At 53.0% G+C, this 70,432-nt stretch overlaps 2 protein-coding genes across 16 annotated transcripts in view; both read right to left on the bottom strand.

The window, feature by feature from the left end:
• The window catches only part of FBLN2 (fibulin 2), a 111,160-nt gene extending 98,144 nt beyond the window's left edge, over positions 1-13,016 (bottom strand). For all 3 annotated transcript variants that reach the window (XM_074033046.1, XM_074033047.1, XM_074033049.1), the window contains exon 1: positions 12,693-13,016. The gene's annotated coding sequence lies outside the window, so the exon portion shown is untranslated. The remainder of the gene's footprint in view (positions 1-12,692) is intronic.
• A 23,528-nt stretch (positions 13,017-36,544) lies between these two features.
• On the bottom strand, positions 36,545-64,677 carry HDAC11 (histone deacetylase 11). Of its 13 annotated transcripts, XM_045385708.2 has the most exons (11): positions 63,814-63,861; positions 63,059-63,176; positions 62,759-62,907; positions 60,899-60,999; positions 46,195-46,311; positions 44,536-44,578; positions 42,141-42,217; positions 41,013-41,075; positions 39,964-40,060; positions 38,662-38,840; positions 36,545-38,466 (listed from the first exon to the last, which is right to left on the bottom strand). In XM_045385708.2, exons 3-11 carry the CDS (start codon positions 62,823-62,825, stop codon positions 38,251-38,253), a joined length of 960 nt encoding a protein of 319 aa, XP_045241643.1. In that variant the 5' UTR covers positions 62,826-62,907; positions 63,059-63,176; positions 63,814-63,861; the 3' UTR covers positions 36,545-38,250. The 13 variants fall into 13 exon arrangements, with proteins under 13 accessions (XP_045241643.1, XP_015300840.1, XP_045241644.1 ...); XM_015445354.3 differs by lacking the exons at positions 63,059-63,176; positions 63,814-63,861 and adding an exon at positions 64,469-64,677; XM_045385709.2 differs by lacking the exon at positions 63,059-63,176 and having other exon boundaries at positions 63,675-63,861.
• Positions 64,678-70,432: the final 5,755 nt, after the last annotated feature.

The following is a 70,432-nucleotide window of genomic DNA, read 5'->3' as shown; positions in this document are numbered from 1 at the left end:
CTTTTTTAAACATAGAATTTTAAGAATTTGATGTAGACAGACCTACCAGTATTTTTCTTTGTGGTCTATGGTTTTGAGGTTGTGCTTGGAAAGCCTTCCTCTATTCCAAGATAGAAATAGAATAGTAAACTACGTATATTCTATTCCAGTTCTTTTTTTCATCCATCCATCCAGCCTTCATTTATTGCTGCCCTTAAATCTAACCCCGAGCCCCTCTGGCTGCCCTTCCCCTGCAGCTGATGGCTGGTCCTCCAGCAGGCTGCCTTGTTATGGGGCAAGAATTTCCAGTTATACCTGGAAACCTCCCCTTCTAGGTATGTGGAAAAAGGAAACACGTCTCTGTTTAAATAACAGACTTTGGCTTCTGAGGCTGCAAGTAACCTCTGGTTACCTGGCAGGACTTGATCCAACCAGTCTTGGGTATAGATGGGTTTCGGATAATGAGGGTTATGGTAGCCATGAAGATATATCACTCAGATCTCCACATATCTCTGCAGCATAGGTCACTGACTGCTCCTCCACACCCACCATCACATTTACGCTGAGGCCACTGTGAGCTGCTCCCAACCAACGACAAAACACAGAGCTAGGAATGGGAATGCAGCAACATCCCAGAGAGACCCAGTACTCCTTGCAGTCACCTGCTGGAAAAGTTCCCAAGGCCCCCTCATCATCTTGGCTGAAGCTTTTTGGAACTGCATCACATTCCAAGACTTCTCCTCCCCAGTCCTTCTTCCCCACCTCCCAGCACAAGTGTCAGAACTGTGTTGCCCTCTGAATCTCTCTCTGCCTTCTCCTGCTCCCTCCCTGCAAAATGTACCTTGTGCATCTAATCCTGTCTCGCTTGGCAAAATCACTCTGGGCTTCTTCACAGACCCAAACTATCCAGTGATAGAAATGGTAACTGAAATTGTCACTGCATTATACTGTTTGTAAAGCTCAGACACAGCTGCCTCTCTTGCATGTCCTCCACCTGCTGAATGTTAAACACTGAGTGTCCCCACTTCACAGATAACAAAACTGAGACAGCTCAGAGACAGTTGAGCTTGGGTCCCCCCAGGCAGCATAAGTGAGTCACACAGCCCCGTGGAGTCCCAGGCTTTTCTGTCTAGGCCTCTCAGTCCAGAGCCTCTGCCTGGGGCCGTGGCCCAGCAGCCTTTGTGTTTCCTCATCCGGCCCTAAGGCCCTGGGGCCGCACTGGGCCACTGGAATGCCAGGAAAGACAGAGCCTGGAACCCCCTTCCTCGGGTGGAAAGAGCCCAGGTCCCCCTGCCCCAGCTGAACCCAGAGGAAGGAGCCAGGAACTGAGCTATGGGGTGGGAGGGCAACACCTTCTCTTCTTGAGCAACTCTGGATGTTGAGAGAAAAGTCGTCCTCGCACAGAGAGGTGACTCCCTTGTGGGTTCTGGCCCCACCCTCCGGTCCTCTTGGCCTATCTGCTCCTCCTCAGCCAAAACCTCAAGGCTGCTCTTCTCCAGGCTGAGTCACCCTAGTTGCTCTAGTACCCTGGGGCCAATTCAGCCGTCCCTCTTACAGGACTATTCCAGGGACTGAGCACAGGTCCTTAGGGTGGTCTGTATGGCCCATAGAGAACTTTCACTTTCCACATTCCAGCCCTTAGACTTCAGGCCGTGTGACCTAAGCTGGCAGTAGTTATCTGGGGTGACGTATTAAGCTGCCAACACACTGACTGCAGGGTCCCTTGACCTCCTAGCTGAAGGTCCAGAGCTGCTTGGCCATGGACAGGCCTGCCCCTCTATCCTGGGTATCTGCACTGAGTTGCCCTCTGGTCTCTTCCCGTCCTTCCGGCTTTCCCCCAGGTGCTTCAACCCCTCCTTTCTCCAGGCCTCTTCACCAGGGCCCTGATAAGGGAGCAGGTGGGAGACCCACATCCTCTGGACCACACTGGCCAGCTGGCCAAACCCCTGGAAGTAGAGAAGACCCCCGCAAGATGTGCCTTGATCATTCATTTCCATCTGTCAGCCCTGGCCTCCTGACATGTTCAGGACATGGGCCCAGTCTCGGCTCCACACCCCTGATCTCCACTCACCCTGACCCCCAGAAGGAACGTAGCCTCAGTGTCCGTCCAGCCATCTGTGCAGCCATCCGCCCACGCAGGGATGACATAGCACGTGGTTACCAGGTCAGAGTCTGGAGCCAGGCTGCCTGGGTTTGAAGCCCAGCTCTGCTGCTTAGTAGCCATGGGACCTGGGAGAAGTTGCCCCTCTGTGTCTGAGGGTCCCGACTATAAAATAACTGCCTACCTCAGCATGCTGTTGTGAGGACTGAGTTATATGGAAAGTGCTTAGGAAGTGGCTTGCATGTGGTAAGTGCTCAATAAGTATTAGCTAATATTACTCAGCAAACCTTTCCAGGGTACCCACTCTATGCCAGACACTGTGCATCCCACCAGGGCTCTGGCCATGAGTAGGGCTGACTCGCCCCTGACCGCATGGAGCTCACATTCCAATGGGAGACAGATATAAATCCAACAACCTCACACCCACACAGTAAGAAGCGCCTTGAGGCTGCAGGGGAGGTGCTGCGGACAGTGGTCAGCTGGAGCCCGGCTGCCTGGCTGTGTGCTCAGACTCGGGAGGCTCCTAACCACTTGGGCTTCCTGTCATCTTCCATAAAATAAGAAGAGCAGCTCCTACATCGCCAGGCTTCAGGAAAGGCTCCACGAGCTAACCAGTGGGAAGGACCAGACAGCGCCTGGCACACAGGAAGTGCTCAAGGACAGTTAAGTGGGCTCTGGGAAAGGGATCCTGAAGCTGAGGAGTCCATTGAAGGGAGAGTTGAAGGGAAGAGGAGATGGCAGGGTCAGGCCTCACAGGGGAGCCTGTGGTCATGGGAAGAAGCTCTATGTTTGTTCTGAGAGCAGCGGGAAGCCACTGGAGGCAGCTGGTGCAAGAGTCCAGGTGGGAGATGATGGGATTCAGACAGGACTGGTGGCATAGGGGCAATGGTCGGGTTGGAGAGATACTGTGGGGAGAGGACACAGACTGGTGTGATGCTGGGAGCCAGGGAGAGGGTGGGGCAGACTCACACACACACACACACACACACACACACACACACAGAGGTTTCTGGCTCAGGAGGTGTGACTGATGAGTTGGGAAAGGGTGCCAGTCTGGACTTTCTGCTGCAAGTCACAGCACACTTGACTCAAAGAGGCTAAGTCAAGAAGGGAACTATTGACTTCAGTACTGACAGAGTACAGGGGTGAACTTCAAGCACAGCTTGATCCAGGCTTTCAAATATGTTACCAGGAGCAAGTTTCTCCCCGCTTGTCCCTCAACTCATAACCCTTCAAGTCCAGCTAGAATACAACACTAGTGCACTGGTCTTAAGGTTCTCCCCAATTGGAGGGACTCAATACAGGTGCCCAGGCCTGAACCAGTCACTGCAGCGGGGATAGGCTGCACTGACTGGCTCCGCCCACGTCATATGTATGCCCAGCGGCCTGAGCGGGTGGGAGGAATCGCCACGTGGAAACTGAGGGCTGTTCCCAGATGCTGGAGAGTGATCCACCAATGGCCCCAATAGGGCGGGTAAATTTGCAGCCTTGAGTTTCAGGTCGATTTCTTGGACATTAAATTCAAACACTGTCAGACATGTATTTAGCACACATTTTTAAAATATGTTCTCTCTAAAGTTTTCAACAGACACAAGGGGACTTCGTCAAGCTCCTCAGTGATTGGTTCTCAAGTCGTGGAAGCCCCCGTGATCTCGCCAATCAGAATCCAGAGATACGCAGAAATACCCAGATCTCATAGGGTCATTGGCTCCCGCTAGGCTGCGAACCGGAGGCCAGCACACCGCGAGGGTCTGATGGAAAAGCAAGTCGCCTGCGGTTGGTGACTAATAATAAAACAAGCAGGTTACACCCATTGCAAAAATGTTAGCCAGCAGGAGAGAATGTGACAGGAGCCCAGGGGCTGATTTGGGTTATGTGCAAACACCAGAAAGGGGTCCTGTGAAAAGCTCGGGCTTCTTGACCCAGAAATCCTCTCTGGGGCCCCTTCCCAGTCACACTAACTCCCGGAGCTTCCTTAAAAGTGTTCCCACTTCTGTGTGCATCCCCAATCTGTTCAGTTAGGGCTGTTTTTGAACTTGATAAAAAGAGACTCATACTTTAAGTGTTCTCATTGCACTGAGGAGATGAAATGCATCCATCAGTGCCTACAGGTGGTCTTCATTCCTTTTCAGTGCCGTGTTCTACTGACCAGCTCTTGCATACTGAATGATTCTCTGTCTATGGATATTTAGATTGCTTTCTGGTTTTTGTCTTGTTTTGTTTTTCCTATTACAAATAATGCTGATATAACCACCTTAAGTCCGTCTCCCTGTGACATTTGTACGAGTCCTTTAGGGCAGACATACAGCTAGGTCATGGGGCATGCACATATTCAGGCTCATCAGCTCATGCCAAATAATTGCTGCAGAGTGTTTGTGCCCATGTGTATTTCCACCAGTTGCTGCCAAGCGTGCCACCTCCTTACCAACTCTTGTGTGCCCATGTAGTAGGTGTGAAATGGTACCTTGGTGTGGTTTTAGTCCACATGTCCCTTGTTACTAATGAGGATGAACATCTTGCCATGCTCATCATCCATCTGCATTTTCTCTTTTGTGAAATTTCTGCTCACGGCTTTTGCCCCTTAAAACATTGCTTTCTTCTTTGCAATCACTAATTTCTAAAGCACAATCTGGCCCTGTGACTCCCTGCTTTTAAGCCCTCCATGGCTCCCTGTGGGCCTCAGAGTCAAGCCCATATTTGGCAGCCTGGCCGGCAAGGCCCTAAAGTGGTTTGGCTCCAGTCTGCGTCTCCGTTTTCAATGGGAGCTGTTTCCTGTTTCTGTTCACAGTCTCCCCTCCCCCCGACTCCTGCTTCCTCCGCTGGCTTGCCCACTCCCCACTCTCTGCAACCTCCTAGCTCCTGCTTGTGCTGTGCCACCTGCCAGGAGCACCCTGCCCCTCCCCCGGGGTGCCACATTCTTTCCTGGCTCCTTCTTTCTCAGCCTTCAGGTCTTAACTGAAACGTCACCTCCTCCCGGGAGCTCTCCTGGTTCACTCTCATCCCCTGGACAGCATAACCACAGCACCTGGGAGCACCTGTCTTGGGGCACTACTCTTGTGCCATTAATGTCAGCGGGTTCATCAGGCTTTGCCGCTGGATGGCAAGCTCCCTGAGGGCCAAGATCATGACTGTTTTGTTTACACTTCTATTCCTGGTAGCTGGGAGTGTGGCTGCACAGAGCCAGCTCTCTAAAACTCTCAGTGGAAGGGCAGGAAGGAGGAAAGCATGGGCTGGAGGAGTGGGGGTTGTTAAAGAAGAGTGGCTATGCCAACACAAACTCTATGAGGGACCCAGGGACTTCTGGGAACCCACCTTAGGGTGGAGAAGGGAGAGCACTGGATTCGGAAGCAGGGAGCCAGTCCTGCCTCCACTACTGGCAAGCTGAGCTCTCTGGACCAGTCTCTTGCTCTCTCTGCCTCAGTTTCCTCATCTAACAGAGGGTGACCCCTGGCCTCCTCCATCACAAACAGTGCCCCTAGATGGCCAGCCTGAGGTTTCCCCCATAATCCCAGGCCTAGGGAGCAGGCAGACCCCAGACCAGACAAAGGGGCCTTGTTCGCCGGGCTCTCTGGAGGAAACTTCCCCTCACAGCTTGGCTCCTGCTGAACAAAACCATATGCCAACATGTGGGAGGAGGGGCAGGTGGGCGGCCGGCATCCCAGCATCCCAGCACCCTTCTCAATGTCTGGGCTCCTGCCCAGAATGCCAGATGCCACGGACTTTGAGGAGAACTCCCTTCCACCCCTGCCCCAACCCCGGCTGCACCAGGCCCTCATCTGAGCCCCTCGTAGGGCTGCAGGAGCCAGGCAAAGCATACCCGCTTCCTGTCTCACGCACGGCTCATGCCAATCCGCCAGGCAGGCCCTGCTTTCAGGTCCGTTTTACAGATGAGAAATGAAGGATGCTTGCAAGTGGTGGTGTAAGCCCTTGGGCTCAGCCAGGAGGGGCAAAGGCAGCCTGACCCCATGGCACGGCCACCCCCAAGGCTCCTGCCTGAGACCACAGTGTCCTCCAAAGCTCACAGCAAGTGCCAAATCCCATACTGACCTCCCTCTAGAAGACTGGGCACAGCGCAACCTCTCTGCAGCAAGCCCAAGAATGGGCAGGGAGAGATGTCACCATACGGCCTGCCAGACGACTTCAAGGAAGGAGCGGCTCTCAACCCCACGGCCAACTTCACGCAGCCGAAATCAGCTGCATGCTCCTCCAGGCTCCCGCTACCACCTGCATCCCTTTGCAGAGACTTCAGTCTCCATCCTGCCACTCACGGGGTGTGTGACGTGGAGCAAGGAACTCCTTCCCCTCACCTTTGTGTTGTCACCTGTGAAATACGAACAAGGGTGGCGGGAGGATGGACAAGCTGAGGCTCCACCCCACTGGAACTGCAGAAGAGGCAAGAAATACAGAAAATAACAACTGTGGACAAAGAAGGGAAACCACCGGAATGTTTATCCGCCAGTGGGAGTTTCGGATGATGCGACCATTGTAGGAAACCCTTTGGCGGCAGCGACCAAAACAGAGCATATGTGCATGCTGTGACCCAGAAATCTCCCTTCTCAGTTTCCACTCAGGAGAGCGTGTGTCCTCCAGGCAGGAGGTGCAAACAAGAAGATCCCCAGCAGGACTGGCCACAGCTCCCCAAACCGGAAGCCACTGACAGTGGAGATGGGCAGGTGCGTCATGGGGCTGCCACACAATTGAATACCCGCAATTCACAACTACTCACAGCAAGGTAGATGTAGCTCACAGACACAGCTCAGAGCCAAAGAAATTAGACACAAAGGAACATACATGTATGGCATACACACTTTGTTCATTTTGTGTGAAGTTCCAGAACAGGCAACCCTCATCTATGCTGTTAAAAGTCAGAAGCAGGGGCCTGGCATTGTGGCTCACGCCTGTAATCTCAGCACTTTGGGAGGCCAAGGCAGGTGGATCACGAGGTCAGGAGATCAAGACCAGCCTGGCCAAGATGCTGAAACACTGTCTCTACTAAAAATACAAAAAAAATTTAGCTGGACTTGGTGGCGGCTGCCTGTAATCCCAGCTACTCAGGAGGCTGAGGCAGGAGAATCACTGAGCCTGGGAGGCAGAGGTTGTAGTGAACCGAGATGGCACCACTGCACTCCAGCCTGGGTGACAGAGCGAGACTCCATCTCAAAACAGAAAGGAAAAAAAGTTATGAGCAGGTACCCTTGCGGTGGTTGTGCCTGGAAGGGGGGCACAAAGGGGACTGGGGGGCACTGGTCAGGTTCTGTTTCTTGATCTGTGTGTCAGTTCCACAAGTATGTTCAGTTTGTGAAAAGCCAGTGTGCACACACTTATGATACAGGCATCAGTAGCTAATGAAAGATAGGGTTGTGGTGCACTGTTCCCCCGGGTATGTTTGTTTTGTTCTTGGTCTCTAAAGGCATGGCTAGGGTAGTTCAGTGCCGACGACATCCTGCCCATCGTCCTTCAGCTGGTGCTGAAGGTCACCTGCAGCCTCATGGTTGGCTCCTGCACACACAGATGACTTCTCACCTACACCACTGGTTGCAAGAGCTCATCTGGCCCACGTTGACAGGGCAGCCCAGGCATGTCCTGAGTTAGTGCCTCCAGGAGCCCTTCTCAAGCAGTGGGGAGCGGGGCGGGAGGTCTCTTGCTGGGACAATTCTGAGCTGTGCTCTGCACTGTCCCTTTTGATCCTGGCTGGACTGAGCTCCAGCGGCTCCCAGTGATGACATTCATTAACATGCCTTTTCTTATTTAGAGACAGGATCTCACTCTGCCCCTAGGCTGGAGTGCAGTGGCGCAATCATAGCTCACTGCCACCTCAAATTCCTGGCCTCAAGCGATCTTCCTGCTTTGGCCTCCCAAAGTGCTGGGATCACAGGCATGGCCACTGTGCCAGGCCTAACACACCCTTTGTGGGCTTTCCCTGCCTCACACCCTCACTGTGTTCTCTGGAATAAGCTCCCAAATAATCTACTTGCACCCAAATCCTTGCCCCAGGTCTTCTTTCATGTCCCCAGATGTTAAGACAAGAGGGATTGTTCATATCTGGGAATCAGGAGGTGGGAATGCCAGTCTCCGAAGGAATCAGAACATACCACAGGGCCTTGGACAGGTCACCAGCCTTGCCTGAGCCTCTTGCAGGAGAATGAGGTGTTGAGGGAGCCCTTTCCTTTTGCAGGAATTAGTGGCCAGGACCCAAAGTTCAGGACAAAGAAGCAACCAGATGCCCACATTCTAAAGAGAGATAGCAGCCCTTGCCAGCACCCCAAGATCCTCTCCTCAGCCAGCCCTATCAGCTTAAATATGCAGACATCCAGGAAGAGAAGGGGAGCTCAGAAATCACCAGGCTTGAGAACTGTTGCTATGGGGCAGGAGCGGCACTTCCCTTCCTGTTCCAAAAAAAGCCAAAGTAAAGCCCAAAGCCCAATCTCCAGGAGAATGAGGGCACCTGCAAGGCAGGGAGATGGGCACCCCATCTCAGCCTGGGTGTCATCTCATGCAGCAGACCAGCAGTGCTGTCCTGGGCCCATCGGCACAGGGAGAGGGGAATTGGAGAGAGCCGCAGGAAAAGGAGGGGTGGCAGGGTTGGTCCCATGAGTTTCTGCAAGTTAAATGTCACCACAATAGGGAGTCTGGCATGGGCTGTCTCCCTGGTTCTGCACCATAAAAGTATACCCCGCCATGGGGGGACCACAGTAGGAGGGGACCCTGATGGGAGTAGGAACTGAGCTGGTGGGATGGGGTCTAGCCGGAGCCAAATGCAGAGGGGGCCTCTCCCAATAGCACTTCTGGAAGAATCACAAAAGCTCTGGTGGACAAAGGCCATACCAAAGGCATTGTTGGCGTTGATGACTGGTCAGTGCAGCCAGGAGGCTACAGAGACAGAGATTGGCCAATGGAGTCAAACTTGGCCTCCTCCCCACTGTCTCCAGCCTCAGGGAAAGACAGGCCCCACCCTCCCCACCCCATCCCTGGTGCCTCAGTCTGCATCCATCCAAACCCAGTGGGGAGTGGAGAGCATGGAATTTGACAGAGTCTGATCAGGATTTTCAATCTGAGTGTACTGGGATGTCCCAGAGATAGAGATTAGGGCACACCAGAGTCCATAGAGCCCGGGGGACAGCACCGATAGAGGGAAAAGAGAATTATTTCCCTTTGTCCTCCCAGAGAGTTCAGGCTGCCCCCAAAACTGGTGCTGCTTGGATTGGGAAGCTGCCCTGCATGAAGAAGGAATGAGAGGGGAGCCAGGAATGTGGGGTTATGGGGAAGGGGAGTCTGGCTAAGGCACAGCCACAGGAGCCCCCCACTTACCCACCCACCAGGATGGCCGCTCTCCAGACTAAGGGTAGTCTCCATCACCCTCAGTGACTATGTCCAAGTGGCCGCTGGCCTCATGCCCAGGATCATTAACTCCCCTCCCCAGAGGACCCCCAGCTCATCCCCACCAGGGCCCAGGAAGCTTCACCCCACAGTCCTGGCCAAGCTCTTGGTCTTGGTGCCTAGTCAGATGGCTGAGCTGGTGAGCATGGCCAAGGGCTGGGTGGGGAGCAGGGTGGAGGTGGTTGAGCAATAGGAGGTCGTAAGTTTGAGAAAAGGAAAGCACAGGCCAGCCTCGTGCAGAGACACAGACGCAGCACCCTAGGGTACAAACACTAACAAACCCAGGGCAGCCACTTCTGAAGGCAATTCATCACCCGCCAGCAGGAGGTATCCAGGAAGGCAAGTTTGGCTTAACCCTAGAAGAGCAAGGCATTTGGTTTACCAAGGTAAAGGAGGAAAGTGATATGATCACCTCAGTAGAGACAGGGAAATGGGTATAATAAAAGCAACACCAGGCCGGGCGCGGTGTTGTAATCCCAGCACTTTGGGAGGCCAAGGCAAACGGATCACCTGAGGTCAGGAGTTCGAGACCAACCTGGCCAACATGGCAAAACCCGTCTCTACTAAAAATACAAAGATTAGCTGGGTGAGGTGGCAGGCGTCTGTAATCCCAGCTACTTAGGAGGCTGAGCCAGGAGAATCGCTTGAGCCTGGGAGGTGGAGGCTGTAGTGAGCTGCGATTGTGCCACTACACTCCAGCCTGGGTGACAGAGTGAAACCCCATCTCAAAAAAAAAAAAAAAAAAAAAACAGAAGGCAACACCTTACAAGCTAGGAGTGGAAAGAACTGCCTTAATATCATAAAGTATATTTAAATATTTCATTTTCTACAGAAAATTAAAGATAGGGCCAGATGAGTGTGCAGGTCCTATTTCAAGATCAGTTTGCTCTTGCAGGCAAGTGTCCCTCAACACCTCTCATGCCAGGCCCATCACACAGAAATAGCAAGGAGTCCGCCCTGGTGGAACGAAATGTACCTGTCCTGCCTCAACAAGGCCTTGTCTTGTTACAAAGATGGCCGCCCCTGGGGTTGGGGAGCAAGGTAGAGCTGACTCAGTGCCACAAGCCAGCTTCCCGGCCTGCCTTTCCCTTCCTCAGTGAACATCTGCCACTTTTCTTTAAAAGCTGTGGTAAAATACACATAACATAAAATTTAGCATCATAACCATTTTTAAATGTACATTTCAGTGGCATGAAGTACATTCACATGGCCATGCAACCATCACCACCATCAGGCTCCAGAACATTTTCCCCTTCTCAGACTGAAACTCTGTCCCCATTAAACACTGACTCCCGTTGCCCCTTCCCCAGCCCCTGGCACTCACACTCACCATTCTACTTTCTGACTCCATGAGTTTGACTCCTCTAGGGATCTCACCTAAGTGGAATTCTACAGTACTTGTTCTTTTGTGACTTGGATTATTCCACTGAGCATAATGTCCTCAAAGCTCATCCATGTTGCAGCATGGGTCAGAATTTCCTTCCTTTTTAAGGCTGAATAATATTCCATTGGATGAATAGACCATATATTTTCTTTATCCATTCATCTGTCGATGGGCACTTGAGTTGCTTCCGTTTTTTGCTGTTGTAATGCTGCTGTGAACATAGGGGAACCAATATCTATTCAAGTTCCTGCTTGCAATTATTTCAAACCATAGGAACACTGGCTCCTCTCACTAGCTCAGACACTGGGATTGGGGAGATTTGCTGCAGAAGGACTGCTTTCAGTCCTTCTGAGGCTTGTTTTTAAGAAGGGGAGGGATGTGGGTGGGCAGCAGAGTCAGGGGCTGCATTTGTTGGCATCATCCACACGTGCAGCCTCAGCTTATCTTCACAGCAACCCTGATCTGGGCCACAGAAGCATTTTGCTTGCCCAGGATACTTTAAAACTCAGGACAGTTCAAGACTCTGTATTTTTTGCTTTCTGTATTGAAAAGCCAGTGGGTCTGGTTTGGCCTGCATTCCCACAGCTGGAGCCACATGGTGGCCCCTTAGCCAGGGCCTGGCCTGCCACTCCCTGCCCTTCCTTGGACTCCTCCATGCTAAGCAGAGGGCCAGATACTGCTGGCCATCCTGGACTCATTCTCCCTCTCTTGGAGACCCTGTGAGCAATGGAGCTCTTGAGCCTTTAGCTGAGGCTAGGGGAGTGGAGGCCATCGTCTTTCCATTTTTACAGCTGAGGAAACTGAGGCAGAGAGGTTAAGGAAGTGGCTGAGTCAGGACTTGAACCCAGGACTCTCAGGCTACAAGCAGACACCAAATGAAAACCTGGCTGTGGAAGCTGGGACTGGATGCTCAGAGACAAATGTACTGACTCATCCTCAGGCCCTCACCTGCATCCCAAACTGCTCTCTAGTTTGCATCCCAGACTGTAGCCAGGAAGGGTCTTCTGGAGGCATGCACCTGCCTACATTATTCCCCTGCCCAGAAGCCTTCCTGGGCCCCCCGCCCACCCACCTTCTGGATGGAGTCTGAATGCATCAGCCTGGCCTTTAAGGTCCCTGTGAGCAGGCTCAGCTGCTCTGCCTCCCCATTTCCCAACATCTGCCCCTCCAGCCAGACCACACCATCCATACCTCTGCCTTTGCAAATACTCTTCCCTCTGCCTTGGTGCCCTGCACTCACTCTTTCTCCTGGTAAACTCCTACTCACCCTCCAGAGCCCAGTTTAGGCCTTGCCCTCTGCCCTAAGCTTCCTCCATTAGATGTATTCCTACTCCCCTTCTCCTATGAGACTGAGCTCTGCAAGGGCAAGGACCATGTCTGAATCAGGCCTGAGCCCCCATGCCCAACCCAGAGCCTGGCACAAAGTGGGACAAATTGAATCAATAAATGGATAAAGGGAGGGATGGAGGAAGGGAAGGATGAGAAGAGATGGGTGGGTGGAAGAAGGCAGGAATGGATGGATACAGGGAGGAAGGGCTGGATAGAGAGAGGGATAGAAGGAAGAATGGATGCAGGAATGGAAGGAGGGAGAGAAGAATAGCTGGATGAAGGGAGAGAGGGAGAAATGGATAGATGATGGGTTGAAAGAAGGAAGGATGACTTGATGGAAGGAGGGCGGGAGGGATGGAGGGAAAAGGGGATGGATGGATGGATGGATACAGGGAGGGAGGGAGAAAGAGATGAAGAGAGGAAGGAAGGCGGGCACAGAGGGAGATATAGAAGGATGGATGGATGTGGAAACAGAGAGAGGGAGAGATAGATGGAGGGATGGGATAAGAGGGATTTCCTTACCCCAGTGTGTGGTGAGGCCTTTGGGGAGGCAATTAAGTCTTCATCTGACCCAGGGGTCCTCCTTGAAGCCTAGCACAGAGGTGGGTACACAGCAGGAGCTGCGTGGAGTGAGGGGTAGCTGGAGCAGGGGTGCGCTGGAAGTGTCACTGGGAGTGGAGAGCGGACTGAGTGATAGTGGTGACTAGCCTAAGGCAGGGGCTGGGGTCCAGGGAGGAGTGGCCAGCCATCAAGAATGAAAAGATGGGGGTCATGGGGACTGGAGCTGTGCTTGGGGGTTCTAACAGACAGAGGGGAAGGGAGCATGTGGGATTGAGAGAAATGTCCAGATACCAGTGGAAAAAGCCAGAGGATAAGGCAAAACCTTGGGGACAGGAAAGTGAAGCCAGCCAGGAAGGAAGCCAAGAGAAAGGGGTGGGGATGGAGTAAAGGGGTGGGGAGGGGGGAAAGGGGTGGGGAAGCCCAGGAGGAGCCCAGGCCACAAGGGGCTGCAGAGAGGGCATTCAGTCAGAGTTCCTTCGCTTCCCTTAGGCCTCCTCTTCCATCCTGTTCTGCCCTTGGGGTCAAACAAATGATTGCAGAGAAAGGATGAAGGAGGTGAGGCATGGGCAAAATAGTTGTTATTTGCAGCTCCAGGGCAGTAGGGCTGTCTGCCAGCAGAAGCAGCCAAGGGTCCTGTTAACAGAGATGCAACGTGCAGAAAGTGGGAGAGGGGTGGCTACTGGCAGACTCCTCCACCCCAGCCTGTTGTGGCACCCCAGCCTCTGTTTGGCCCTCTTTCCCACCCCTGCTTCAGCTCCACCTTCAGCACCCCCTCCCCAGCCCTGCCTTGCCTCCCTGCCCAGACCTGGGATTCAGAGTCACCTTCTGCGTGGCACACCTCAGGGTCTTGCACCCCATCCGGGTTCTCTCTGTGATTACTCTGACCCAGTGGCAGACATAGCATATTGGACACTCAGAGCAGGTCACTTTTACAAAGTTGCTCTTGGTAATAATCACAAAATGAAAATACCGTATGGATGAACTAAAATGTGCACTAACCAAGCAAAACCATTTCACTCTGCATTTGTTTCAGTGTTTTAAATGTTAAACCCAAATAAAAACTTCATGTGGGCACAGAGAAAGAACTGAAATAACTCAACTTTTGTTTCTTCGTCTTTCTTTTTTTTTTTTTTTTTTTTTTTTTTTTTTTTTTTTGAGACGGAGTTTTGCTCTTTTTGCTCAGGCTGGAATGCAGTGGCTTGATCTTGGCTCACCGCAACCTCTGCCTCCCAGGTTCAAGCAATTCTCCTGCCTCAGACTCCCGACTAGTTGCAGGCATGCGCCACCACACCAGGCTAATTTTGTATTTTTAGTAGAGATGGGGTTTCCCCATGTTGGTCAGGCTGGTCTCAAACTCCCAACCTCAGGTGATCTACCCACCTCGGCCTCCCAAAGCGCTGGGATTACAGGCGTGAGCCACCACACCCACCCATGTTTCTTTGTCTTTCTATTCACTGCACAGTCGCTGATGATTTCAAACCCACTGCCTAAATACAAGAGTAGGTAGCACCACCAGGAACTAGAGACACAAGTTGTACATTAAGCCGCTCAAATGATCCTAAATCACCACAAACAGACTCTCCAAACACATGCTTGTCATTGAATGGGCATGTTTCGGGACTGACTGCATAATCGAGTTCTCCAGGTTTATTAAAACAAAAGTCGGCTGGGCGCAGTGGCCCACGCCTGTAATCCCAGCACTCTGAGAGACCGAGGTGGGAGGATCACCTGAGGTCAGAAGTTCGAGACCAGCCTGACTAACAAGGAGAAACACTGTCTCTCCTAAAAACTACAAAATTAGCTGGGCGTGGTGGAGCATGTCTGTAATTCCAGCTACTTGGGAGGCTGAGGCAGGAGACTAGCTTGAACCCGGGAGGCGGAGGTTTCGGTGAGCCGAGATCATGCCGTTGCACTCCAACCTGGGTAACAAGAGTGAAACTCTATCTCAAAAAAAAAAAAAAGTCACCAGAATATGCTAATGTGAGCATGCACATATGGTAGTAAAACTTAACAGTATCTACAGCAATCGTTTAGCACAAGGAGCAATATTCTATCACTCACCTTGTTTTAGATTTTTTAGAGTATGGTGATAATAAAAAGCAACCTGGCTTTTGGCCGGGTTCATTACTGATTCAAATCATGAGCAGTCAATGCACCCCTTACTGGCCGTCGCAGGACAGACAGTTCCCACTTCTCGCCTTAGTCTGCCACACCCCTGGCACTTCATTAGCTGTGAGGAAGGGTCCTGCCCGACGCCCCCAGGCCTAACCCTCTGACCTAACCCACAGATCCTGTGGCTGAAGACTGTTTCATATACGCTGGCCCCCACCTGGAGACACCAGACCACCTCGGTCCTCACCCTGACTGTGTCCCGCCTGGGCAACCACCACCCCTGGTCTGAGTAGTGGCAGGGCTGGCCCGAGGAGGAAGTCTCTGGGGATGAGGACATTTCTGGCTCTGCCCTGTGACTCCAGGAGGACATTCGTCAGGGTCCCTCTCACTTTCCCAGCCCAGATGGCTGTGAGTCCACCCGTCACAGATGTGCCCCAGCAGCCAAGCCTCATACCAGCAGGGACACCGTGCCCGGCAGGCAGCCTGGGCCAGCCCGTGCCTGCCCACCAGACTGGTGACCCTAATCCTGTGTGCAGACAGGGCCAGCCCGAAACCCTCCCTTGCACAAAAGGCCTTTGTTCTGCTGCCCTTCCTCCCTGCCCCCCATGGCTGCCTTTTCTTCAGCCAGGGAGGAAGGAAGCTCCCTGCCGAGCACACCACCTCCAGGCCCGGTGCCAGCCGTCCCTTCCCATCCTCATCCCTGTCCGCAGCTGAGAAGAAACCAGGAAGGCCAGGCGTGGGCTCTGTGTCAAGCCTGAGAGGGTTTGCTCCCGATGCCACGCGCTAGCTTCGCGAGTCTGGGCTTGCTCCTGCCTCTCTGCAAGCCTACTTCTTGGACATAGAGGTGTCCTCCTTCCTGGAACAGATTTGAGCGCAATAGGAGATCACATCTCCCTCCCTCCTTGCTGTGTCTCCGGCTCCCCAAGCCCCATCCAGACTCCAGGCCCTGACCCTCACCAAGCCCCGAGCCAGAGCCCTCCTCCCCGTGCGGCTGGCCCCGATGACACGGGCCCTGATCACGAGGAACACTGAATTCTTACCCAATTTATTTTTCTTCCCAACCAGCAGTTCTCAAATATGTTGCTGTCAGGATCCCTTTACTAGGATCGCTAGATTTACTACACAAATAAAAGCACAGAATGCCCAGTTCAATTTGAATTTCAGATAAATAACAAATAATTTTTTTAGAACAACTACATCCCAAATATTTATTGCACAGGACACACTTCCATTTTATCTGGCAAGCATATTCTCCATACTCTTAAAAATTACTGAGGACTTCAAAGAGCTGTAGTTCATGTGAGTTATGAAAACTGATATTTACTGTATTCGAAACTAAGATGAATTATTAGAATATTTATCAGTCTGTTTTTAAAAGTAATAAACAATACGTGTTCACATAAAGCGTTTTTATGAAAAAGCTACATTTTTCAAAACAAAGAAATCAGTGGGAAAAGTGGTGTTTTGCACTTTTGCAAATCCTTTTAATGTCTGACTTAATTGAAGACAGCTGGATTTTCATAGCTGTTTCTTCATTCAGTTCGTTGCGATATGTGGTTTTCATTGAACTATGTGAACAAAATCTGGCCTTGCACAGATATGCAGTTAGAAAAGGGAGGAGCATTTTAATAGACTTTTCAGATCGTTATGAATATTTTTCTTTGCTATAACACCAAAACTCAACAAGTGTTAATTTCTTAAACTTTATTCATGATGCAGAATTTGGAACCATATGAAGAGCTTTTCATACTTGGCTACACAAAAATCCATCTGTCTATCTTTTTTGTTTGTTGTTGTTGTTGTTGTTGTTGTTTTGAGACCAGGTCTCACTCTGTCACCCAGGTAGGGATGCAGTGGTGCAATCTCGGCTCACTGCAACCTCTGCCTCCCAGGCTCAAGTGATTCTCCTGCCTCAGACTCCCGAGTAACTGGGATTACAGGCGCATGCCACTCCCGCCAGCTAATTTTTGAATTTTTAGTAGAGATGGGATTTCACCATGTTGGCCAGGCTGGTCTTGAAATCCTGACCTCAAATGATCTATCTGCCTTGTCCTCCCAAAAATTCTGGGATTACAAGTGTGAGCCACTGCGCCTGGAGTTTTGTTTTGTTTTTTAAGATGGAGTCTCACTCTGTCACCCAGGCTGGAGTGCAATGGCACAATCTCAGCTCACTGCAGCCCCCACCTCCTGGGTGCAGGAGATTCTTGTGCCTCAGTCTCCCAAGTAGCTGGGACTACAGGTGCGCACCATCATGCCTGGCTAATTTTTGTATTTTTAGTAAAGATGGGGTTTCACCATATTGTCCAGGCTGGTCTTGAACTCCTGACCTCAAGTGATCCACCTGCCTGGGCCTCCCAAAGTGCTGGGATTACAGGAGTGCGCCACCATGCCCAGCCTGTCTATCTTGTTCTTTGAATGGCTTTTTTTCCCACCTTCTGACAAATGGTAACAACATGTGTTGATCATTTAAAGAATATTGGTTCACTCACCTTCCAAATGTTGACATATCTTATTATTCAATAAGTAAACATCACAGTTTGCTGATATTCCTGCCAATCTCATCAGAAAAGTCTGTAAGTATTGGCTTCTGGTGCTGGTACAAGTTTTTGTTTGTTTTTGTTTTGACACAAGGTCTCGCTCTGTCACCCAGGCTGGAGCGCAGTGGCCCAATCGCTGCAGGCATGCACGCCACCACGCCCAGCTAGTTTTTATATTTTTAGTAGAGACGGGGTCTTGTGATGCTGCCCAGTCTGGTCTCGAACTCCTGGGCTCAGGCAATCCTCCCAAAGTCCTGGGATTACAGGTGTGAGCCACCATACCTGGCCAGTTTTCTAACATTCTAATTTTCACTTGAAAGCTGGAATCTTTTCACTGGCAACAATTCCTGTCAATTGCTTTCCTTGAAGTGACAGCTCACTTTGATCATTTTCAAGAAAATATCTGCCGCATTGCCAAGTTTGAATAACCATAGCTTGCAATTTTTATGGAAGCCTAGGGTTCTATAAAAACGTGGCTAGTTGGGCTGACAACTCAAACATCTCACGTGTGTCTTTTTTCTGAAAACCATCGCACTTGGGCTTGCTTTATGTGCACTTCCCACTTTGTCACAAAGAATATTCAGAAGATATGCACTCAAGGGTCAGGCTCAACACCTCTGCTAGTCTGTGAGCTTAGCAAGGACGTGGCCCAGGTGTGCTGGTGAAGACTCTAGGGGCTGCCAACCGATGCACCATGGCCCAGACTGTGCTTTTCTCCTCATCTTCTGCATTATTTGAGCAAATGTCAGCAAGGGAAAGGGGCTAATGATATCTTAGGATCATTATGAAAACCATTTGACCCTGTGGATCTTCTTTTTTTTTTTTTTTTTTTTTTTTGAGACGGAGTCTCGCTCTGTCGCCCAGGCTGGAGTACAGTGGCGTGATCTCAGCTCACTGCAAGCTCCGCCTCCCGGGTTCCCGCCATTCTCCTGGCTCAGCCTCCCGAGTAGCTGGGACTACAGGCGCCCACAACCTCGCCCGGCTAGTTTTTTGTATTTTTAGTAGAGACGGGGTTTCACCTTGTTAGCCAGGATGGTCTCGATCTCCTGACCTTGTGATCCGCCCGCCTCGGCCTCCCAAAGTGCTGGGATTACAGGCGTGAACCACCGCGCCCGGCCCTGACCCTGTGGATCTTCTAAGAGAGCCTTGGGATTCCTGGGGGTCTGTGGACCACATTTTGAGAAGCTCTGTGTTGCACGGATTTATTTGTGCCTCTGCCACTGGACTGTTGGCCCCACAAAGGTCAGGGTCTTTGTCCCGCATTTCCTGCTGTGGCCCAGCCCCTTAAACAGTTGCCTGCCTCTCCTTGGAACACAGAATGGACAATCAGGTCTTCTCCTCCCTGCCCAGAGAGACCCACGGTCATGAGTTTTGGTGTCTATGCTTCCAGGCATTTTTCTATGGGTTTCTATGCATGGTTACTCCTCCAGGAAATAAATGACATTAATGCAAGACATACTTGCTGAGTGCTGACTATGCACATAGGGGCCCCAGCAGGCAATAAGGCACACAGATCTCTGCTGGCCTGGGGCTGACCTCTGTGTGGGGAGGCCACCAGCAGGCCCGTCAGTAAGCCAACATGCAGAAGGTCAACTGGTGACACGGGAAGCAGGGGGAAGCTGGGCAGGGCTGGCACGAGGGGAGGGTAAATATGAGACAAGTCAGGCAAGGCCTCCCTGAGAAGGTGATAGGTAAGCAAAGAACTGCATAAAATGAGAGAGCGAATCATGGGGATACTTACTGAAAGAACAGCAAGTGCAAAGGCCCTGAGGCAGGAACACGCTGGCTCCCTGTCCTGGCCAACGGCTCCTGGGATTCATTCCACACTCCAGAGACATTCCCGAGCACTGGCCATGTGCCCAGTGCTGCCGGAGACCCTCACGGAGCTCATTCCAGGGAGAGCAGAAAAGCAATAAAAACAAATAGGAACAAACACAGCTGTGTCCAGAAGTGGCAAGTGAAAAAAAAAAAAATACAATGGGGAAAAAGAAGAGGGAGTAGCAGGATGGCTGTTTTTAAAACAGGGGCCAGGGGAGGCTTCTCTGAGGAGGGGACATAAGGAAGAGGTGGGGGAGCTCTGCTGGCTTCATTCCCATTTCACAGATAGGGAAACTGAGCTTCCAGAGCTCTCCAGCCTACCCAAAGGCACACAGCTGTGCAGGACGGAGTCAGGAGAGGACTGAAGTCTCTCAGGCACTACCAGCAGACACCTGCTGTCTCATGGCAGCAGGGCCCGAACTCAGGGTGAAATCTGCCAGAGCTGGACAGGGCCTCCCTGCACAGCCCAACAACGATAACATCGACAGTAACAGTAAGAGCTGGGGCAGCCCAGAGTGCTTCCCCCTCCGAATCCTCACAAGCGCCCTGTGAGAGAAGTGTTAGTATTATCCCCACTTTACAGATAAGGAGACTGAGGCTCAAGAAGGGTGTCTCACACCTAGGGCCACAGGCACACTGACTCCAAGACCATAATCTTTATTTTCACAGTTTCCAATACAAAACACCTTATAGTTGAATACTGGCATACTCACATTAACACATAAAGTACACATATTTTTAAAGATCTCTTTATTCATATATAACTCACATATCAGATAATTCACCCATTTAAAGTGTATGATATGGTTTGGCTGTGTACCCACCCAAATCTCATCTTGAATTGTAGCTCCCATAATTCCCATATGTGGTAGGAGGGATCTGGTGGGAGGTAATTGAATAATGAAGGGTGGGCTTTCCCATGCTGTTCTCTCGATAGTGAACGAGTCTCACAAGATCTGATGGTTTTATTTTTATTTTTTATTTTTTTTTTGAGACGGAGTCTTGCTCTGTCGCCCAGGCTGGAGTGCAGTGGCCGGATCTCAGCTCACTGCAAGCTCCGCCTCCTGGGTTTATGCCATTCTCCTGCCTCAGCCTCCCGAGTAGCTGGAACTACGGGTGCCCGCCACCTCGCCCGGCTAGTTTTTTGTATTTTTTAGTGGAGACGGGGTTTCACCATGTTAGCCCATGTTGGGATGGTCTCCATCTCCTGACCTCGTGATCTGCCCCTCTCGGCCTCCCAAAGTGCTGGGATTACAGGCTTGAGCCACCACGCCCGGCTGATCTGATGGTTTTATAAAGAAGAGTTCCCCTGCACAAGCTCTCTCTTGCCTGCCGCCATGTAAGATGTGACTTTGCTCCTCCTTTGCCTTCCACCATTATTGTGAGGTCTTCCCAGCCATGCAGAACTGTGAGTCCATTAAACCTCTTCCCTGTATAAATTACCCAGTCTTGGGTATGTCTTTATTAGCAGCATGAGAACAGACAAATACAGTGTACAACTCAGTAGTTTTTAGAATATTTGAAGGATTATACAATCATCATCACAATCAATTTTAGGACACTTCCATCACCCCAACAAAAAAATCCCATGTCCAATAGCACTCACTGCCCATTCACCGCTCCCCACCCTGGCAACTGCTGATCTAGCTTCTGTCTCTATGGATTTCCTGTTCTGGACATTGGAGACAAATGGAAGCATACACTCTGTGGGCTTTTGTGTCTGGCTGCTTTGACTCAGCATGATGTTTTCAGGGTTCATCCACGAGGTAGGGCTCATCAGTCCTTCGCTCCTTTTTATGGCTGAATAATATTCCATTGTGTGCAGATACCACATTTTACTCATCCATTCATCAGCTGATGCACATTTAGGTTGTTTCCGCTTCTTGGCTCACATTTATGTGACATAAAATTGTAAACTAGATTGCCACATCTACACCCATACGGGCAGATCACTTCCTTATAATTAATGTATTCATAGAGAAAACAGTCAGGAACCAAGTCCTGAGTAGAAGGGTTCATGCCACAGTGGGCAGGTGTGTGCTGCGCTCCAGGGTCTGCGCTGTACATTTTTATTTCAGAAAGTTTCTGGCAGAAGTAGAGAGCATGGGAAAATGACCTCCCCACTCAGGAACCCCCCAGGTTCCCTGCCCGGCACAGCTGCTCTTCTCGGCAGCTCTCGCAGTGGCCCGTCTGGGAGTGGGGCTTCTGGCCTGAGAGTCCAGTGTCCTGAGGAGCTGTCAGGAAGGGGTGCTGGCACCAAGCAGTCACCCAGAGTTCCTGGCCACACTGCCAGCCTCCCCCTGGGCCTAGCACTGTCATCTCTGGATTGATACCTGGCTTGTGGGGCTGGAGGGGTGGAAAGGCCTTTGCAGGCAGGGACGTGCAGGTGGGGTGGGGACCCCCTGAGGTGGCACAGCACTGTCTCACCCTAGCAGCAGTTGGGCACCCAGGGCAAGCGCCCTTCCTCCCCTCAGCCTTCTCTGTCCCCCGCCTTGGAGTCCCTTCTATCCAGCAAGTTCCAAGAATAGCCTGGAAGGAGCAGGAGCAGGGAGACAGAGGCCCAGGGAGTATCAGGACTTGTCAGGGCCACACAGCATGTGCAGGGCAGGGACTCCGTCCTTCTCCGTGGGCCTCAGTGTCCCGGTGTAGGCGATCTGGGTGGTCTTCTTCATGACAGAAAAGAGGACATCCTGCGGAGGGGCTGGCGGTCCTTTGCAAGCCTCCTCTTGGTTCCTCCCTCCTATTTCACAGATGAGGAAACTGAGGGTCGGGAAGGAGGTGGGTTTCATTTGGCATCACACAGGGAGGCCAAAACAGAAAAGCCCTCAGGTCCAGTATCTCTGTTCTTCCTTGGAGATAGGACTGAGGTTTCCTGAGGACAGAAGTTCCAACGGAAGGCAAGGAGGGGAAAACACTATGGTGACGTTGCTGTTTTGTTCTTTCACTTTTCCCTTGTTAGCCCTACTCTGTGCCAGACCTTGGGAGAGGGTTTAGCCAAGTTCATGCTGGTGTTTTCCTCACAACAGCTGTGGGAGGAGGAAGGATCCACCCCGTTTTATAGATCGGGACACTGAGACTCAGAGAGAAAAGGTAACTGGCTGAAGACTAACAGCAAGCAAGTGGCAGAACCAGGGAGGGACCCAGGTCGGGGTCAGGGAAAGACCAAAACAAGAAGAGGCCTGAAGTGGGGAGAAGGTATCCAAAATACCAGAGCTCCGCCCTGTCCTCAGTCTCCCAGGCTTCTAGCCACGGCCACCTTCCACCTCTGGAAGGGACCATGCTCTCTCGTGCCCCTGGGCTTTTGTACATGCTGTTCCTTCTGCTTAGAATGCCCTTCCCAAAGCTTAGCTCAAAAGTCTCTTCCTTCAGGAAGCCCTCTTGGGCTGGAATAGCTCCTTGGGCCGAAAGCCCCTGAGCTTTCAGAGCACTGAGTTTGCTGGGCTGCTCAAGGGTGGGCTAGAGGCTCTGGGGCCAGACACCCAGAGGGTCTGCAGCCAGTGGACCTCTCTAGGAGGAAGGGAAGCTGATGGCTTGATTCTTGTCAGAGCTAGACGACTTGCAAGTTAGCATGGAGTTCCACCCACACTCTCCATGTTCCTGCAGCTGAGACAGGGGCTGTGGCGCTCTGAGGTCCATTGGGGTCACTGTGGGTGCCCAGCTCCGGCCCTGCCCCAGCCCTCCCCAGCAGCCTCTCCAATGCTCAGGCTGCAAAGGGGTGGGCACTCCTTGGGACCTCAGCCCACTTCCTGACGGGGGACCAAAGGGGAAAGGGCCCCCAATCTCAGCCTGGCTGCCTGGTGGGAGAGGAGATGTGGGAGAACGGGGACAGAACTCCCACAGTGCTGGGAGAGGCCTGCCAGGCAGCCAGGGAGGCAGGAGGGGCAAAGATGCGGTTTCGGGGTAGGGGCAGTGCAGCCTCAGCCTAATCCTGCATCAGTACCACTGCAGGAGGGCCTTCCCAACAGACACACACACACCACTGTCCCACTCCCCAGACTCTCCGTGTTTATTTCCCTCTTGTCCTCATTAGAATATTTTCCAAACAGTCAAGCCCTGTGTGTCATAGGACCTGGGGGCAAGACTTCCAGTAACACTGGGGCCAGGGTATCAGAAGAGGGAAGGTCACCTGGTCTCGCCCACCCCCAGAGGCCTGGAGTCATTGGGGAGAGAAGAGGGGACTCTGGAGACAAAGTCAGCTGAAGCACTGTCACCAAGCTTCCCCGAACCCAGGAAGCTGCCCCTCCAGGGTCAGCCTCGGGGAAGGGAAGGACCAGCCCTGAGGACGACTCTCGCCAGTCCTCCCAAGGCCTTGGCCCCAGGCCATGATGCCTGGTCCCAGCTCCCAGGCCCTAGACTCTGCCAACCCTGGCAAGATGCCCTCCTCTCCCCTCAGCAGACGCCGCCTTCCTCCCCTAGCCCGGGAATTGCCCCATGTGTCCAGCCACACGAGGAGCTCCCAGAGCTGGCTTTGTCCCAAGCATCCTTCGAAGCAGAACATATCCGCTGCCGCCTGCAGGCTTCCCCAGGCCTCCTGCTGCCAACCCTCGGGGGGCAGCCCCAACATGTGTGCTGAGCCCTGGCCAACAGTCCCTGACACTGCCTCTGCAGGCGGTGCCCACTCTTCACCTCGTGCCCAAGAGACCTTGGTAGAACCTGCCCAAGCCTCCACCCTGCGCTTTCTCCTCCCCACCATCTGGCCTACATTCCTGGGATGGACCCAAGTTCCCATAGGCAGAGGGTCCATCCCTGGGCTGGCATCATTTGGGAAAAGCATCAAGGACTCACCTGGAGGTATCCAAGGACTCCGAAGCCAGTGCCAGAGCAAACCCCACCCGTGCCTGCTTCCTCGGGCCCTCTGAATGGATAAGGGGAGGCGGAGGAAGACAGAGGCACAGAGCTCACACTGCAGACCAGGCCTCTGGTGTACATGACAGCCAAGCTTTACCTCCACTGCACTGTGTTGGTGGCATTACTCTCCTGCTTTATAGACGAAATGGAGAAAAAGAGAGAAAGGACCTGCCCGAGGTCACACAGCCAGGAAGTGGTACAGGCAGGATTGAACCCAGGACCCATCTTCAATGGCTGAAACCAGCCTCCCATGCTCAGGGCCTGGGCCTTACTTGAGTGGGTGTGGGAGAGATGGCAGCCTCCTTCCCATCAGTGGGTAGGGCTGGAGGTTGATGGTCTTGGGCCCTGGATTCACAATGACCTTGGAGCCCAAGTCTCCACGCAGTAGCTGCCTCCTCCTGGATCAAGTTTATTAGGCCCTATAACTGGCCTCCTGCCTCGGTTTCCCTTGCTGCCTAGAAGGCTGGATCCTGCTGCTCCTCCTGGTTCAGGAGACAGTTCCTGCGTGGCTCTCCTGGCCAAGGTTACAGATTCCCTGCCTTCCTTCTAAGGTGGCTCCTGGTGCTCACTAAGCACATGTCAGCACCCTAGCCCCAGATCCCACCATGTGCCTCCTGTCCTTTTTCCTAGGCCTTGAGTTGGAAGGGCAGCGGGGACAGAGGGCTCTGCCCCTGGTTTCTCAGTAGAGGTAAAAGATGGAGGCCAACAGAGGGTCAAGTCCTGCCCCAGGCCACCCAGTGCACAAACTGGGTCAGCCAGGGACTGTCCCAGGCCCGGGAGCTGCAGGAGCCGAGGGGAGGGTGGGGCTGCCGGGGGCTGGGGCTGATGACTGCTCTATCTTCCAAACAACAGCAGCAAGGGGTGACAGCCAGGCTGTCGGGACAGCCTGTTCCCACAGCGGGGCCCAGGGGAACCTGGCCTGACCACACCTCGGCTATGCCGGGCCTGTGCAGCTGCAGCGAGTGACCCAGGCTGGCCCTGTCCCTGCTCAGTTCTTCCGAGGGCTGCAGCATGGCAGTAGCCCAGGGCCCACGGGTCCACCATTTCCACAGTTGATGAGGCTGGGGGTCCTCCCCAAGGTCAGGGGACCCATCCCCTGCCTCTGGGGCACCTGCCAGGCTGGTGGAAGAAAGAAGGGAGGGAAAGCCGAGGAAGCAAGGGAGGGTGCTGCCACCCACTCCGCTTCTCCTTCCTGCAGCCTCTGTGAGGGGCGGTCACCTCCGGAGGCTTGCTGTGGGTGCACATGGTACACAGAGGCAGTAGACGTGGCTGGTCTGCACCAGGCAGCTGTGTGCAGCAGAACCCTCGCATCCAGCCCAGAGTGCCTATAGCAAGGGTTGCCATCAGGACCACTCGCTTCTGGGCATGGTTCTAAGTGCTTTACATGAGCTGATGCATTTATTCCTCACAGCAACCCCAAGTGGCAGCTACTAATGTTATCCCCGTTTTATGGATGAACTGAACGAGACCGGGGTGGTTAAGTCACTCACCTAAGGTCAAAGGAAAGTGGGCCCTGACCAGTGCCGTCGAGTTTATCCCAGTACCGACACCCCTGTGGATGGAAAGGGTGAAGCCTGTTCCTCCCACGCCCACTGGTGTCTCCTCCAACACCACCCCCTCCGCCCCGCCGGCCTGGCCTGGCTGCCAGCAACTCCTTGGACGCTCCAGGTGGAAAAACAATTGTGGGGCTGGCTCGGGTGGCTGGAGCAGCCGGGAGCTCCGTGCTTGGTGTCCCACCGATGCCAAGCCACCGGAGCGGGGTGGGGGATGGGAGCACTTGCTCAGGAGCAGGGTGGGGGTTCAGAGGAGACGCCGGAGCCCACCAGGGATGGAAGAAGCAGGCCTCTACCCTGGCCTGGCCAAAGTCGGCTCTGGGCCTGCTGCCCACAGTCAGGAGGGAAGGGGCAGCCCCCCAACAGGGACCAGCCAACTTCCCTCCCGACTGGAGCAAATGACTGAGTCTTTACCAAGCGCCTACTACGTGCTGCAGGCCCTGTTCTGGGGGTCGAGTCAGGGACAGACCCAATCCTGCCCCTTTACTGCCCGGCAGGAAGAACAGACAAGGAAACGCAGTCTCAGGAATGCTTGCTTGTTTCAACTCCCTGGGGATCTCAGTTTGCGCTGAGGAAACGGGAGACAAAGTGAATCGCCCAAGCTCTCAGTAAGGCCGGGCTGAGATTCTGAGCCCTCGTGCCTGGGCTCTGAACTCACCCAGGTCCCACCCGGGTGCCAGCTGCTTCTCATTGAGCACCTACTGTGTGCTGGGTCATTCCCAGGCCCACCCGACCCCCACAACGGCCCCCCAGGTGGACGTGGCCACTGTCATTTTAGAGAAGTGGTAGCAGAGGCTCCGAGTGGGGGAACCACTTGCTGAAAGTCCTTGCTGGAAAGGGACCCCACCCCAGAGTGTCTGACCCCAGAGCCCACAGCCTCCCCCAAACTTTTTCTGGAAACTCCTGGCATTTAGGGGAGTGAGAAAGAGCTGTCCTGAGCAGGTCAGAGTGGTGTCAGGGATGCTGCCAGGGGGGCCACCTCCTACAATGGGGACAGCTGGGGGCTGGACCTTGGCTGACACCATCCTTTTACAATGATACGTTATTCATCTAGCTTAAGCCCCACAGATGAGAACTCTCTAGATAATTTTGGTCTTTCCTTTTAGACAACAACACAGTTATAATTTAACTATTTTAAGAGGAAATGGAGTCTACACAATGTCTTCTCTGTGTTAATTACCATGGTGAACCATTGTCAGGCCACAGACCAGTACAGTAAAGGTCTTGGTGCTCAGTAAGATAGGAAAGGTTACTTGTACCTACACAAATGGCCCCAAACTGATGTTTTGTTGTCATTCTTGTTCTTATGTCTGCATTTAATGGTTGTTCCGTCTCTGTCTTATTGTTGAGCTGTTATTTCTGAAAGCACTAAGGGTTTGCTCTGGAAAGTAGAAAATCAGCTTGATGCATCTTGTGGGTGACTGAATTATCAGTGGTTCTGCTGTGAGCAGAACTTAACAACAAAGGGAATTCACCAAAATAATAAATTATACCAAGTACTTATCGAGCTGGGGAAGCTCTGAGGACTCAAGAATTAAAATCAGGGTCTTGATATGGCATAGTCACCAGCCTTTACAGCAATTGTTTGCAAATTAGAGAAAGACGCCACTTCCTCAAAATACTTTACTAGTGTCTGCTAGAAAATTATTTTAATCAATACACCAATCTACTGTGATTACTATGTAACAGCAGCCTCGAGAGTTGTGCAGTGCACAACCTGTGCAGATGCTCATGGCAGCCCTATCTTGACATCTCCAGAATTCCCTCTTTTCCATCATGTTTTTTTCTTTTTCTCCCTTCATTTTACTACTTCATACCTAAGACAGGCTCTCTCTTTGTGGTGGGAAATATGGCTTTTCTAAAACTTGGTAACTCAGAAGATAAAGTCCTTCCTCTTCCACTCAAAATGTAAAAGTAATGTAAGGACTCTTTAGTCACATGATATCTCTAAACCATCCCTATGATCAGGGAAATGGAAAGTGTATCAGCCAGGCTGATATCAGTAAGGTTATGCTGCAGAAACAAACCACCCTTAAGCATCAGGAGCTTAAACAATGAAGGTTTATTTATTGCTCATACTGGATATCAGCCCTGGTTTGACTGGGATACCTGAGTCATCTGGGATTTCAGGGACCCAGACTCTCGGGGGCTACAGCTTGAAATGTGCTCCCTCCATTGCTGTGGCAAAGGGGTGTGGAGAATCGCACGCTGGCTCTTTTGTTTTTTTTTTGAGACGGAGTCTCGCTCTGTCACCCAGGCTGGAGTGTAGTGGCCGGATCTCAGCTCACTGCAAGCTCTGCCTCCCGGGTTTACGCCATTCTCCTGCCTCAGCCTCCCGAGTAGCTGGGACTACAGGCGCCCGCCACCTCACCCGGCTAGTTTTTTGTATTTTTTAGTAGAGACGGGGTTTCACTGGGTTAGCCAGGATGGTCTCGATCTCCTGACCTCGTGATCCGCCTGTCTCGGCCTCCCAAAGTGCTGGGATTACAGGCTTGAGCCACCACGCCCGGCCACGCTGGCTCTTAAAGCTTCCACTTGGAGGGCACACAAACCACTGAGCTCAGGATTCATAAAACAGGTACATGCCACGCCTAACCGTGCAGGGGATGGAGGTACAGGCCTGCCCGGCCTGGGAGAAGCCTGGTCTAGGGTTATCTGAGCTTGAATCACACGCTCACACAGCCCCTGGAATCACAGCCTAGCGGGGGCTGGGCCAGGTGGGCAGAGCACCTGTTCCAGCCTGGGACTGGGGAGAGGGAGCTCTTCAAGGAAGTAAGAAGGATGTCACCTGGCCCCAAGCAACCATGCAAGGCAGTTGCTAAGACTCAGCCAGCCTGGAGCAGCCACACCCAGCCTCTGGGCACTGCAGCCAGAGGAACCCGAAGAACTCAAAGGGACAAGAACTCCAGGGAAGAAACACACACACTCCAGCCCCACAAAAAGCATGGGAGTGGCTGGGCCTGAAGACAGCTCCTCCCCACAAGACAGGCTTCAGATGTGCAGCCCTGGATGTGTTCTCACCCTCTGGGTCTGGAGGCGGCCACGGGCGGGCAGAAGCGCAGGTGAGTAAGGAACAATCATCCACATCCCCTGGTGTGGCTGAGGCCTTCCTAAACTCCTGTACCACACTTTCCAACTGGATTTTACAGAGCAGGCTACTGGGGCTTGGATGGGTCAAGTGCGCTACTTAAGTTCACAGAACCAGCTCAGAAACCTGCATGTACCAAGCACCTACCACGCACCAGGCTTCGTTCCATTCTCAGGAGTTCCCATCCCCAGGACACAGGTGAGAAAGCACAGAGGCCGGGCACATCGCAGTCAGGCGGGCCCACCCCCGAAGCATCTGCCCTCCCCACATCACTCTCTAGGTAATGGGGTTGGGAGGGACCCTTTGGGGTTGGGGAGCCGAGGGGAAAGAGCAGCAGTCCTTTTTTAAAGGACGATGAGTGCGACACGTGACCAAGGAACTCGTGCACCAAGCGGGCGTCTGCCGGCTCGTGTTTAAGGCACATTCCTGAGCTCCAAAAGGAGAAATAAAACTGTTCCCTTGTCTGCGAGCTGAAGAGGCAGCAATATTGTGGGGTAACTAGGACCAGATGGGCTCCAGGAATTTCCAAAAGCCTTTTAGCATATTAGACAAAATAGCCTCCCAGACACACACCGTAACTTTGTCTGGCCGCCTGGTATCGGTTACCGAGACAACCGGCGGTCTGCGCACACTGGCTGGAGGGTCCCACAAGGGAGCGGGCCTCTGGCAAGGCCCCTGCACACTCCCCACTGCCGCAGCAGGAGCCCCCCTCACACTTGATCTCTTCCCTCTGGTTCCAAGTCCAGGGCACACCCTGAGAAACTCAGCCTCTCAGGGTTGGCAGGAGCTAGAAAAGTCCCCAAAACTGGAAAGTCCCAGGTGGCTCCCACAGCCTCAAGCCTCCACTTGCACCCCTTTGAGGGGTGTGAGAGGTCACACCTCACAGGGCACCCAGACTGGGGATGACTATGGCCAGCTAGGTGTCAGCGCCAGGCTCTATCACCCTGGCTGGGAGAGCCTTGGCGGGTCATCAAACCTCCCACAGTCCCCTTTCCTCATCTGCAAAACACAGTTATGTGAGGACAAAGCCATTTGATACAAGCATGGCGCCTAGAGTGTGCCAAAACTAGCAAGCGCTCCTTCTGCACTGGCCACTATCATGGTGCTCTGTGCACAGTTCTGGCTACAAGAAAGTCCTTCCTTACTCTGACTTAGGTAATATTATTAAGTAATATTAACTGAGCATTTGCCACATGCCAGAGCATCTGATGGGGGAAATGGCTGAGGCTCAAGATGGTGGTTGCCTTACCCAGGGCAGCACAGCTAGACCCAGGCTCTACTCACTGTGGACACCGCCCTGCTGAACTCGCCTCCCTGTGCGTGCGGCCCAAGGCTCCTGCTCTCTCTGGGTCTCAGTTTCCCTGTCTGTGCAAGGAGAAGTTGGACTGCATGTGCCATGAGAGTGGCCTTTCCTTCCCACACTGGCCCTCTAGACCCTCACCCTGTCCTCAAATGACCCAGAGATGCAACAGGTCTGGAGAAACTTGGAGACCAGCAGGAGGGAAGACATGGTCTGTGTCCTGGCACCCAACACAGAGCCGGGCACCCAGAAAATAGCAGAGAGGTCAGAGAGGTCACTGAATACAGCAGGTCCTCAAATAACATCATTTTGTTCAACATCGTCTTGTTGATAAGAAAAAAATATCGGCCGGGCGCGGTGGCTCAAGCCTGTAATCCCAGCACTTTGGGAGGCCGAGACGGGCGGATCACGAGGCCAGGAGATCGAGAGACGATCCCGGCTAACACGGTGAAACCCCGTCTCTACTAAAAAATACAAAAAAACTAGCCGGGCGAGGTGGCGGGCGCCTGTAGTCCCAGCTACTCGGGAGGCTGAGGCAGGAGAACGGCGTAAACCCGGGAGGCGGAGCTTGCAGTGAGCTGAGATCCGGCCACTGCACTCCAGCCTGGGTGACAGAGCAAGACTCCGTCTCAAAAAAAAAAAAAAAAAAGAAAAAAATATCGATTTCTGGCCATGCCTGCTGTCAGTGTGGAGTTTGCAACATTCCCCCAGTGTCTGCATGGGTTCTCTCCACGTACTATGGCTTTTCCCACATCCTGCAGATGTGGATGTTACGTGAATCAGTGTGTCTACATGGCCCCAGTCTGAGTGTGGGTGTGTCTGTGAGTGTGCCCTACAGTGATAATGGCGTGATATCCTGCCCAGGGCTGGTTCCCATCTTGTGCTCTTGGGACAGGCTCCAGCCAGCCCAGACCCGAAAATGGAATAAGTGGGTAATTGTCCTGTTTTTACTAGTCTTTCTTAAAGGTATGTAGAGCTCATATTTATTTCAATGTTTAATATTAGAGGTGCTTGGTATTAGGGAAGTTTAGTGTTGTTTTTGTGACCAAAAATATGCTGTAGGAACTTAACTCTTGTTTGTATCAATTAGCCGATGGTAAAATTGGTTTTGTTACAGCTGGTGTGTTAGTCCATTCTCCAATTGCTATAAAGAAATACCTGAGACTGGTTAACTTATAAAGGAAGGAGGGTTAATTGGCTTATGGTTCCATGGGCTCTACAGGAAGCATAGTGCTTATATCTGCTCAACTTCTGAGGAGGCCTCAGGAAACTTACAATCATGGCAGAAGGCAAAGAGGGAGCAGGCAGGTCACATGGCCAGAGCAGGAGCCAGGGAGAGAGGAGGGAGGTACCACACACTTTATCTCATGAGAACTCACTCATTATCGTGAGGACAGTACCAAGATGATGCTACTAAACCATTCATAAGAAAACCACCCCCATGATCCAATCACCTCCCACCAGGCCTCACCTCCAACACTGGGGATTACATGAAATCACTTTTCAACATGAGATGTGGAAGGGGACACAGATCCAAACTTTTTTTTTTTTTTTTTTTTTTGAGACGGAATCCCAATCAATCTTTTGCCCAGGCTAGAGTGCAATGGCACAATCTCAGCTCCCTAAAACCTCCACCTCCCCGGTTCAGGTGATTCTCCTGCATCCACCTCCCCAGTAGCTAGGATTACAGGCACACACCACCATGCCTGGCTAATTTTTGTATTTTTAGTGGAGACAGGATTTCACCATGTTGGCCAGGCTGGTCTCGAACTCCTGACCTCAGGTGATCCGCCCACTTCAGCCTCCCAAAGTGCTGGGATTACAGGTGTGAGCCACTGACCTGGCCTGATCCAAATGACTTCATGTGGTTTCACTTAAAGTTAGTTTCCAAGAACCTATTAAAGACTTAAATATGGACTTACTCTACTGCTTTGCAGGGTAAAGAAAGGTGGGAGTGGTGATTACAGTAATGTTGGCAACCCCTGTCCCTCAGTGATACAAGAGCTGAGACTGATTAGGTGCAGTTCTGATGCTTAAATGGTTTCATTCCTTCTCACAACCACTCTGTGAGGCCGGTGCTAGTGTGAATCCCATTTGACAGATGGGAAAACTGAGGCATGAGGAGCTGTCACCTGTCCAAGGTCACATGGAGGGTAGGGGCAGCAGTGGGACTTGAATCTGCTGCCCTGGCTCCCAGAGTGTGCATGCACTGGTCACACTACCTGCTTCTTTCAGAAGGTCACTGTCAGCCAGGTATGGTGGCTCACACCTATAATCCCAGCACTTTGGGAGGCCGAGGCAGGCAGATCACCTGAAAGCAGAAGTTCCAGACCAGCTTGGCCAACATGGTGAAATCCCGTCTCTACTAAAAATACAAAAGTAGCCTGGCATGGTGGCAGGTGCCTGTAATTCCAGCTACTCAGGCAGACTGAGGCAGGAGATCACTCGAACCTTGAAGGTGAAGACTGCAGTGAACCGAGATCACGCCACTGTACTGAACTTCATCCTGGATGACAGAGTGAGACTCCGTCTCAAAACATAAAGAACGTCACTGTCTCAGGACCAGCAGGGGTGACCTGCAAATTCTGGATGTGAGGGGGACCCAGACTGGTACTTTACCTGCCTAGGCTCCTTGACCCTCAAGCTACCCTAGGGAAGGAAGGGATTATCATCCCCATTTACAGAGGAGGAAACTGAGGCACAAAGCGTGAAGTGATTTGCCCACAGCCACCAAGAGCCTAGATTCAAACACAGATCCAAGTCCAGGCCTGAATTTTCCCTGTATGGGACCACCCTCCCCGGGGGAAGATGGCTGTCTTCCCACAGGTTAGAGGTAGTGACCTGCCCAGCCCCATCCCCATGGCCGAGGGCGGGGAGGTGCAGCAGGCTTCAGGGAGGCTCCCCAGCATCCCAGGGGCCAGACCTGATGATATGTGTTCCCAGGTCCTTTTAGCTGAACAGACCCTGCGAACTCTCCAGCCAGGAGCCTGGAGCCACGGGAGGGTTTGGGGGCCTCAGGCCCAACCCTAGGCGGGTGCATTCGAGGGCTGAGCAAGCCTTGGCCTGGGGCCCTGCCTAAAAGGGCAGGCCCCACAGCCCACCGGAGGCCCTAAACCAGAAATGGAAACAGGACTTTGGCCTGTTTCTGAGTCAAAGAGGTGATGAGAACAGAAGAGGGTAAAGAAGCCCGTCACATGTCACATGTCACATGTATTATGCACCTGCTGTATGCCAACCTCATTCCCACTATTTACCAGAGTCCTCTATAGAGGAGGCAATGAGGTTCAGGCCGGGGCCACACCGCAGGTATATAGCAGAGGCCGGACTGAAACCCTGGCTGGACAACTACAGAGCTGCGTTCTTTCTCCGGAGACCACTCTCCCCGGAGCTGAGGTCACCCTGAGCCAAGGTCCTGGCTTTTACCTGCCCTGTCCACTGTGCCTCAGCCCTGATAAAATTAGGGAGTTCAGAAGTCAACACCCGGGGTAGTGGTGAAAACTGACCACTCTGCCACTCCACCGTGCGTGGCCATGGGCAAGGGCCTGCAGGCCACTCTGAGCCTCGGTGTACCAGCCCGGACAATGGAGCTCCAGAACCCTGCACAGGGAGGCTGCTGTGAGGATGAACAAGGACCAGGCATGCAGAGAGTGGCACGGGCCTCTGTAATCCTCTCACACACATGGCCTGGAACACGGCACACGCTCACCACAGGCACTCCCCTGCAAGGAGGCTGCCAGGGGAGGAGGGGAGGAGGCCAGGGTTCTGGTTTGCTTGCCAGGGGGTGCCAGGCTCCCTCAAGCCCTCCCTGGGCCTTACCTTCCCCATCCACAAATCGACAACGCCGACAGCCAGCACTGGGCCAGGGTGAGCAGGCCTCCTCAAAGGACACCTCCCTTCTCATCCACCCCCGCACGCCTTGTCCAGCTGCAGCGCCCAGGCTGGGCCTCTGCAGGTGGAACAGGCAGGTGGAACAGGTACTCTCCAGGGCCCCAGCCCCAGCTGCATGCGCCAATCCATGATGCATTTCTCAGCTGCCTGCTTTGTTTTATAACTATTTTTAATTCACTTTGTACTTTGAAAGTTCAAGCTGAAAGCCAATGGCCCTTTAGAAAGCCCAGTGTATGTTTTCCAGCTGAACAGCATTTCCAGGGCAGGACGTGGGAGCGCCCGTCTCTGCGGGCCCCAGCCTGAGTAGACAGCCATGTAACCACAGGTGCCACACTTCCCTCCACCAGGCCCTGCCACCACCGCTGAGAGGCCGTGGGACTGCCTTTCCCCTCCGGGCCCCTGTCTCATCTGGACAAGGGTGCTGAGGTCTGCCTCTCCCAGGGTTGCTGGTAAGGGTATGAGCTGGGGAAGGGCGTGGAAGTCCAGGCAGCGTGCAAGATGCCATGCTCACCAAGACACTATTTGCCAGAGGGCCTGGCCATGGGAAGAGGGCATCAGTGTTGGAGTCAGATGGATGTGGGTGCATTCCCTGGCTTTGCCATTGCCCGACTGTGCAGTCTTGGGCAAGCCATTTCACCTGAGTTTGTTTCCCATCAGTAACATGGTAGTGGTGATGATGGTGATAATGAGTGCCGACAGCCACAATCAAGCATGCTTGAGTGCTTACTCTTGCTTTAAGCCCTTCACAAACATTCACTCATTTAATTCTCTAACACTTAGGAGGTAGGTGCTATCATCCGCATTTTGCAGATGATATAATCCCCATTTTGCAGATGATATCATTCCCATTTTGCAGATGAGTAAACCAAGACACAGCTATCGAGGGGAGGAGGTAGAACTCAGAGCCAGGCTGGAGAGACTGGAGCCCACACGTCCGCTCCCTGGGCCTCTCTAGCAATCACGTGACAGCATCACTCCGAGTGGTGCAGAACCTCACGTGTCGGCCCTGGGCCTGAGCAGGGTGTCCCCAGCCAGTGCTGGCTGAGCTGAATGAAACCAACTCAAGGACAGGCTGCCCTGGAGGAGTTCCTGGCCCTAAACCCCAAACGTTTGGCTGAGCAGCCAGGGAGGCATCATAAAAGTCTTCCTTTAGGTCTGCCTGGGAGTCCCACTAGGCAGGGAGGGGCCCCGTGCCAGCACCCGCCTTTGTTTATGCCTGAGGCAGCAGGGTAGGGATGGTCATGCCTGCCTCTGCCCCCGCTGGGGCCCTATTAGCCTAGCCTGGAGGGGTGGGTCCCGGGCAGGGGCCAGGTTACAGCCGGGCACTGCTGCTTCCTGCTGGAACTTCCCTGCGTCTACTCCGTAGAGAACAGAGCCCAAGATGAAATCTCCCAAGATGAAATCCCTCTCCCCAAGCCTCAGCCGGCTCACTGGCCAGGCATGGTGCAAGGTCATGCCTCCCAAGGTCTCCCCAGACCATGAGTCTGATGGCCAGTCGTCCTCAGCCCGTCCCTGCTCTTACCCAGGGCTGCTGTGCTACTTCTCAGCCACTTCATGAAGCTGACCTGCTCCACTGGGATTGATGTAACTTGTGGTGTAATTTACATACAGCAAAATGCACGGATCCTGCAAACAGGTCCAAACACTTCACCTGGCCTCAATTCTTCCGCCTGACCTACATACAGGATATTCCTCCCCGTCACCCTGACAGTTACTGGGAGCAGCAGAAAGCCACCCAGCATCCTGAGTGCCTTCCAGGTACTGAGGCTCTTATTCCCAGGACAAGCCCTTCCACCAGCATCTTTAAGGAAGAAACAGCTCACAGGTTCTGGAGCTGGGGCCTGGGCTCCAGTCCTCACTCCTCCAATTAGGGGCTGCGGGTGCTCAGCAAGTAACTAACCCCTTTCCTGCCTCCGCTTCTGCATCTGTGAGGTAGGCATGAAAACAGTTCTCACCTCAGAGCACCATAAAGTTCCATATGCAATTCCCAGCCAGAGTCTGGATAGGGCCTGGCCCTTAGTACCACCTGGTCAGCATCAGCCTTTATCAGTCTCCTCACACCCAGCACAGGGCCAGGTGGGACCCCGGCCTGCCACCCCACGTCCTTGTCCCTGGCACCCTGACCCTCAAGGGGCCACCCTGCCCCCCACCCAGGCTGTGCCACTCATACTGGGGATGCTCTGGTCACTCTGCCCAGCCAAGGCTCTGCCTTTCCCCCTGCCTGGATACCCCACCCTCCACCCCAGCCCACCCTCATCTCGGGGCAGCCCATCCCTGTAAGTGCTCCAAAAGCACCCCAGGCCTAGAAGACGCCCCTGCCACCCACTGCCCTGCCAGGGCCCCCTCCTGCTGTGCAGAGCCACCATCACAGCCCAGCTGTGCCTGCCCACCTGTTCCCAGGCTGTCCCAGACCCCGTGACCTTATCCCCCAGGGACCCTAGACCCGTCTCTGTCCAGAGAGTAACTCCCCCCACCCCACCCCACTGCCAAGTGTGAGGCAGCTGAGAACTTTTACTTTGGAATCTGGCAGAGCTGGATTCAAGCCTGGCTCTACCACTGTTGAGATCTGCTGAGAGGTGTGGCCTGGGGCAAATTTCTCACCCCTGCCAAGCCTCAGTTTCCTCATCTGTGAAATCGGAATCATTACCAACTCCACGGGACTCAGAGGATGGAATAACACACTAGCATTTATTGAGCAGCTACCCACGTCAGGCCTTGCACCACAAGAACTTTCCATTTTCATTTCCTTCCACCCCCAGAAGGTCGGGATTCTTCACCTCCAGCACACACAGCAGACTGGGCCAATCAAGCCTCTAGGGTTCTCTAGGAACAGAAGCTCAACAGTGACAAATCATGTCTGTGGCTGAGCCCCAGAATTCGCTGGCCTGAGTTGGGTGTGAACGGATGTTAGGTGCCTCGAGTCAGCGACAGAGACCAACAGCAAGGGTAGGGATCTCAGAGTGCATTGTTAGAGCCTCGGGGTCTGGTCCAGGAGGCCAGCGTTGTTGACAATTTGTGATCTTGGAACCCTTTCCCTGCAGCAGAGGGAGCATGAGGGAGGGCGGGAGACAGTGGGAGCCCCCCTCACTGTGATGAATATAAGTCCTGTAGGGGGCTGATGGAGCAGGGACATCTCAGCGGACCCACTTTCCCTCCCCAGCCCCTGATTTGGTCAGGGCCACAGCTGCTGGCTAGCAGGGGTGGATGTTCCCCCGCCCACTTCCTGGAGGCCCCTGAATGTCCCCATGAGTAGGGCTGAGGAAAAGGCCAGAGACCCAGCCCACCTGGGGGCCCTGGGCACGGACAGGGATCGGGGCCCAGGCACTTTGGTGAGGCCAGTGGAGGCCACAGTCCCACCCAGGGCCCTGCCCCGGCTACCTATGCTCACAACCCCCAGGCCGGATAGAGATCCTCACTGCCCTCTCTCCGGGAAACCCTGCCCCACCTCACCAGTACCTGGGTCCCTCCCTGGGCCTGGGTTCCTACAGGACCTGGCTTGGCCACCAGCCTGCATCTCTGATTTCCACCTGTGAGCCTGGCCTGCTGTCTCCCACCCTTCTTCTGCCCCCTCCCCACCTGGGTCAGCAGCCCCCTGGAGACAACAGGGCTGAGGCCTGTCCCTGACCTAAGAAGTCCTCCCCTAAAACCTGCCCCTTGCACTGAACAGGCAAGACTACTGCTAAGGCAGTGATCCGGGGCTGCAGGCCTTCCCACCTTCAGCCCCAAAGAAGGGCCTGGGAAGGCAGGTCCAGACCTTGCTTTACTGAGGGAGAACTGCAGATGAGGGAACCCACCTGTACCCCTTCCTGACCGCCCCTCACCTCCAGGCCCAGGGTTTCCACCTGCTGCCTGGGAACCAGGTCCACCTGGAGGTCTAGCTGCAGCACCTCCTGGGCCATCCACACCAGCACCCGTAGCTCTTCAGCTCTGGGGCAAAGAGGGCAGCAAATCCCACGACCAAGGGGAGGGAGGGAGGCCAGTCAGGATGGAGGTGGAAGCTTCCTCACTCTGACCTGGGTCTGCCATTCTCAAAACCAGAACACCCCAAGCCCAGGGCCCTTGCTGTGCCTGGGACCTAGCCTGTCCTCTCCGATTCTCAGTGAACTGCCTGCCTCCCTCGACCCATGGACCCGTGACTCCGTGTGGGTCCCCCTGGGACACAGGCTCTGCCTTCTGCCCCCACCCATAGAGGCCTCGAGCCCCTCTGGCTTCCAGCAGGGAAAAGTGGAGGAAGGGCCAGCTCTAGGCCTCAGCCAGGGATGGCCCTGCCCCTCCATGCTCACTGAAGGCTGCCTCCACCACCCCATGAGGTTAGAAAACAAAAAGCACTAAGGGGCGGATAGGCGGGGCCAAGTGACAGGCAGGGCAGCGAGGGTCAGGGCACTGCAGGGGGAAGCAGCGGTGTGTCTGAGTTCTGTGCTGAGATGCTGGGTGACTCAGGCCCAATGAGCCCCAGGCCAAACAGATTAAGGATGGAGTCAGCAATGATGCGGGCTGTGCGCTTCTGGTACCCGCCTGAGGTCACCATAAGGATGGGCACGTGGCGGCCACGGACCATCCGGAACACAAGCTCATCCCGCTTCACAATGCCCTGTTGGGGGAAGAGGAGGGTGACTCAGGCAGGCCAGACCCCCATGGTGTCAGGAAGTCCTTCTGCAGGGCCAGCCCTGCTCCAAACTGCTGTTGCTTCAGCCCATCTCCTCCCTGACATGAGGCCGACCACCTTTCCTGCTGCCGCTGAGTCCACAGAGCAGACCCTCCCACAGTCCCCAGAGTCAGGACGTACCGCTGGGCTGATGGACAGCCCCCCAAGTCGGTCCCCCTCGAGGATGTCGGTGCCTGCATTGTACACCACCACGTCGGGCAGGTGCTCCTGGAGGGACTTCTCGATGTTCCTCTCCACCTTATCCAGGTATTCATCATCCTCTGTGCCCCACTCCAGCTCCACCTTCCGCCTGATGGCCTCTGGGAGGGAGACATGGATGGCCTCAATTTATAGAGAAGGGAAACTGAGGCTCAGGACAAGACTGTGGACACCAGGCAAGACTGGAAACTGGTCTGTTGGATTCAGCACTGCTCGGTCTCATTCCACCCAAAACTAAGCTGAAAAGAGCACCAAGAGCTGCAAAAAGGGGGACTCAAAGGAGAGAAGGGGCATTGAAGCTGAGACACTGCCCTGGGGGTGTGGAGATCTGTGTAGGCAATGTAAGATTTCACTGCCTCCTCCAGGCCTTCGCTACACATGTGGACGCCCTGCCCTGCCCTGCCCTGCCCTTAAGCCCAGGCTCAGCACATGTGAGCTTCTGTTGAGAAACTGGTTCCTTGGGCCATACTAGCTGCTGACTTATCCACACCAGACTCACCGCAGCTGGTGCAAAAATGTCCCCTACCTGTGGAGGTGGCAGCCCTGTCTTCAAATCTCATCTGAGAGTCTCTGCCTTTTCATTGATGAGTTTAATGCATTTTCATTTTAACAGTTATATGTGAATTTCTTTCTTTTCTTTTTGAGATGGAGTTTCGCTCTTGTTGCCCAGGCTGGAGTGCAATGGCGCGACTTGGCTCACCACAACCTCCGCCTCCCAGGTTCAAGCGATTCTCCTGTCTCAGCCTCCTGAGTAGCTGGAATTACAGGCATGTGCCACCACGCCCGGCTAATTTTGTATTTTTAGTAGAGATGGGGTTTCTCCATGTTGGTCAGGTTGGTCTCAAACTCCTGACCTCAGGTAATCTGCCCGTCTCAGCCTCCCAAAGCGCTGGGATTACAGGCATGAGCCACCAAGCCCGGCCTATGTGAATTTATTTCTTATTTCATATTTTCAAATTTATCCTATTCTTTTTTTTCTTTCATCCTTTCTGTTTTTTTTGCCAGGCAGATGCATGTTTATTGGACAGGGTTATGTGATCTTGGGTGGGTCGAGTGACTTCTCCAGGTCTCAGTTTCCTCATCTGTAAAATGGAAAGGATCACCTCATAGGGATGCTGTGAACCACCGCAGTGGCTTCTGCAGGGCCTGGCAGGCAGGAGACACTCAGGAGAGAGCCTCACCCACAAGGACACCCTCAAGACGAGGGTAGGGGCAGCAGCTTACGCTTGGCAAAGCGGTCCCCGGGGTAGATGTGGCGGTTGTAGACATCCATGATGTACACACGCTTGTCGTCCATGAAGTCTCGCTCATGCCCATTGCCCTGTGGGGAGGTCACAGTAGCCGCTCTCAGGCAGGTGCCCTAGGCAAGGCTGGGGCTCCGCCACCCCGCCGCCATGCCTCAGGAAACTCATTTGCCAGGGCAGCACGGCCTGCTCTCGGGGACAGCAGGTCTCACGGCTGTTAAGGAGCAGAGCTGGGATTCAACCTTAAAACCAGGCCCCGGCACCTTCTAGCATGGGCTTGAGCAAGCCCAGGCCTCTTAGGTTCCCTAACAGAGGAAGAAATTCGGCTCTGCTGCCCTCTCAAGTCTGTGGTGGGACTGGTTGGGATCAGGGATGTGAAAAGCAAACTATAAAGGACTGTCTACATGTAACCTGGCTTAGGAGTTCAGGGTCACAAGAACCCAAGGCAGCTCCCCAACTAGCACAAAGCCATAGCAGTAGCAGTGTGGGGGGTGCCTTCCGGAGCCCACCGGGTACCCTTCCTGTCTGACCAGAGGCACTGGCCTCATTAGCGGTCCTGAGGAGGGGGTAACCCTCTGCTTTGTTTGATGCTTTACTCCCTAGGCGCCGCGTTCTTAAATGGCGACCCCAGGTGCCCGAGCCAAGCCATGTGTGTGGGCATCCACCCGAGGGGCAGGTCGCCAGTGCTCAGCAGCTCTGGGCAGGGGGCAGTGCCCCAAATTATTCGTAAGCAATGGGGACCCATAGCAGAGCTCTGCACACGAGAGCAGTCCCATCAGAGTGGGCTTCAGGAAGAGCCTCATGTGGAGGCAGTTGGGAGGAGGGAGGGAGGCCCCTCGGGAGCAATGAGGAGGACCTACTGTCCTGGACAGAGCGAGAAAGACAGACCCTGCATTTGTAGCCCGAGAGACAGAAGACAGAAGCCGTGAGAGCCGTGGGGACATGAGGAGGAGACTCTCCTGGCCCGGGGAGATTCTGGAACTGGGGGTGGCAGGTCCCCCAAGAGTCTAGCCCCTGCAGAGCACTCACCTGATGGGCATCAAGATCAATGATGGTAGCCCTGGAGATGCCCTCCACACGCTCAAACAGAAACTGCCAGGGAGGAGAGGGTAGATGTGAGGACCTTGGGAGGCCAGAGGACCCAGCCCTAGAGCAACTCCCTGACGGCGGGGGTGGGGGCCTAATGCTTGTGGGTATCAGGCCACCCAGCAAAGATGTCACTTGCCAGGGAGAGCTGTGCAGCGCCAGCTGTGGGGCTCCATGTGTGCATGCAGGTGGTGGTCAGGGAAGGCTCCCTGGAGGAGGGAGCATGTCCTGTACCCTGAAGGGTCATAGGTCAGGAGGTAAATGGGTCACTCAGGCCCTGCATTTTCCCAGATTCCCTAGGAAATGTGTAGGGGTTAAGGAGAGAATCCCCACAGCCCTGGGACTTCATTCCCCAACCTCTGCCTCATCCTACAAGGCCAAGTCCTAACTGCCCCCTCTTCCAGGAAGCCTTCATTCTCTCCTCCCCAGGAAGGTCTCCTGTGCTTCCTCCTTCTTCTAATGGCCTGCCTCCCCCATCAGTCTATGTGCCCCGTGAAAGCAGGGACACATAGGAACAGGTCAGCCTGTTCCTGATGCCCAGCACGAGGCCAGGCACAGAGTGGCAGGGGAGTTGTGGGGCCCCACAGATCAGAGGCCAGCACCAGTTCTGCCCCTGCTAGCTGCATGCCCTCACCTCTGTGGGCCCCGTCTGCCTGCGAGGATTCAGGGAGTAAGTCCTGGAGCACAGCGCGGGTTGGAGCATGCAGAAGTGCCAGCTGCTATCAGCACCATCATTCTTTCCACTCCCTACTCCCTTTGCCAGCCATGCCCTTCTTCCTACAACTTAATATGTGGTTATACAGCAGATCCTGGCCCTGTCTCATCCCCTGGCTGTGGGAGGCTGGAATAACTCCCTTCCACCACAGGCAACCCTTCTAAGCAACATGGAAGAAGAGCAAGTGTCAGATCTGGATTCGGTTCCAGCCTGGCTGAGCAATCCAGACAAGCCCCCTCCCTGCTCCAGCATAGGCCCCTTGTCTATAATTCAGGGTGAGCACAGTTCATTTGGAGCTGTGGGGAGGATTCCAGGAGGGCTCTTGGAGGTGAGACCCCACATGCTCATAGACACACCTTGATGGCGAGTGTGATGTCCGCATAGGCACAGAAGCCCCCGCCACGGTCGCTGGAGCAGTGGTGGAAGCCACCCCCTGCAGAAGGGCAGAGAGCGGTGCTGCTCAGAGCCAGGCTCCCAGGCTCAGTCCAGGAGCTCCTCCATCCCTTCACCTCCCCCAGCATCCTCCCTGCTCAGCTCTCAGGGACCGGCACCTCGGACTCTGGGTTGGCAAACCGAGCTGAGTGCCGGGGCAAGTCACCATCCCCAGGCCAGAAGGCAGCCACGTCTTCAGGGTGTCCCCAGCAAGTCCCCAGTGCCACTCACACCCCCAAGCAACAGAGAGCTCATCATTCCTGAGGCAGAAAGCTGCTTCTTGTCCCCACCAAGCTGGGCCTGCCTCCATGTGGCTCCCGAAACCAGGAAGGAGTGGTGGCATGGGGGCCACGCGGATTCTGCTAGTGGCCAAAGCGGATGGTCAGAAAGGGCACCCTCTGCTGGTCATGACTGCCTACAACCACGAGGAGGGCCCTAGAGCCCGGGATCCATCACCCCTCCACCCTGAGACATAGCCTCAGAGTCCCAGGGCCCACAGAGACCCCTTCCCCTGCAGCCCCTGGGATAGCCTGAATTGCAGGGGCCCTCTGCAGTTGAGCCCAACAACTGATCCATCAGAGAGTGGGCAGCTGGCCCCATGGATACCAGGAACTTGCCTCTCCCACCCCCCAGGAGGCTATTGTTGGCTCATAATGATGAGACGACAGCCACAGTGAACACCTGACTGAGCACTGAGCTTGCTGAAGATTCCCTCCAGCCCTACAAGGGGCATTAGTATCACCACCCCCATTTTACAGATGAGGAGACTGAGCCACAGAGGAGCTCAGCAACTTGCCCAGGGTCACACAGCCAGGTAATGGCAGAACCAGGATCAAACCCAGGGTGTATCGGGATCCAGGCTCTTAACCTCTACCAGGCAGTAACACCTGCCATGGGGAGGGCCATCCGGGCCCTCCTGGGAACCCTGCTGTAGACACGCAGGGCACAAATCACTCCCATATCTGACGTGGGATCCTTGTCTAAGGAGGTCCCCGGCTGGCTCCCCAGCCCCGCCTTTGCACACTTCCAGTGGCAGGGAGCTTCCTCCCTTCCAGAGAGCCTGTGCCATCCCTGGGCAGCTCAGCATGGTCTGAAGCCTGCCTTGTGTCTTCCCTGAAGGACTCCACCTGTGTCCTGGGGCCCAGGACAGCCCACAGAGGCTTGGTCATGTTGGGTTGGGTGCAGCAGAGTACCATTACATCACCACTATGCCAGACCTAATGCTAACCAAGCTCCTAGAGAGTGGGGCTCCCCCTAACTGTGCAGTGGCCCAGGGTGGCCTCTCCCTTGCAGAGTTCACAGCCAAAGGCTGGGGGACCCTGCTTTAGGGCTCTACACAAGCCAGTAGGCATCTCTCCATGTCCATTTCCTCATCAGTGAGACAGGCCTGACAATTATGCCCAGCTCAAATAAGAGTCTGGGTGAAGGCCGGGCATGTTGGCTCATGCCTGTAATCTCAGCACTTTGGAAGGCCAAGGCAGGCATATTACCCGAGGTCAGGAGTTCAAGACCCAGCCTGACCAACATGGAGAAATCCCATCTCTACTAAAAATACAAAATTAGCCAGGTGTGGTGGTGTATGCCTGTAATCTCAGCTACTCAGGAGGCTGAGGCAGAAGAATTGCTTGAACCTGGGAGGCAGAGGTTGCAGTGAGCTGAGATCATGCCATTGCTCTCCAATCTGGACAACAAGAGCAAAATTCCATCTCAAAAAAAAAAAAAAAGAGTCTGGTGAAAAAGAGCTTTCCAAACGTCAAGTGCTGTGCCTACAGGAGGGACAATGACAGGGACAAGGGAGACTCGCGTGCAGCCCTCCCATGAGACAATCTTGTGGGAGAGTCAAGGGGGCTAGGGAGCATGGGCCCTCCAGACCCTTGAGAAGGTGGTGGTATTGATCCTGGGTATACCCACCCAACCCAACATGACCAAGCCTCTGTGGGCTGTCCTGGGCCCCAGGACACAGGTGGAGTCCTTCAGGGAAGACACAAGGCAGGCTTCAGACCATGCTGAGCTGCCCAGGGATGGCACAGGCTCTCTGGAAGGGAGGAAGCTCCCTGCCACTGGAAGTGTGCAAACGCAGGGCTGGGGAGCCACCCGGGGACCTCTTTAGACAAGGATCCCACGTCAGATGGAGGCACTGGTCAGTCTCTCCCAGGTACTAGGAGGCTACATATCAACCTCCAGGCCACTTGACTAGGGGACACCAGAGCTTCTGAATTCACAGCTGCCACCTCCAGGATCCTCCTGCCCTCCTCCAGCCCCCTTTCAGGCCAGTTCTACCAATGGCTGGACATTTCTGAGGACATTCCCAGCACTCACCCACGTTGATGGCCCAGCCTCGCTCCACGGCCAGCTTCCCCGCCTTTGGAGACAAGCAGAGGGTGAGTGGGCACAGGCAGCCCATCTTCCACTCATTCATTCACTGATTCATGCACTCATTCCATAAACACTGCTTCTAGCCAGCTCTGGGGGAAGGATGAGCTGAGCTACAAGGTAGGGGTATAGAAGGAACTCCCTACCCCAAGCAACAGTCTAGGAAGTAAGTGCCAGGTTGGCTGGCATATGAGATGTACAGTGCATAAGCACCTTTGCAATTGTGCAAGGAAACTGGAAAACATAACAGTACTTATCATCCATCACATATGAGCTGACAATAATTTTGACGTGGCTTTCAAAGGGAAAATAGGCAAAGTTTTGCTCATAGAAATATAGTAGACTGGGCCAGGCACAGTGGCTCACGCTTGTAATCCCAGCACTTTGGCAGGCTGAGGCAGGTGAATCACTTGAGGTCAGGAGTTCAAGACCAGCCTGGCCAACATGGTGAAACCCTGTCTCCACTAAAAATACAAAAATTAGCCAGGCAGGTTGGTGTGTGCCTGTAATCCCAGCTACTTGGGAGGCTGAAGCAGGAGAATCACTTGAACTCGGGAGGCAGAGGTTGCAGTGAGCCAAGATGACACCACTGCACTCCAGCCTGGGGGACAGAGCAGGACTCTGTCTCAAAAAACAAACAAGCAAAAGAAGAAATAGAGTAGACTGAATACTGAAATCTTCTAGGAAATCATAGTTTTGGGGACAGGCAGTAATATTCTACTAAGCTAAAAAAAAGTACAAATTTACAAAGATAACAGAACAGTAGGGGATCAGTAGGTAGTGACCCAGGGCTGGGTTAGATCCTCATACATTTGCATGTGAAACATTCCTCTATCTGCAAATAACTAGGCAGTCTGCGGCACATTTTTTTAAAAAAAACACACACACAATGTGAAACCTAATTTTGCTGCAGGGATTTTTTGTTGCCACACCCACGGTGGGGGAGAGGTGGAGCCTTATTCATCACTGAAGTCATGGAGGATCAGTTCTCCATCTTAATTTTGGGTGTATTAGGGCTGGGCGTGGTGGCTCAAAGCCTGTAATCCCAGTGGATCATTTGAGGTCAGGAGTTCGAGACCAGCCTGGCCAACATGGTGAAACCCTATCTCTACTAAAAATACAAAAATTAGCTGGGCATGGTGGTGCACACCTGTAGTCCCAGCTACTCAGGAGCCTGAGGCAAGAGAATCGCTTGAACCTAGGAGGCAGGGGTTGCAGTGAGCCGAGATCACGCCACTGCACTCCAGCCTGGGCAACAGAGCGAGACTCTACTCAAAAAAAATAAAAAATTAGCAGGGGGAGGGGGTGTGCATTAGAGCCATAGTGCTAGGGTATCCGATTTGGTGGGTGGAGAGAGATATTATATACTAGCAATTACGGTAACCAATAGGAGGTCATAGGAGAAAGAACGATGAGAATGCTAATGTCCCAAGATGTGGAAAAAAGGCTTTTGGAGAAAGGGTCATTGTTGCCGAGCCTTGAGGAATATTTAGGATTCTGTTCAACTACTAAGTGGGAGGAGGGCATTCCAGGGCAAAGGAAGTGAGAAGGACCATGCGGTATGGGAGCCCCCAGCCCGGCCGCGCCCCCCCCCACCCCACCTACCATTATGGTTCCTCCTGTCTGGGTCCGAAGGGGCCTCAGCACCTTCCTCTGCACAAGGAAGTTGGGGAGGAAGATAACAGGGGGGATTTCTGTGATGGTAGCAACAGCAAAGGACCACTGCGGAAAAAGACAGGGGCTGTTGGCCTCCGCTGCCCCACCCCGGGGCAACCCGTGAGAAATCAGATCCCCAGGAAATGCCTTGAGGACAGTTTCCAGGTACCCTTGGATGAACTCCCTGGTCAAGCACACTTCCTTTGGTAGAAATGAGAGCCAGAGCCACAACCCTACCAGGCTCCTGACAAGCTCTGGGCTCAGTAAAGAGCAGTTTGCACAATGCGTTTCTTTTTTTTTTTTTTTTTTTTTTTTTGAGACGGAGTCTCGCTATGTCGCCCAGGCTGGAGTGCAGTGGCCGGATCTCAGCTCACTGCAAGCTCCGCCTCCCGGGTTTTTACGCCATTCTCCTGCCTCAGCCTCCCGAGTAGCCGGGACCACAGGCACCCACCACCTCGCCCGGCTAGTTTCCTGTATTTTTTAGTAGAGACGGGGTTTCACCGTGTTAGCCAGGATGGTCTCGAACTCCTGACCTCGTGATCCGCCCGTCTCAGCCTCCCAAAGTGCTGGGACCACAGGCTTGAGCCACCACGCCCGGCCTACAATGCGTTTCTTAAAGCTAGTGGGCCAGGGTTCCTCAGCGTTCTGAGGCCCTTGGCTGCCCTCTTGTGCCCAGAACAGGAGCTGCAGAGGGCTCCAAGTCAGCAGCGCAGGCTGCTGCTTTGGGATAATTGGTCTAGACCATCCACTGTACAGAAGGGGACACTGAGGCCCAGGCAGTGAGAATCTTCCCAAGGCCACACAATGAGTCACTGACAGAGCTGGGACGGGAGCCCTGGCCTCTTGCTCCCTCACACTGCATTGCCTCTTCGTCCATTGGGAATCAGACCTTCCTGGCAAAAGGGATGCACTACCCTCATCTCCAGCTGCTGGGGCTGGGGGGTCTAGGGTACCTGAAAGGTATCAGCACTAAGATCAGGACAGAATGTGCCCTGTGACCTCCAAGTCTACCAGGTAAATATCCATAGCACTGGCTGCCCAGCTGCACCCAAACCCCAAGCCATCTCCTGGCTGAAAATGCATCCCTGCTCCCCACCCACGCAAGGCAGAGCCACTCACTTTGTAAATATTTACTAAGTGTCTGCTAGGTGCCCCAGGTGGGCACTGGTGGGCCCATTCTCGTGCCAGGACACTTGCAGGCACTTATTTGCAGTGTGATGAGTGTGGTGATGAGGAGGAGAACTGGGTGGGGGTTATTAGAGAGGCTTTCTGGAGGCGGTGGCATCTGCAGGAGGTGAAGAGCGAATAGGAGTTATCCAGGTGCGGAGGTCAAGGGAAAAAGGTAACTGGGCAGAGAAGTGAGTCCATGATCCAGAGAAGGTGAGTGCAGCTGGAACAGGGCAGGCTGAGCTTATCACACAGGGCCTGGTCTGCTAGCACAGGCTCACACATTGTCGTCAGAGCAGTAGGGAGCCATAGATGGTGCTATCTCAAGCTGCTCTAGCTGCAGCAAGGAGAACCAATTAGGGGAACAAGGATAGAGAAGCAGCAGCCCCAGGAAGGAAGTGTGAGATAAGAAGGGTCTGGGGTGGTAACAGGGGCAGGTGTTAGCCGGCAGCATGTGGGGACAAGGGGTGGAGGGCTCAGGTGTCGAGTCTGGGGCCTGTGAGGGTAATGGCACTCAGAGGTGAACCTGAAGCAGGGTAGAGATGGCACTAGGTTCTGCTCTCCATGGGCCAAGTCAGCCCCTGGGGCAGCCAGGTGAGACAGCTGAGGTTTAAGTGAGGCTGGAGCTCAGAACAGCGGTGGGAGAGTGGGAGGTGAAGGGCTGGATTGGGACTGCAGGATTCCCACGCTGAAGGGCAAGGCCCAGACAGAGAACCCCCGGGGACAATCAAGGGCTTCCCTGGGACAGGGTGAGGCGTGGAAAGACCTGAGGCGCAGTGCTCAGGAGGCCAGGTGGAGAGAGGGTGGCTGGGAGGAGCGGGTGGAGGGAGGCACCAAAGCTGGGGAGACATTCCATGAGAGGAAAGTGGGAAGTGTGGCCATTGCGTTCACCAACCAGGAGGAGGAGTTTTAGGATGAGAGAAACATGAGCATGTTCAATGACAGAGAGCAGGCAGCAGGGAGGGAGAGGGTGGCTAGGGATGGTGTGATGGCAGAGTGGGGACAAACCTCAGAGGGCCAGGAGGTGCTGTAGCCAGGCCGCTTGGGGCCGGACAAGAGGCAGGACACACCCTAGGTCAGGCCCCAGGAGGGGCCTCATGGCTTAGGCCCTGGCCACCAGGGGAGGCCTCCTGTCATGGTCCTAGGGGTGCCAGGCACCAGGCTGCTGGGAAATGCCCGTGGCCACCGGCCTAGGCCTGTAAGGGCAGCTGAAGGCAGGGGAAGCTGGCATCACTCCCTTACTCTGGTAGAGAAGCCAGTGAGCAGGGTCCCACTCATGATCGGGAAGGAGAGGTGCCCATGGGGCACCACTTCCACAAGCCCAGGCCCTCTGGCTGTAACATGGAGGCATCGCAGGGCCTGGGAAGGGGTGAGAGTGTAAGAGCTGGGACCAGCACAGCTGAACAGTTGCAGGACACACCCATGAGTGTGTGTGTGTGCATGTGTGTTGTGTATACATGTGTGCACAGGTATGTCCGTGTGTGTGTGCATGCATGTGTGATGCGGGACAGACCCAGAGAAGGAAGGTCCCTGCCCGAGGTCATCAGCTCCTCTTGTTCACCACACTCATCCCACTGCCCAGCACAGGTCCCACGTGTGGCCGACATGGAATCACGGTTTTCCATGAATGAGTGAGCAAACAAACGAGCTGCTGAAGGAGCACATGGAGTCACAGCCTCCCTCCCTCCCTGGGAAGCCAGCAGCGGACAGAGACTGGAAGACAATGCAGCCAAGAGCCCAGCATGGACACCAACCACGAGAAAGGCATTCTCTCATGTGCTCCACAGCCACGGGTCTTGCACAGCGCTCCTCAAGAAGGCTTCCACCGGCAAGTCGTTTGGGAAGCACCCACTGGCAAGTCTTTTGGGAAGCACCAGCTTATGCCACCTGCCTCCTGGAGATTCGCAGCGCACCCTAGCATGCTAAAGGCTCTGAGAAGTTCTGCGGCAAATAATCCATTCTAACTTTGCTCCCCCGAGATGTCAGGAAGTCTGCCTGCCCTCTTTGCTTTTTAAGTCACACACACTAACCTTCTGCAAAACTGCAGTGGTATGGGACACACTTGAGAACCTCAAAGAGGTTCCTTGGTATCCTCCACAGACTGGGCCTGACCTGGTCCAGGGACCAGGTGCAGCCACCCAGGAGCATGCGTGGGACTTGGCCAGCGGGACCAGCCCCCACAGGAGAAAGCATGTGTGTTTGCTGTGCCAACGTTCCTGGGAGATGAGCCCCTCGGCGGAGCAGCAGGTTTCCGGCAGTGAAGAGGAGGCTGGCACTTGGGCCTTCTCCTGGTGCAGCAGTGGTTTCTGCACAAGGCAGTGATGTGGTTACCAACACCCTAGACCTGAGCACCATCCAATCCACTGGCTGCCAACCACAGGTGGCTACTTACGAATGATTGTAAATTCATCGAAATTTTTAAAATTCAAGTTTTGTTCCTCAGTTACACTCTCCATATTTCAAGAGCCATGTGTGGCCAGTGGCGACTGGACTGCACAGAGCAGGTCTGAGCATTTCTATCATTGCAGAAGGTTCCACAGGGCAGCACTGCTCTAGGAAAAACCACCCATCAGTGGCCAAGGTGAGAAATAAACAGAGCGGATGGGGTGGACTAGTGGCGGGGCCCTGGGTGAGGGGAGGAGAGGGAAGAGGGCCTGGGCTAGAGCAGGGTCTGTATGGTCAGAGGAGGTGGCAGGTAGGAGGAGCTCAGGGCACCACCAGGTGACATCTGGAGATTCACTTTCTGACCAACACTTCCAGGAATAGCCCTGGAGGGAGCTGTGGATGGGGCGGGTGGGAGGTGCAGCGCTGCTGACAGATACCTTATCTGGGACGTGCAGCAGGCTGCGGTGGGACTGCCCAGATCTGCCAGCAGGTCGGGCTCCCTGATAGTCTCGCCCTGGGCAAGGGCACTGTGGGTGAGGCTAGGACTGGTGTGGACAGGCCCAGAAGTTCCCCAGAGTCAAACCGGTCCAAGTCTGGGTTCTGCCACTGGGTATGTGAATTTAGACTTCACTTCTCTGTGCCTCTGTCTCATCTATAAAATAAGGCTTTGGATGAGGACTTAGAGGTGGAAACCAGTCAGAGAGGCCTATCCTCGCCATTTAATCTAAAATGCCCCCACCCAGCCAGGCTTGGTGGCTTACGCCTATAATCCCAGCACTTTGGGAGGCTGAGGCAGGTGGATCAATTGAGGTCCAGAGTTCGTGACCAGCCTGGCCAACATGGTGAAATCTGGACTCCATTAAAAACACAAAAATTAGCCAGGCATGGTGGTGGTTTCCCGTAGTCCCAACTACTCAGGAGGCTCAGGCAGGAGAATCGCTTGAACTGGGGGGCGGAGGTTGCAGTGAGACGAGATCGCGCCACTGCACTCCAGCCTGGGTGACAGAGTGAAACTCTGTCTCCATAACATAACATAACATAACATAACAAACATAACATAACATAACATAACATAACATAACATAACATAACATAACATAACATACCCCCACCCAGGGACCCCTGGAGCCCACACCTTGGCTTCGTCTTCCCAGATAGCACTTTTCTCCCTGAGGCTACAGACTGTCCTGATTAGTATCTATCTCCCTCAAAAGGATGCCAGCTCCAGGAGGACAGCATGCGTCTGCTTACTGCTGTGCAGACAGTGCGGAGGCCATGCCTGGCACACAGTAGGTGCTGGCCATGCATGCCATTGATTCTCTTTTCTGGCTGGTGCACCAGAGCCCTTCTCCTGATGGAGGCCACCTCACCTGCACCATCCCGGGAGAGCCATGACTGACAAGGGCCTGTAACAGCCAGGCCACATGCTTCTGGGCAGGGCAACCCTGTGGTGACAGTCACACCCCAGAGCTCTCCGTGGAATCAAGCTGAGGCCACATCTCCAAACCCACATCTGTACCTAGCTGCTCACTCTGCCCGCTCCACACTGCCTATGCCTCTTGCAGATTTCATCTGAAATCGCCTGCACCATCTCAGACTCTGCTTCCAGGGATGTGGTTCTCAGACCAGCAGCATCATAGCACTTGAGAATGTGTTAGAAATGCAGATTCCCAGTCTCTACCCAAGACAACCTGGATCAAAAACTCTGGGAGGGGTCCAGCCGTCTTCTGGAACAAGCCCTCCAGGTGTTTCGGATACTTGCTTGGGTTTGAGAGCCACCATCCTAGGGAATCCGACCTAAGGCAGTGCTGGGTGAATGAGCACACTATGTGAGCACGAGAGGTCTGCCCCAGACTGATGCCACCACCCGCCAAAGGGCATGGCCTGCATGTGGCCAGCTATCAGGGCCCCCATAACACGTCAGCCTCTGAGGGACCCCACAGAGAGCAGGACATGACTGGGGCTGGCCACACCTCTGGTACCTGCTGCCCCATCCACTCAGCTCCACAAGCCTCCACCTTCCAGACACGTGGTTTCCTCAGGCGGACCCCCTACCCTCAGAGGTTCAAATCAAGAACCGCTCTCAGAGAAGAGCTAGGCTGCAACCCTTCTAGGGCCCCCACTGTTTGCTTTAGGTGGGTCCTTTCTACCAGTAGAAGGGGAGCAAAAGCAGAGAAAGGGAAAACACGATCTCTCAGTTGATGCACAAAAAGCCTTTGACAAAATTCAACAGCCTTTTGTGATAAAATCACTCAAGAAACTAGGAACAGAAGGAAACTCCCTCAACATGAAAAAAGGCATTAAAAAATTTAACCCCGCAGCTGACATTATATTCAACCGTAAAAGATGGAAAGCCCTCTGTCTAAGATCAGGAATAAGACAAGGATGCCTGCTCCGTTACTGCTATTTAACATAGCACTGGAAGTTCCGATCAGAGGAATTAGGCAAGAAAAAGTAATAAAAGTCATCCAAATTGGAAAGGAAGCTACCTCTCTTCACGGACAGTATGATGTTACATATAGAAGATCCTAAAGAATACACACACACACACACACACACACACACACACACACACAACTATTAAAGCTGAGAAACAGGCCAGGCACAGTGGCTCATGCCTGTAATACCAGCACTTTGGGAGGTGGGAGGCTGAGGTGGGCGGATCATGAGGTCAAGAGATCAAGACCATCCTGGCCAACATGGTGAAACCCTGTCTCTACTAAAAATACAAAAATTAGCTGGGCGTGGTGGCGTGCACCTGCAGTCCCAGCTACTCGGGAGGCTGAGGCAGGAGAATCGCTTGAACCGGGAAGGCGGAGGTTGCAGTGAGCCGAGATCATGCCACTGCACTCCAGCCTGGTGACACAGTGAGACTCCATCTAAAAAAAAAAGCTAAGAAACAAATTCAGCAAAGTTGTAGAATACAAGATCAACACACAAAAATCAGTTGTATATCCTAGCAATGAACAATCTTAAAAGGAAATTGAAACAATTTCATTTATAATAACATCAAAAAGAATAAAATGCATGGGAATAGATTTAACCAAGAGGTGCAAGATTTGTCCATTGAAAGCTACAAAACATTGCTGAAAAAAATTAAAGACATACATAAATGGAAAGACATCCCATGTTCACGGATTGAAAGACTGATTACTGTCAAGATGGCAAAACTCCCCAAAGCAATTTACTCAATGCAATTCCTATCAAAACCCCAATGGCCTTTTTTGCAAAAAATGGAAGTTGATGCTATAATTCACATGGAATCTCAAGGGACCTCAAATAGCCAAAACCATCTTGAAAAAGAACAAAGTTGGCCAGGCACAGTGGCTCACGCCTGTAATCCCAGCACTTTGGGAGGCAGAGGCAGAGGTGGACAGATCACGAGGTTAGGAGTTCGAGACCAGCCTGACCAACGTGGTGAAACCTCATCTCTACTAAAAATAGAAAAATTAGCTGGGCGTGGTGCCGGGTGCCTGTAATCCCACTACTCAGGAGGCTGAGGCAGGAGAATCACTTGAAACCAGAAGGTGGAGGTTGCAGTGAGCCGAGATTGCACCATTGCACTCCAGCATAGGTGACAAAGTGAGACTCCATCTCAAAAATAAGAAAGAAAGAAAGAAAGAAAGAAAGAAAGAAAGAAAGAAAGAAAGAAAGAAAGAAAGAAAGAAAGAAAGAAAGAAAGAAAGAAAGAAAGAGAGAGAGAGAAAAGAACAAAGTTGGAGGCCTCACAATTACAAATTTCAAAATTTGCTCCAAAGCCACAATAACCACAGTAAGCCACAGTAAGAATACCAAAATAGTGTGGTATTGAACAGACATATAGATCAAATGAATAGAATTGGCTGGGCACAGTGGCTCACACATGCCTGTAATCCCAGTACTCTGAGAGGCTGAGGTGAGCAGATCACTTGAGGTCAGGAATTCAGGACCAGCCTAGCCAACATGGTGAAACTCCATCTCTACCAAGAAACACAAAATTAGCCAGGCATGGTGGCACACGCCTGTAGTCCCAGCTACCTGGGAGGCTGAGATGGGAGAATCGCTTGAATCCAGGAGATGGAGGTTGCAGTGAGCCGAGGTGGAGCCACTGCACTCCAGCCTGGGCTGTCGAGAGAGTGCAACCCTTTCTTAAACAAACAAACCAAAAAAATGAATAGAATTGAGAGTCGTCCAGAAATAAATCCATACATCTATGGCCAGTTGACTTTCTACAAAGGTACCAAGACCATTCAATGGGGGAAAAGCAGCCTAACAAATGGTGCTGGGAGAACTAGATATCTGAGTACAAAACAATGAAGTTGGACTGGCCTCACACATACACAAAAATTAACTCAAAATTTATCAAGGCCTAAATATAAGTGAAAACTATAAAACTCTTAGAAGAAAACACATGGGGTAAACCTTCATGACCTTGGGTTTGGCAATGGATTCTCAGATATGACACCAAAAGAAAAGGAATAAAAGAAAAAAAAAAAGATAAATTGGACTTCAGCAAAATTAAAATTTTTTGTGCATCAAATGACATTATCAAAAAAAGACAACCCATGCCGGGCGCGGTGGCTCACGCCTGTAATCCCAGCACTTTGGGAGGCCGAGGCAGGCGGATCACAAGGTCAGGAGATCGAGACCACGGTGAAACCCCGTCTCTACTAAAAATACAAAAAATTAGCCGGGCGCGGTTGTGGGCGCCTGTAGTCCCAGCTACTCGGGAGGCTGAGGCAGGAGAATGGCGTGAACCCGGGAGGTGGAGCTTGCAGTGAGCCGAGATCGCGCCACTGCACTCCAGCCTGGGCTGGGCGACAGAGCAAGACTCCGTCTCAAAAAAAAAAAAAAAAAAAAAAAAAAAAGACAACCCACAGAATGGGAGGAGTTATTAACAAATTATATAATATCCAGAATATATAAAGAACCCTACAACTCAACGAAAAGGCAAGCCAATTTTAAAAATGGGCAAAGGACTTGAATAAACATTTCTCCAAATGAGATATACAAATAGCCAACCAGCACATGAAAAGATCCTCAGTGGGCCGGGTGCGGTGGCTCAAGCCTGTAATCCCAGCACTTTGGGAGGCCGAGACGGGCGGATCACGAGGTCAGGAGATCGAGACCATCCTGGCTAACCCGGTGAAACCCCGTCTCTAGTAAAAAAATACAAAAAAATAGCCGGGCGAGGTGGCGAGCGTCTGTAGTCCCAGCTACTCGGGAGGCTGAGGCAGGAGAATGGCGTAAACCCGGGAGGCGGAGCTTGCAGTGAGCCGAGATCCGGCCACTGCACTCCAGGCTGGGCGACAGAGCGAGACTCCGTCTCAAAAAAAAAAAAAAAAAAAAGAAAAGATCCTCAGTGTTAATTAGCCATTAGGGAAATACAAATTAAAACCATGAGATACCACTACACATCCAGTAAGATGGCCACACTGGGGAAAAAAAACAAAACAGAACAAACAAAAAAAAACACCAGAAGACTGGGACCCTGGCACATTACTGGTGGAAATGGTGCAGCCCCTGTGGAGATCACCTTGGCAGTTCTTCAGAAAATTAAACAGAATTACCATGTGACCCAGTAATTCTACTCCTAGGTGTATACCCCAAATAACTGAAAACAGGTATTCTAATAAATACACGTATGCACATGTCCACAGCAACACTACTCACAATAGCCAAAAGGCCTATAAACTAATGAAGGGATGAACAAAATGTAGTGTTTTTTATTTATTTATTTTTTTTTTTTTTTGAGACGGAGTCTCGCTCTGTCGCCCAGGCTGGAGTGCAGTGGCCGGATCTCGGCTCACTGCAAGCTCCTCCCGGGTTCACGCCATTCTCCTGCCTCAGCCTCCCAAATAGCTGGGACTACAGGTGCCCGCCACCTCGCCCGGCTAGTTTTTTGTATTTTTCAGTAGAGACAGGGTTTCATCGTGTTAGCCAGGATGGTCTCGATCTCCTGACCTCATGATCCGCCCATCTCGGCCTCCCAAAGTGCTGGGATTACAGGCTTGAGCCACCGTGCCCGGCCCAAAATGTAGTGTTTTACAATGGAATATCATTCAGCTGTGAAAAGGAATGAAGTACTGACATATGCTACAACACAACACAGATGAACCTTGAAAACGCTGTGCTTAGTGAGATAAGCCAGACACAAAAGGTCATATACTGTATGACTCCATTTATATGAAATATCCAGGATAGGCAAATCCATAGACAGAATGCAGGTGAGTGATCACCAAGGGGACTTGGGGGAATAAATGGGGAGCAACTGTTTAAAGGACACAGCATTTCCTTTTGGAGTGATGAAAATGTTTGGGACTAGAGATGATGGTTGCACCACTTTGTGAATGGACTAAACACCACTGAACTGTACACTTTAAAGTGGTTAATGGCTAATTTTATTATGTAAATTTTACCACAATTAAAAAAAAACTTTTTTTTTTAAAAGGAGAGAGGAGCCCCTCTCAGGGAAGAAGAGAAAGAGAGTTGGAGACCAAGAGGAGCTCATTCCCCTAGAGACTCTCCAGGGTCCCTCCAGGTGCTCCATGGAGCTATGGTCTGTGTTGCCTCTCCACACTATACTGGAACTCATGGGAGATAGTTCTGCCCTGGGATCTTTGCACTTGCTGTTCCTTCTGCTTGGAATGCCCTTCCCCGGATGACCACATCACCCACTCCCTCACTCCCTTCCTGTCTGATTACATGTCACCTGTGATCACGGTAGTACGCCCTTTCCTGACACTGGTTTAAAACTGCCACCCTCTCACCAGCTCTCCCCACCCTCTTTCCTGCTGTCCCTTCCTTTCTTCACGACACTTAGCACCATCTAACATATTATCTCATTACTTAATTATTACATTTATTATCTGACTCTCTCACCTAAATGCCAGCTCCACCAGAAAAGGGATCTTGTCTGTTGCTCCACCCCATCCCTGCAGCACCTAGATCACAGAGGGGTGCCCTCTGAGCACTTGCTGGATCCATGTGTCCTGAGCACCATCCAGTGCAGAGTGCACAGGGGCAAGATGTCAGATGCTGTCCGGCACTAACCCACACTCCATGGCAAACTGTCACCCAAGAATCAACCAAAGGCAAGAGCCCAGTGCTGGGGTGTTGGGGAGCTCAACCGCCACCCTCAGAGGGGCCAACCCTGGACCTTGCACACAGTAGGAGCTTGATAAACATAGGTTTCCCTGAATTGACGTCTTGCAAACATCAAGCTCCTGCTTCTCCTTCAGTGCCCTGTTTATTAAGTATCAAAGGCCACACCAGCACAGAGTCAGGCATGAACCCTAGGTAGGGGATGAGGGCAGAATGGGATGAGGCAGGGGAGAGGGTGGATGTTACACAGTACACACAGAATGACCAGGGAAAAGCAGCCTGAGAAACCTGCAGGACTCTCCAGGGTACTCTCTGGACACCCACAGCAGAGGAAGGAGAAAAGAAACATTGCAGACGTCTGCGGGGAGGTGGGAGATGTTCCTGAGCTGCAGCCCTAGCTGCCAGATGATGTCTGAAATGGGCTTGGGTCCCACCTGGGCAGCAAGGGCATGTCACACCATATCACCCTCCTGCTGAAAACCCTCTTGTGACTGTCCAAGGTCCCTGGAACAAAATGTACACTCCTCCCACGGCCTGCAAGACTTATGTGGCCTGGGGCTCTGGCCTCCCTGACTGTGCCATGTACAAGTACAATGTTTTATTCCCTTCCATCCAGCCTCCCAAGCATTCTTCTCCCCTTTGGGAGATCAAGTCCCCTCCACCCTCCAGGCCTGGGATTCTGAAACATTCTTCCTTCAAAGCTATACACGAGGGCCAGGAGTGGTGGCTTACACCTGTAATCCCAGCACTCGGTGAGGCCGAGGCAGATGGATTGCTTGAGGTCAGGAGTTCAAGACCAGCCTGGCCAACATGGTAAAACTCCATCTCTACTAAAAATGCAAAAATTAGCTGTGTGTGGTGGCAGGTGCCTGTAATCCTAGCTACTTGGGAGGCTGAGGTAGGAGAATCACTTGAAGCAGGAGGCAGAGGTTGCTGTGAGCCAAGATCACACCACTGTTCTCCAGCCTGGGCGACAAAGTGAGATTCAGTCTCAAAAAAAAAAAAAAAAAAGGCTCTACATGAGTATCACCTGCTCCTTTGTTTTAGTCTCAACTCAAACATTACCTCCTCTGGGAGACCCTCCCTGACCACCCAATTACCCTCTATTTTTCACTTTCTTCACAGCCCTTGGTGCTCTCTGAAATGCTCTTGGGTGGTCACTTCTTTAATTTTAATCTTCCACAACTCAAATGCAAATCCATGGTGACAGGGAGCCTTGCTGTCTTATACTCTCTGTACTCAGCACACAGTTGGCATTCAATACAGACGTGTTGAATGACTACTTCTTCATCCTTTTTTTTTTTTTTTTTTTTTTGAGACAGAGTTTTGCTCTTGTTGCCCAAGCTGGAGTGCAGTAGTGCGATCTCAGCTCACTGCAACCTCTGCCTCCCAGATTCAAGTGCTTCTCCTGCCTCAGCCTCCCGAGTAGCTGGGATTACAGGCATATGCTACCATGCCTGGCTAATTCTGTATTTTTAGTAGAGACAGGGTTTCTCCATGTTGGTCAGACTGATCTCGAACTCCCGACTTCAGGTGGATCTCCCCACCTCGGCCTCCCAAAGTGCTGGGATTATAGGCGTGAGTCACTGCACCCGGCCTACTTCTTCATCTTAATAGGTGCTATAGAAACCATTATGTTTCTCCTTTTGCTCTGGCTGCCAGGGAGCTCCAAGCCAAATATGCAGCTGGATCACCATCTTGGTTAACTTTCTCAGTGGACATATCTGAATTCTCCTCCTACCCTCGACCTCAGTTTTCTACTTGGGACTCTACCTGTTAATACTTTTATTGTTTTATTTTAAGAGACAGTCTCACTCTGTCACACCAGCTGGAGTGCAGTGGTACAATCATAGCTCACTACAGCTTTAAACTCCTGGGCTCAAGGTCTCCTGCCTCAGGCTCCCAAGTAGCTAGGACTACAAGTGCATGCCACTACACCCAGCTATTTTGTATTATTATATATCACATAGTAAGCTGCTTTCAGGCTTTTGGGGGACCAAGGCCAGGCATGCGGCCTGCCCTACACAGTTCCCCTGAAGGCCCCTCAAATGGGTGGGACCCTGGAGCCTAGGCCCCCGTCCCCAGCCTGATTCACTCATACCCTGGCCCCATTCTGTTTTGGTTTCTCCCTGCCCCAGCTGAGCGCCTTCTGTCCCTGCCTTCCCCTCACCCACGGGACTCTGGCAGGCATGTCCTCCTGGCCCAGCCCTAGGCTGCGGACTGTGACCACGCATGCCTGGGCCCCAGGAAACCAGGGCAGCCAAGCACTGGGCTTCCTGCCAAGGCCTCACACCCCTCTCTCTCCTAGAAGCCAGGTTTCAACCTCTTCCTGGTAATCTTTCATGCGTTCACACTGTCGTGGCCCTATCTAGAATTCTCACAGCTCAGGCTGGGGTTGGAAAGCAGGGAGGCAGCAGCCCTGACTGGGAACCTCGAAGACTGGACTGGATGACCGTCCAGGGGTCTCCCCTAGGCCCGGCCAACTTCCCAGGTGACCTTGAGCGAGCACAGTCTCTTTCTGGACCTAGGCTTTTCCACCTGTGGAGCAGAGAGGCCTGCTGGCCTCAGGCATCCACTGTCGCTCTGAGTCTAAGGTGAGCCCAGCCAGGGAGCCTGGGGGTCGGGGCTCCCACACTCTTGGGGCAGATAACCTGAGGCATCCCTGACCGCAGGGCAGGCTGGCAGCACCACATTCCAATGCAAGCCCCTGCCCCAACCTCCCCTCTGTTCCCACAAAGAGCACTGAACTGAATGCCTCAGCCCTCAGAACTTCAGCCACTAATGGGAGCTGTGTCCTCCCCTGGAAAGAGGTCACAAGCAGGCAGTCAGTGTGCCCAGTTCAGTCTACAGGTGGGCTTTTACAATCTTATAATGAGTGCCACATTAAGAAATCAGAGCCAGGTGTGGTGGCTCACACCTGTAATTCCAGCTACTCAGGAGGCTGAGGCAGGAAAATCATTTGAACCCAGGAGGCAGAGGTTACAGTGAGCTGAGATTGTGCCACTGCACTCCAGCCTGGGCAACAACAGTGAGACTCTGTCTCAAAAAAAAAAAAAAAAAATCAGGAAATGTCACTTAATAATCTGGATTCCTGGCTTCTCTTTGAAGACCAGGTGCTCTGGCCATGCCGGGTCCACAGTGGAGCTCAGTAGCAGCCCCTTGGGAAGGGGCAGGAATTCTCCAGTTCACCCCAGACTCTACCACCAGCCCTCCCACTTGTTTCTGTTCTCTGCTGAGCCCTGAGGGTTTCAAATTAGTTTTTAGACCAACAATTTCAACAAATCTTTAGCAGAGGTACTTAGATCAGAGTCTTAAACTTCAGCCCAATATAAAAAATCGGGTGGGTGCAGTGGTTCACGCCTGTAATCCTGGCACTTTGGGAAGCCAAGATGGGCAGATCACCTGAGGTCAGGAGTTCAAGACCAGCTTGGCCAACATGGCAAAACCATATTTCTAATAAAATACAAAAAAAATTGCCAGGCGTGGTGGCACACGCCTGTAATCCCAGCTACTCACTCAGGAGGGTGAGGCAGGAGAACTGCTTGAACCCGGGAGGTGGAGGAGCTGAGATCACGTCACTGCACTCCAGCCTGGGCAACACAGTGAGACTCCATTTCAAAAACAAAAACAAAAAATAAATGAACAAACAAACAAAATAGGCCAAAGTGAAAGAGCTATGGTTGGAGGAGGACAGGGGCTGGGGTCTCTGAGGCCTGTCGACAGAGCACAGCTTGAAAGTCATAATGTAGAGCCTAAAATCCTATGAAGGCTTTCATATGCCCTGGAGAAGGGGAGGTCACCACCCTCAGAGTGGCCTGGCCCAAACTGAGGTCTGCCTTTTTATGACCTCTCTCCTCTTGGGGACCACAGACTCCCATGTTTCCCGAACACTAGGGACATGAACGGGTGCCCTGTGGGACTGTGCTTCCCCAGGCTGAGCCGCCTCCTGCCTCTGGACACTCCTGGCCAGCAGCCCCCTGCCCCAGGCCCGCAGCCCCCCAGGCCCGACATCCTGTACCTTGAGCTCATTAAGATAGCGCCTCGTGTGCACCACCAGCAGGTCCTCCTCCGAGGCCTCCCGCGCCTCCACCAGCATGCTGTCAGACAGAAGCTTCTCTTCTGAAACCACAGAGGGAGCACCCTGCTTCCCCACTGACCTCAAGGCCAGGGCCAGCCCCAGACCCTCCCGCAGGCTGCAGACTTGGCCTGTGGCAGCCCCTGCCCCAGGGGTAGGTGGGCACTGCTGGCTTCTGGGCCTTCTGAGAAGGGGCAGCCTCCACAGCCATTGTGGACAGTGGCCAGTCCCTCTGGCCAAGGAGCATTGAACATTGTACACACAGCGATCCCCATGTTTCCCAAACCACTAATAGTCACAAGGAGGGCTCAGGTGTGCCAGACAACCTTCAGGAGCAGGTGACACAAGGGTCAGGGATGTTGACCCTCAGAGTGAGAAAAACTCTTCTTAGGAATTCTCCCTCCACTTTTCCCTTTTCTTTTTTTTTTAATTCCTTTAAAGAGACAGGGTCTTGGCTAGATGTAGGGGCTCACGCCTGTAATCCCAGCACTTTGAGAGGTTGAGGTAGGTGGATTGCTTAAGCCCAGGAGTTCAAGACTAGCCTAGACAACATAGTGAGACCTCATGTTACAAAATATCAAAAACTGAGGTAGGAGGATCACTTAAGCCAGGGAGGTTGAGGCGGCAATGAGCCTTGATTCCACCACTGCACTCCAGCCCGGGTGATGGGAGTGAGACCCTGTCTCAATAAATAAATAAACAAATAAATAAATGTGAGACAAGGTCTTGCTCTGTAGCCCAGGCTGGAGTGCAGTGGCACAACCATAGCTCACTACAAGCTCGAACTTCTGGGCTCAAGTGATCCTCCTGCCTCAGCATTTCAAGTAGCTAGGACTATCCCAGCCAAGTTTTTTTATTTTTATTTTGTAGAGACAGGGTCTTGCTATGTTGTCCAAGCTTGTCTCAAACTCCTGGCCTCAAGTGATCCCCTAGCCTTGGCCTCCCAGAGTGCTGGGATTACAGGCATCAGCCACTGCACCCAGCCTCCCTCCACCTTCTGATGATATCACAGGAGGCTCAGTGAGGCATGGCCTCGCAACACCTGCCTGTGCTTTGCTCATCTTCCGTTCAAACCACCAATCAGTCTCACAGCCTGCAGGCAATAGTAACCAGCCTGGATTAAATTATACTGTTGTTTTCATTCCATTTATTTTTTTTACCATGACCTATTTATGGCAAGTGAAACTGCCTTTTCCCATTTTGATGACATAATGTTTCCTTTTAAAACAAGTTTAAGTGAATTTCCCAGCTAAATCAGGCCCCTTGATTACAAACCACAGTTAAAATGATGTGCTCTTTGAAGCATCATTTTGCTTAGGGGGATGAGCCCTAAAGGTGGGGAGCCTGGAGCTCTGAATTCCAAATCCAACTCCGCCTCTTAGTCACTGTGTGACTGTGTGCACGTTTCCTAATCTTTCTGGGCCCCAATTTCCCCCATCTGTAATCAAGGGAGGTGCAGTGGAGGTGCTCTACCTCCTGACTCTCTGAATCTTAGGGAATGGACTCCTCCAAGCTTCACCTTCCCTGTGCCCATCAGTAATCAGCTGCCTTTCCACTAGGCCTCTTGGGCAGAAGCGGGACTTAGGTCCACAGCATGGGGAGCCAAGGAGAGTCTGAGCCAGGGACATCATATCATGCTTAGGAATCTGTTAAAAAAATCCTTTTGGGCGGAAGCGTGGTTGGAAGGCAGTCCGAGGGCTGAAACTGAAGATGGGAGAGCCTGAGGCTTATGTTGGGGATGAGGACGGAGAGGACAGGTGGGTTAGAGGAAGCAGATGATAGTCCAAGGGGGGCCTTCCATACCTTTTAGGAAATTGATCACTTTGCCCCATTTTCCGGCATCAAAGGGATGCAGCTTCTCCAGGCCCATGAAGGTGATGTTGTAGCGCGGCGAGTACACGATTGGCCAGCGTGTCTCTGGCACATGCTGGTACAGCTGGGTTGTGTGTAGCCTACCGTGTGGAAAAGGACAGACGCACAGCTGGGACAGCCTCAGCAGAAAGCAGCTCCCTCCCGAGCCCGCCTGTACTGACCCACCAGCCTTTGTCCAGCACCACTAGCCCCTCAGCCACAGACAAGGGCCGCTCAACAACAGCTGCTTACACTGGTTGTCTTTTCCTGAACCCAATTCCGGTCCTCACAGCAGCCCTGGGGGTAGGCACCACAATCGCACCAGAGGCTTAGAGAGCAGACCAGGTGTGCCCAAGGTCACAGTGCAGGTCTGTGGAGAAGCGGGCGTGCACTCAGGTGTGCCTGGCTGCAAGGCCTCCGCGCATCACCTCTGCACTGTAATAACTGCCCCCACAGCTGTGTGGCACAAGGCTTCGGCTGCAAAATGTGTGGCTGTTGTGAGGACTCAGAGAATGCAGCTGAGGAGCCAAGCACAGCAAGCGCTCAGAAACGCAAATCGGGACCCAACCGGAGCCAGGGCGGGGGTCAGGGGTCCCCTGGCCCCGCTGCGCGGCTGACCCTTCCCATCACACCCTGGCAGTCGTCACTCAGAGACAGAAATCCGCCCCCGTGGCTGCCTCCGTGGGGGCGTCCGCGCAGCCAGGGGGCTGGGCAGCGCAGACGTCAGACCCGCGCACGTCGCCCGACCGCTCCGGGTCTGGGCCCGGGCCCGCGGCCGGCGCGCGTCCCTTGGACCACCGAACAGGGGCGCGGGGCTGGTCTGGCGCGCCGAGAGGGCCTGGAAGTACCCGTCCCGAGCGTCCCTCACCCGCAAATCTAGGCCTTCACCTGGCGCGCCCGCCCGGCCGTCCCCGCCCTTGCCCTAGCGCGCCCGCCCACCGGGACCCCTGGGAGCCCCTGGGGTTGGCCAGGGAGTCCCACCCCCGCCCTCACCCCGCGGCACTCACATCCCGGGGCCGGCCCTCCCAGCGCTGGCCGCGGCTCCGCGACCGGGCGGGGCGGGGCGGGGCGCGGGTGGGACCAGCCCAGGACACGCCCCCGGGCTTAGTCGCGTCCTCTGGGGGCGGAGCTCTGGCCGACTTGGCCCGCCCCGCCAGTATCGGCGTCACAGAGGGCCCGCCCGCCAGGAGGCCACCCCCAACGCCCATCAAGCCCGAAGTCCCGCCTCCGCAGGCAAATACCCGGTGGAATCCCGCCTGGCTTGGAAGCTCCGCCCCCTGGCGGGAGGGCCGCGCGGGTTTCACACCGGTGTCGCGGAAGGGGCGCGATCACCCTAGGTCCTGTTCCAGCGCTCCCCAAGCTGGGCAGAAACAGCGAGAGGCTGAGGGTTAGAAACGCTAGGTTCCCGGCGGGCTGTGCCGGGGCTTCGCTGTGTGACCTTGGGCTGGCGTCCGCGCTCTCTGGGCCCTTGTTTCCGCGGGTTAAACGTAGGGGCGAGGGAGTTTCTCTGGCCCTGCCGCCTGTGACCTAAGGAGCCCCGTGACCTCTCCGACCCGAGCCCACCCCCGGCCCAGTCTGCAGGAGCTCCGGGACAAGCACTTCCGGCGAAGGCATGTAGGCTCCCAGAGCCTGTGTTTCCCTCTGTAGAGCAGGCCTAATTACCGTCTTCAGGGTGCACGCGTCTTCGTCCCCGACCCGCACCCCCACCGCCGGGAGAAGCTGAGCCAGGCCAGAGGAACAGCTGGGGGTGTCCGCGGGGCTGCAACCCAGGAGGAGGCCCCAACAATGGAGCCCCAGAGGACAGAGACAATGGGCTTCTCTGTCGGCCCAGCTGTCCCCGCCAACCAAACAGAAGCAGCTGACGAAGGACTGCCGGGCTGGGATCCCTCGGCTCCGCAGGGGCGGCTGTGTGCCAGGGCGGGGCACAAGGGAAGCGCACAGACGTTTGAAGAGTGGCCCCCATGTGCCTGCCGTGGTTGCATGATGGCATTTGAGCCTCACAACCTAATCCTGATAGAGGTGACATCATCACTCCAACTTTATCATGAGGGAACTGAGGTTCGGGCCTGGGTTAAACCCAGACTCGGCCACCCGTCAGCATAGTGGCTTTGGGCAGTTTGCTTCAGCCTTCTGGTCCTTCATGTCTGCATCTGAAAATGAAGTACTGGGCTGGGTGTGGTAGCTCACGCCTGTATTCCCAGCACTTTGGGAGGCCGAGACCAGTGGATCACCTGAGGTCAGGAGTTCGAGACCAGCCTGACCAACATGGCGAAACCCTGTCTCTACTAAAAATACAAAAAATTAGCTGGGCGTGATGAAGTGCGCCTACAATCGCAGCTACTCGGGAGGCTGGGGCAGGTGAATCGCTTGAACCCGGGAGGGGAGGTTGCCGTGGGGCCGTGCCATTGCAATCCAGCCTGGGCCACAAGAGTGAGACGCTGTCTCAAAAAAAAGGAAGAAAATTGCAATTCATTCTCTGGATTTCATGGGCAAGTCCAGAGAATTAAGAGAAAATAATGTTGATTATTATTCAGAGACCATCTGCCATGTGCTAAGTTCAAGTGCAAATGCTTTTTGCTCATTGAACTCTTCTAACAGTCCTAGGAGGCAAACTATTGTCATCCCCATTTTATAGATAAAGAAATTGAGGCACAGAATGGTGAGGTAACTCACTCAAAAGTCAGGGATGTGGGCAAATGTAAACCATAGCCACAGAAGGAATAAGTACTATTTTATAAAGTGACAGAGTGCATTCAGTGGCCCTGTGGCATTCGTGAGAGACCAACTTCCTCTCAGGGAACTTGCTCTGTAGTTTGGGAAGCCACACAGATGATCCTCTGGTTGGGAGAATAAGGATCTGGGGCAGCCTGGACCTGAAGCTGAGGCCAAAGAGAGTGGGATTGGTCTGGATAAGAGGGTTTTTTTTTTTTTTTTTTAATTTTTAAATTACTTTTTCAGAGACACAGCCTCACTATATTGCTAAGGCTGGTGTCTAAGTCCTGGGCTCAAGCAGTCCTCCCACCTTGGCCTCCCAAAGTGTTGGGATTACAGACATGAGTCACAATGCCTGGCCAAGGATTTTTTAAGTTGTGTCCTGGTAGCTGAGGAGTTAAGTGGTCTGGGGAGGCCTTGGAGCTTGGGAACACCTTCAAACCACCATGACAGCCTGGGCCAACCGGCCCGCATTATCACCTGTGGGAGAAATAAGTGTTATGCATGATGCTGTCTTTGGGGTCCTCTTTGTTACAGTATCACAGCATGTCTGCTCACTAAGACACAGCACTGGGGACACAGCTGCATGAGGTCAGAAAGCCTTTGTCAAGCTCATAGTTTAATGGGAGAGAGAAGCCTTAACCTAGGAAAGAAAATTGTGATTACAAAATATGGTAACTGCTGTGAAAGGCATAGGCTGAGACTGTGAGAGAGAGAATAATGGGGTCCCTGATTTGGACAGTGGTCAGGGAAGGCCCCTTTGAAGAAATACATTTTTTCACTTTTTAACCATATGTATTTTATTTTTAAATGGCATTTAATGAAGCAAGACACTGACTTACTGAATATTATATACTTACTGTTTTTCCTCTTTCGTGCAATATTGAAATATATTTCAACTTAAAACAAATAAAAAAATCCCAAATATAACACTTCTTTTGAAAAATACAGGCACGGCTGGGCGCGGTGGCTCACGCCTGTAATCCCAGCACTTTGGGAAGCCAAGATGGGCGGATCACCTGAGGTCAGGAGGTCAAGACCAGCCTGGCCAACATGGCAAAACCCCATCTCTGCTAAAAAGTACAAAAATTAGCCGGGTGTGGTGGCAGGTGCCTGTAATCCCAGCTACTCAGGAGGTTGAGGCAGGAGGAGCTTGAATCCAGGCGGCAGAAGTTGTGATAAGCTGAGATCGCGCCACTGCACTCCAGCCTGGGCAAGAGCAAGACTCTGTCACACACACACAAAGAAAAATACAGGCACACAAAGGATATTACAGAAATGCACCAAACATGAATTATTGGCACAGATATAATATTTCAAAACATTAGTTAATATTAGCTCGAGACATCCTATTACAATATTAAAACCATGCCCCTTTCAATTCAAGTGAGCACTTCTATTTCCATTCCAAGACCCTGTGATTTTATACACATTTAACACAACAGCAACAATAACAGTAATGCTAGCTACTATTTGTTATGCCCTTAATGAGTGCCAAGCTTGGCTAAATATGTAAAACATGTTTTGTTTTATTGGTGAAGAGATGATTTCTTAAATGACCAGAAGATACTGCAAGTTCAAAGTCCTGGAGGCCAGAAGGAGCTTGTATTCAAGAAACAGAAAAGGAAATATAAGAAAACATATTTTCTCAAGGAAATATAAGTTGTATTTCTATGTAACTCTATGCACCAGGAGGGCCCCAGCAAGGAAGAGGTCTCACTCCACAGGGATTTCTGAAAAAAGTTCCTGTGGGCGAGGTTGAGGGGACCAACAGGAGATGGTGCAGCACCTGGGCTGGCAACAGAGAGGAGGGAGCTCTCACCCCTAAACCTGAAGGGAGGAGAGGGAGTGGTTTCCTGGAACTAGTGAGAATAGCTAGCTATGGGCCATGGGGAAACCTGAGAGGAGATTTGAGGCCACAAAGTCACTGCCAAAACTGGGGGTACATGGGGGAAATATCCCAAATTTACTCTTCTCCCAGCCTCTGATGCCCTGCTGGCACTTCCCATTGGCTGGATTGAACTGGAACCCCAAGATCAAGGAATCCTCTGTGATGGTATCCATGGGGGTCCGCTTCGTGGGGGAGCACCGAGCAGGGTGGAAAACCCTGGTGAGTGGGTCTGCATGTTGGGGGTAAGCAGAGAATGACCACTGATGTTCTGAGCAACCTTGGAGATTCCTCCAGCCTCGTGAGCCAGCTCTGTAACAGGAGTGAGCGGGCTTGAAAAATAACCCTGCCTCCTGTCCCCAGTACTGCCTGCAAAGGTCTTGTTGACCTGGGACACTCACATATCCTGTCACCATGGAAACCTGATACTCACTCTTGGCTGTCTCTGCCTACCATCTATACCAAACTGTTGACCAGGTGGTGGCCAAGGGGATCAGAAATCACTGCACTGCTAGAGCCCCTGTGAGAGGCCTCAGTCTTGGTCTCAACCAGATGAGTCGAGCAGGGCCTCTGAAGGCCAACTGGGATATCTGGACACCCTGGGTGGGTGAAATCATCACTCCCCGCTCTAGGCTCCTGGCAACAAGTGGTTTGCTCCAACTACAGGGACTGGCCCCAAGGGAACTCATTAGTCCACACCATTGCCAATGACAGACCCAGCACACACACTCTGGGGTGTTCCGTCAGCTGCACAGATGGAGGGTGACACAGCCCACAGCTACAGGCACACACCCACGGTGCCAGATTCAGATGCACACACACAGGCATAGAGACGCACCCCTACAGTGAGTGCTGCCACGCCCCAGCCCCATGCCTAGCCATCCCTGTCAATCTCCTAGTCTCCATCTCCCTGATTGTCCCAGGATAAAGCTGGGACACGCCAAAACACTGAGTGTCTTCACTGCTGTGTCCCTTCCCCAGAAAGGGAAGTTCCTGGAGCACAGATATGAAAGGAAGGCACAGATATAGATGTGAATCTAGATATACATATGCCAAGGACAGAGTCAGGGCTTGTCAGGCCTATTGTTCATACAATGAGGGAGGGACAGTTCTTTTTAAACAAAGGCCAGGTATGGTGGCTCACGCTTATAATCCCAGCACTTTGGGAGGCCAAGGTGGTGGATCACCTGAGGTCAGGAGTTCAAGACCAGCCTGGACAACATGGTGAAACCCTGTCTCTACTAAAAATACAAAAAACATTTAGCTGGGCGTGGTGGCAGCTGCCTGTAATCCCAGCTACTCAAGAGGCTGAAGCAGGAGAATCACTTGAACCTGGGAGGCAGAGGTTGCAGTGAGCTGAGATCGCGCCACTGCACTCCAGCCTGGGCGACAGAGGGAGACTCCGTCTCAAAAAAAAAAAAAAAAAAAACTACAAATACAAAACTAGAGACCTTGGAAGGAGCCCAACTAAGTGAGGAGCCCCAGAGCTTAACAAGAAATCAGCTTCTGTCGCATGCAGGAAACAGAGAGATGATCCCACAATTACATGTGGGAGCACAGACACAGGCACCCCAGGCTCCTCAAACCACACACGCTAACACGCACAGACACAGGCATGCACACGCACGCGCTCTCCGTGCCTCAGGCGTTCTCAGGGCAGCCTAGGGAGGCCTCTGTGCACCAACCTTCAGAGAGGCCCCTGCAGCCCTGGCTTAGACCTTAGATTCCCCCAGCTGCTTCTACACCCACAGGCATCCTCTGAGACCCTGCATTTTGCTGTTTCAGAGGAACCAACCCTGCTCCCCACTCCAGCTTTCTCACCCTTCACCTCCAGCCCCAGGACAAGATGAGCAGGAGGAGGGGCAGCTGCCCAACACTCATTGAGGAGTCAGCCTCTGGACCTCAGAGCCAGCAACACCCGCTGCACTCACACCCGCACCTCATCCTGCTGCCTTCTCCTGAGGAGGGGAAACTGAGGCCCAGAGAGGAGGGCATGAGCTCTAATTCGAGTCCTCTGGGACGACAGCCGTACCTCATCACATGCACACCGAGAACCAACACACATTTTTCTGGACCGCAGGATATTTTAAAAGGTTTTCTTTTTTAATACAGAAAAGCATAAAGACGAAAATGGCCTGTAGTGCTGCCACACAGATAATCCCAGTGGTATTTTTAAAATAAAGTTAATGAATGCCCATGTTTGCAAAATTCAAACCATACCAAAGGATTATAAAATGAAAACTAAAACCTTTTCCATCACAGTCGCTCTCCCCAGAAACGATGCTGCTTTGTTTCCTTGCTGAAGACATTGGTATGCCAGCATTTTTTACCTATAAAAAGAAAATCACTCTGCCCACTATTTTGGACCTTGCCATTTTTTCACCTCAAACACATCTTGGCAGATCTTTCCACATCCACACTGTTAATCCGCCTCCTTCTTTCTAACGGCTGTGCTGTACTCTGTTGTATGATTGTGTCTTCCGTGGGTGTGTATTTACCGTATTTCCAGTTTCTTTGTTCTTACAATGAGCCAGCAGATCCCCGAGGTACCTGAATATACTGCACATATTTCCACAGGGCCAGGCACGAGCAGAGGCGCCAGGTCAAAGGATATGTGCATTTTTAATTCTTGGTGGGGCTCTCAGCTCACATCTGTAATCCCAGCATTTTGGGAGGCCAAGGCAGGTGGATCATTTGAGGTCAAGAGTTCGCGACCAGCTTGGCCAACATGGTGAGGCCCCATCTCTATTAAAAACACAAAATCTCTATTAAAAATAGCTGGGCGTGGTGGTACGCACCTGTAATCCCAGCTACTTGGGAGGCTGAGGCAGGAGAATCACTTGAACCTGGGAGGGGGAGCTTGCAGTGAGCTGAGATCACGCCACTACACTCCAGCCTGGTGACAGAATGAGACTCCGTGTCAATAAAACAAACAAACAAAAATCTAAAAAAATAATAGTAATGATGAACTCGCAGCAGACCTGTTTGATCTGTATCTTCTTCCACTCCCACCTCTGGCCCCTATT

The sequence above is a fragment of the Macaca fascicularis genome, chromosome 2 (assembly GCF_037993035.2).
Source record: "Macaca fascicularis isolate 582-1 chromosome 2, T2T-MFA8v1.1".
NCBI classification, from domain to species: Eukaryota; Metazoa; Chordata; class Mammalia; order Primates; family Cercopithecidae; genus Macaca; species Macaca fascicularis.
Note: the sequence above shows the minus strand (reverse complement) of the source record. Positions and strands in the feature narration are given on the sequence as shown.

Bases quoted from the DNA above. Each gene is read 5' to 3' on its own strand.
- HDAC11 (XM_005547878.4), bottom strand. The intron at 44,579-46,194 runs GTAGGTGGGGTG...TTGTCTCCAAAG, and splicing joins AGACAGGAGGAACCATAATG to GCGGGGAAGCTGGCCGTGGA. The intron at 40,061-41,012 runs GTGAGTGCTCTG...ACCTCCCCACAG, and splicing joins TTGATCTTGATGCCCATCAG to GGCAATGGGCATGAGCGAGA.